We start from the raw sequence: 72,089 nt of genomic DNA, 5'->3' as shown, positions 1-72,089 counted from the left end.
TCCAAAATATGAAATGCCGTTTAAAATGTGTCATTGTCCTGAATTAGACTTATGCAAGAGAAATTTGACCTAAGCACCTTATGTCATCAAGAGATCGTACGTTTTGTCTCTTTCACGTAGGTGAGGAAGCCGACTTTTAAAATCAAACACTTGAGATAAAGTGTTAATCTTTATTGTGATCTCCACTGTCCTTGAGAACAAACGTATTTTAAAGACTCATTTATGCTGCGTACACGTACGTTAGGAGATACGACGCTTTCAAACGCTGTAACCGTCACTGTCCACGTGCTTCCACGGGTCTGTTGCATTGAAATGGTAATAGCCACTGGAGGGCACTGCGAATTTGTCGATGGCCACATGACAAATGTGGTTTCTTACCAACTTGTAAAGTTCCGTCACTGTCGAAATTTCGCACTCACGTTATCCTCTTGCATGAACTATTGGCTACACTGCCCCCACGATTCCCGCCGGTACTGCTCTGTTTTGACTGTTTCGTTCATATTTGGAAAGTTTCCGCAGAGTTCAGACAGAAGCCTCCGTCCGTTTTCCGTGTCAAACGTTGAGCATAAATGAGCCTTAAATGTCCAGTGATGCAAGTGTGAAAGTGACCAAAGAGAAACTACCCGGGGGGGGGGTTTGGGCTGTTGTTGATGGTACCAGTGAAATATTCTGTTGTTTTGATCTGTATCAGTTAATCACAAAATCACGTCAGCCGCAGTTTGACTGGAATAAAAATGGAAATGCAATTTGTTTTATGTTTGGCGAGATCAACCGGCGTCACTGAAACGTCCTTTAAAGCAATTTGACCGAGATCTGAATAAGGAGATTTTTCAGGAATCCCACTTAATGCATTTAAAAGCTTTACTCCTCAGTCGGACTTAATCCGATTCAAATGAAAGTGTCGGTTGTTATTTGTGTTACGTGTGTTGAATTAATGCGTCCAAAACAAATTTGTATCGCTCCCTGTGAGGTCATCCAGACCAGCAGCAAATCACAGCAGCAGCGGACGTTTGTTGTAAAACATTCAATAACCAAAGTCCATGAGTCATCTTGGATGTTTGCACAATTCTGTCAACACCAATTCATAACAGATTAAATGTGATCTGACTTTCATCGTTTCTTAAACTCTCATTAAACATCCCCTGAGATCTGTAATCACATGTTTTAATGGTTAAATCAGCTGCTCAGCTTCGAAGCTTCATTTTCATTTCATTCATCAAACTTCCTGCAATGCATCAAGTGAAGATATAGCTGATTATTTTCTGTGGATGAAGTTCACAGCAGGAGCTTCTTTTGTACAGATGCAGAAATCCTTCACACTGATCCACCTCTGATGTTACTGCCCCTAGAAAAATAGTGTTGAGGTCAGAAATCATGACGTTGCCATTCTTAAACGATGGATTAGACACAAAGCATAACCCCAGAATCTGATTGGCAATAACAAACATCATTTGTTAGTGGAAAAGCAGTCCATCAATCGTCTAGAGGTGCACAACGATCACAAATGGCCACTACAATCCACAAAGAGACGCTAAACGTCCACAAAGAGATTCAGACCGAGGATGATGACGAGTCGAGGAAACACAAAGAGATGAGAAATGACCATGAACACTGGTTCTTTGTGTCCTGATCCTGTTAATATGGAGCGGCGGCGTATTTTATCGTGTCTGTGTCCTTGAACCTGTCATCTCATAATCTGTCCATGGCTGTCAACTGGTTTTAGGAGTAGCTTATATTTATAATATTTCATATTAGTAAATTTAGAGATTTTTATCTGGAATTGATTTTAAAAATCCCCCAATCATTCACTTCCCATTCATAGAAGCTGCCATTGCGGGTAGAGCCAGTTCTATTGGTTGCCAACAAAAAAGTTATACTGTTAAAAGTGTTAAACTTAAACTAAACTTCTTGTGTCCTTACTCTTTATTGTGTGGAAATGCAAACGTCTCACTCTCGTCTTCCTGTGGAACAAATATTAACCCCCAGCTGTGACGCTGACTGCTGCATGTTCGTGATATTGTGCCATGTGAAACCTAAGACCTCATTTTTGAAGTACTGTATTACAGCCGGAGAGCGAGAGGAGAGCATGGCAGGGAGGAAACCGAAAGATGAATTGCCGTCTTTTGAAACTGATATGGAAACCTGCTGATGTGCTGATTCACCGTCTAACTTTAGTATTCGTTACAGGACAGAAACAGTCACAGTGTGAAGTTCATGGTTTTACTGCTGGAGCCGCTTTGACAAGTCGTGCTGCGGATTCCTGTTTGTTCTGAGCTTTTCAGGATCAGTGGAACAGGAGAATCCTTCCGAGGAGAGTCAGCTTTTGTATTTAATGTTTTTCACTCGGGGGCTACATTGAAGGACGGCCTGTTTTATTCACGTGTTTCGCGTAAACAGAAGTTCGCAGAAGCTGGTTTTTGTTCACAACGTCTAAAAATTTCAGAAAGCTCACAGAGATAAAAGTGACAAAGATCTTGGCTGATCTGCTTCGCTCGGATGAACAGCCCCAGTCTGTATTGTTTCGATTTCTTCTTCTTTTTTTTGGGTATTTTCTGACAGACCAGGCACGGGAAGAGCATTGTTTCCTGCTGCCGGTTTAAAACAACAATGCGATTGTCCTTTGCATATAGAACTGGGAAGGGAGATCCGATCACCCACTGGTGAACGGATGGTGTGTCGTGCTTCTGCTATGCTGTACAGAAATGCATCTGCTAGAGCTTGTGTGTACAGATATAACAAACTCAATGACTCCAAATGACCCAGTACAAATGTAGCAATTTGTTTTTTTTTGGGGGGGGGGGGTTTCTGTACTGTTATTGTACACTGAACATATTTGTAATTATGTTTTAATTTCTTTTAAATGCTGTAAATAAAGCCTTTTCATCTTTTTACATGAAAGTGCATGAGTGCTTTATTATTTAGTTCAGTCACTGAGGCAAGTGAATTACAATTTTGAGGCATTGTGCTTAACTTGATGTTATTTATCTTCAATATTTTCACTGTTGCATCTTTACAAATTAAGATTTCTGTGACAAAACACATATTCAATGTATAAAATACATATATATTTGAAATAAAAACAAATGTAATGGTAGCTTTCTCTAGTTGTACCTCTCTCAGCTACATAAAATGTCGTGGACTTCTTAAAACCCCAGAGAACTGACTTTTAAATCGTATATTTTCTGCATAACATTAAATATTCATGACCTCCCTCTTTGTGTTTCCACACAGAGCTGCAACAGAAGCATAGTGAGAATTTTACACTGACAAGGAGGAATAATTACTTCAGTGTAGTATTCATGTATTGTGAATATTGTTATAAGACTATTAATATTGTGTCCTAATCCTTTTATATCTCAGACAGAGGGTCGTATCAGCCTCACAATATGTCGGATGCATGTTAATGTGTATTTAAAGACATTTAAATTCGTGGGAAAAAAATTGGTTGGGAAAAAAAATTTAAAATTAAAAAAAATATAAAAAATTGTCTAATCAACCAAAAATTTCGCGACCCCCTCCGCCCCCCCCTGCAGTACCTCCGCGGACCACCTAGGGGTAGCGGACCCCCCTGTTGAAGACCTCTGCACTAAACCACAAAACTGCACGTCCTCAGTTTTCTTTCTGAGAATTTCCTCTTAAACAAGTTATGTTTACAAACCGTAACTAATTAGACATTTCTCTGCTCGATCCATCACCAGCCTCTTCAGCTCATCTCAGGTCATTGGACTTTGTTGCCATTAAAGTTAATTTAGGTGAAATGAGGACACCGTTTTTTTCCTACACTTGTCTGAACTGTCTGAAGCTGACTCGCTTGTTATTTTCTTTCCCTTGTCCTCTTATGGTGTGTGTGTGTGTGTGTGTGTTTGTGTGTGCGTGTGTGTGTGCGCGTGCTCATCTGCAGGACATGGAAAGTACGGTGCCTTCCACAGCTTGGCACAAACACATGCTCAGATGATTATATGTCTTCCACGCATGCACACACACACATTCATACAACTCATTAACACACAGACACACATAAAAGGCCTCCTGCATGCACACATTCTGACACACGTGTGCATGAGTCAGAGCAGCGGTCCGGCCGGGTGGATTCCTCCATCTGCAGAGAAAGAGAAGTAACTGTTTAACCCTTTGTGGTTTTAAGGTGAGAGGGCAAACGACTATTTCTACTTCATGCAGCAGGTTGGCTTGTGTTGAATTAGATTACGTACAAATATTTTATAAATGTCTCAAGGAGAAAAATATTTAGAGGAAAAAACACAAGACTATACATGTTTTTGGACAAATACATTAATGAGCACTTATATTATACATTTTAGTTTGTCATAAATATTTTATTTATGTTTATATGGTGATTATAAAAGCGTAATTGTGCTAATGGGGTTGTGATCATCTGCACTGTCTGAACAAGCCTCCACACAAACATCCACCAACTCTCACTTTGCAAGATAATTAGCTCCTTTGGTTATAGCTCATTAAACTGACCTGTTTTTACTTCAGTGCCACAGCTTCCACACCGAGGCAACTTCAAATCTGTGTCTTCATTAACTCAACCTGACGTCCTGTCGTAAAGAGGAACAGGGTCAAAATGTAGCGTAAAGATATTTTTCAGTTTTATTCTTCGACGTTTTACGTTCCTAAATTAAAGTGCACTGAATGAAATGACCGCACTTTGGGGCAATTAACACAAAACAATTTAACGAGGTGCGACAAGACGCTGCTTCACTGACAAAATAACCAGAGGAGTTTGTTTAAGTACAAGAGACACGTGTTAATGCCACTGACAGTAAAACATGGGACGTGGTTACATGCGGTGCACTTTTAAACATGGTCGCACTTTGTGGTTTTCAGTGGTTTGGCTGCAGCGCTCACCTCAGTAAAACACAGCAGGAACCAGGTGTGCACGTACTGTAGTTTCCTCTTAGACTCTCTGTGTGTCTCTCTGGGCTCCGTCTGCTGTGTTTGCTTTGTCAGGGGCCAAGAGGAAAACATATTCAGGATGCTGTGGTCAGAGACCTCCAGTCTATTCTCTTCCTCTATTAACTGTTGTCTTTTGTGTGTGTGTGTTTGAGACTCCCGAGCTGGAAGACATATTACGATGCTTAAGTCAAAAGCACAAGTAATCTATTACAAGTCAAAACCTGCTACTATACGGCTCCTAAAAAGAGGCTACCCCCATGAAGCTACACTTAAATCTATACTAGATCTTTATTTCTATTTGGATCTGCAGCAAATTCCACACAAAAATGATCAGTCCCCTGAATATGTTTGATTTCCTTCTATCGACCCCCCCCCCCAAAAAAGTTAATGTTAAAGAAAAGTGATTAAAAGAAATCGTGAATCTGTGTAGTAGTTTTTGTGTAATCCTGCTGACAAACAAACAAACAAACAACAAAGGAATAGAGGGGGGACACATAACCTCCTGGGTCGATGTGAATAGGAACCTGCTGACATTCTGCTATGATTTTACAAATTCAATCCCAAAAAATCGGAACAGAGAGCTGAAGTAAGACGAGACAAATTTGAGTTATAGCTCTATTGACAAGTCAACATTATGAGCACAGTATGAGTATGAATCCACAACGTGACATAAATTAACTTTCTAGTTCTACACCCATTAAACAATATGAGATGACACAGCTACAGTGTGTAGTCATGCTATATATTTGGCATTGTGGTAAAAAATATGGTAAAAGAGAGAGAGAGAAATAAGAGCAGTTGTTAAAACTTTAGGTGAAGAGCAGGGGTTTATTTTAAGGAAGTTGGGCTTTTCCTGTCTTGGGCCTCAACAACAGAACCACGGTGTAAATGTGATAAATCCACACATCGTCCTCCTCAACACACACATGCACACACACGCTGTTAAAAAAAAACAAGATGTTGCTTAATGCTTGAGAAATCTGTAGTGAGCTGTTTGTAGGGCAGCCGGTTATTTGCATTTCTCCTGCAGTATTTCATCTGTGGCACATTTCTTTACACGGAAGCTTACATCATGTGACCCTGGTACATTTTATTCACATCCCCTCATTAAAATGTCGAGCACTTCCTATGATACACTATGTCCCTTTGATTAGTGCTGCAGCAAAAAGACAGTTCCTCTTCTTTTTCTTCAAAAGGCCGCGGCTCTCAGGGAGAATTTTCCTCTGTGTGTGTGTGTGTGTCCATGCACGTACAGTGTATGAGCCCGTCTTTATCAAAGCATCTCCATGAGCAGCACCGTGCTGTTGCAGCGCTTTGGCTCAGTGTTACATCAGCCGCACTGAAGCAAGAGACGCAGCTAAAGCCGACGCTCAGCGCTGGACTCACCGAGGCAAATCGAGCCAGAAGCTCCAGAGTCAACTCGACAAATCTGAGCTAAAGAGGAGACAAACCACAACCGAGCCACAGCGAGGGAAACACGACCAACTTAACCAGACCGCTGTGAAGGAGAGCGGTGAAATGTAAGACACAAGCAATTTAACTCAAGTGGCCCAAACGAAGCAGATATGCACAAGAGACCGTGAGAAAAATCACCGCAGCCATGAGTCAATGAGGACGAGACAAAACCTGTCGGAGTTAATGCAAAACACCCAGGAAACCAAAGCAGGCACCAATTTTAAAATACAACACCCAACTTAACCTGTACGGAACAAGGAAGGAACTAAATCCAAACCCTGTTCTTGTCCGTCTTTTCGTTTTGTTACTTGTAATCTCACGTTCTTTTTGTTTGTTTTTACCTGACAAGCAGATGTAAATTAACAAATCCTTGCAAACTTTGCCACCAACGATTGGTGTCTTATACTGATGTTCATTAATCTGTCCCTATCAAATCAACAAATACATTAAGCATAAATGAGCCTTTAAATTTCCAGGCCCTTAAGTCAGAGGATTACTTAGACACACTATGTTATGCTTATTTGTTTCTTGACCCGACTCCCGAGTCAGAAGTTGCAGCTGGAGCTGGAGCGCCCCCTCAAGTCGGAATTTCGACTTGGAAGGTCGGTGCCCTGACTTCGAAATCCAAAATGCCCCCCCCCGATACCATAAAGCTGTAGTTTTGACTGTTTATTAGAACTCATTAAATGTGTCTTGCAAATAGTCCTGTCTCTGGATGTTTTACTATGTGTGAAATGCTGTTTTTGCTTTTGGGACAATTTGGAAACTAAAGTAATTGCTGTTAAATGTGTGTGTTATAAGAATAGTTAAATCTTTTTTTATTTTCATCTGACCTATAAAAAAAAATAACATCTAAGGTTAAACCTGGAATCACATCAACTTCAAGTCAGATTTATTTATATAGCAAATTAAAAGTATAGAAAGCAAAACACATGACAATAATTGCAATGGTCGTTAATAAACTGTTGTTAGTTTATTGAGGAACGGATGAAAAGGTGTCAAACCAACTTTACCCTGACAGAACAATGAGAAAGCACAGGGTCATTGTTGCATATAAATATCATTGCCCACAAAACAGTGGTGTCCATTGTGTCTGAACACTTGTAACTTACAGTAAAAAGGCAACAAGCTGAAGTGAGTTATTGGAAATGATAAATTGTGTTTGTGACTGATGCACTTCCTGTGGCGGCTCGCATGCTCAACTTCACTTCCTGTTTACACATCCAACATCCAACAAACCCCTGCTCCTCTTAATAGGAAATGCAGCGTGAGGACTTCACACCGGCCTGAAGCCGGCAGCTGACTCTCAGTGAGATACTGAGGGATTTCATATCAGACACAACTGTGGGATTAAAGTTTTAATACTGTTTTAAAGGGAGAAACTTGTATAAACTCTAATTCCATGAAACCCCCTCGAGAAAAACTGGATAAAAGAACATGTACATATATAAAACTGAGGATGAGACAAGTTTTCACATTTGTTTTATTTCTGTGAGCTTCACATTTACACAAAGCTCTGACAGGAACATCGTGGGCTCTTATGGTGCCTGATGTTGTGTTTCTGAACCTTTTTCTCCCTCCATGGGTTTTTTAAATGACAGAAGAAAGACGATATGTGTTGATGCTGAAATGACAACACAGGATCCTGTTTCTTCGACAAAGAGGAAATGGGAGGAAGTTCTTACTTTGCAAAAACAGGATTACAATCACACACGGTTTCTGCTGTTGTTACAAATCGCTGGACGTCCCCGGGTCGTGTTTGTCTGTGTAAACAGGGGTTCAGCCGCAGAGAAGCTGAAATTACAAAGACAGCAGACGTGATTTCTGTTTGTGGTCTTAATTAACTTGTAATAATTGTTGATATACAGGCGATTGGTGACCCCTGTCCATTTGTTTGTTTGGAAGCAAGATTACACAAAAACAACGGCACAGATTTCCACGGAACTTGGTGGAAGGAGGTCATAAAGTTTCGGTGCAGATCCGCAAATTATTTTCCACTTTCTTTAACATTGAGAAATAGGGCGTTTTTCCACTTTTTTACCGTTTCACCGGGGAATAATTGGTGAATCTTGATGAAAACAATCAGAATTAAAATTCATTTCAAGAACTGATCTCTGAGTTTGCTCTTTCTTGTTGTTGTATGTTTGTTTGCTTTAATACACTTCACCCCCTGCTTCAGTAATGTTCCTTTATTCGAGGATTGGACTGTTGGACTTTTGTTTTATATTTTCTACATTTATAAAACACGGCACGGTGATGCAGCGGTTAGCACTGTCACCTCACAGCCGGACCCAATCCCAATGTCAGCTGGGATTGGCTCCGGCTCCTCCTGCAACCCCCGGATGGATGATGTTCACAAAGCCACTTCTTCTTCTTCTTCCTCTTCTTCTTCTCATCTTCCCTTTCTCACTTCACATTCTGTGCTATTTCTTTTGTCTCAGTTAAAGCGACAGGCAAGTGTGACAAAAGCTGTGTGTGTCTGTCGGGGCAAAAGGGCAAAAGTGTGCACGCTCAGTTTGGAGGAAGTCAAGTCTGTTTACGTTTGACAAAATACACAACTGTGGCTTATAAATGCTTAAAGCTTGTAATTGTAAATCTCAACCAACATTAGACGTGAAACTGAATGTTTGAGCCATGTAGAGAATATTGAGGCAGAGGTTTGGTGCTGTTGCCGTGCCCTCGGGGTTAATGACAGGTTTGTCTCACAACATATAATCGCTGGGGTTTAATAGAGCAATCACGTCATTCAGTGACTCACAGTGAGATTCAGTGTTACTCTGTCTCGTGATATTCCCCCAAACAACATAAGATCTTATCCCTCTTTGGTTAAAGACAAGTTAAATGACTTGTGTTGGACACTTTTCAAGAGATTGTCTTCAAACCTGTTTTCAAATCAAAATCAAAATCTGAAAATATAGTTTTCATGTAGCTACTACAAATAAATAGAATTTACTTACAGGTGAAGAAAGTCAAGAGCTTCTGTTATTCAAACAGGAAACTGGATGCAGCCCATGTTTTGCCTATAGTTGCCTGTGCCAACACAGGTTGAATACTTTAAGGGCAGAGTCCAACATTTTCAACTCAACAATTTTTAAATTTGGCTACTTTCAGAAACTGAATTTTATATATATGTGCATATATGTAAGTTGCACTGGGTGGACCTGCAGTATTTGTTGTAAAATTCTGGCTACGGTTCTGATCACAGGGCAGAAAAGTGATGTTAGTTTAACTGGAACCAAGTTAAACTACTCAAGTTTAACTATGTAATTCAAAGATTTAGGGGATTTAAATGTCGTTTAATCCTCCATGCTGCATTGACAACTTTGGTATCAGATTACAATGATTAATTTTTACACCACACATTAAATAAACAAATTTAGTCCATAATCTGAACCAAACGATGTGTCCAGGACCATGCACAGCTTTGGCACTGATCCCACCACTGCTGAGCCGAAACCTCTCCAGTGGAAAAGCTGATTCATGAGAGCAAACAAGACCAGATCCAGCTGTGGACCAGATTTTAAAATGAAAATAACCTGAAATTAACCACAAGATATTTGATATGAACAGTGTTTATAGAAACGTTGCATCAGGTTATGGAAAGTGCCTGTGAAAAGTACCCTGTCAGAGCGGCTTCACTGGAGGATAAATAATTGAATGTGGCACTCTGGTGTAGCTGTAACACATGTGAAGATCTTCTGTCACCCCACTTCCTCTTCTTCTGTCATGTGTCTCATCACACGACCTCTGTGAAATGTAATCCGCTGTTTGTCTCACTGTGAGACCGTGAAGCAAGAACACAGACAAACACGTCTAATCTCTGTGAAGCCGCCGAAAGATCTTTTAAACTCCACTTAGGCTAAAAAAAAATCAGGTGCTGTTGCAAAAACCCTGCCACAGGTTTCAGAATCAAAAGCTTTTCACATCTTCAAAAACAGAAGTATCAAAGCCGCTCCTCCACCTCGGGCAACGTGACGCTACGACAACACTTTTATTTTGCACTGAACTCGGGGGAGAAAGATGCGAGATACACCTGAATGAAGTGAAACGCTAAAAGGCTCGAGCTACATCAATGATAAGATTTTCATTCAGTGTTTTTGTTTATCTCAGATGCACAGTTGTGGTCCGAGGGTCTGTGTTGCGAAGCGTTGCGTCTTGCGATTGTCCCGTTTTTTGTGTTTTTGCATCGCGTCGTGTCTCTGCCAGTTGCATTGTGTTGCGCAATTTGGGGCTGTGCTGAAATGAAAAGGCGTAAAAGTGAGCGGTGAATCTACTCAGGGAGAAATAATTGCAGAAGGAAATGTGGCGATCAGTGGAGATGGATATTCCGCAGATTTTTACACATCAAGTTCAGTTTGTTTTCTCACAAGAGACAGAGCAGCTTCTGTCGGTGGAGCTTCTACAGTCCAGTCTGGCTCTGGGAGTGTGGGTGTGAGGGTTTGAGCGATGTGGTCATTCGCCAGGCGGGGACATTCTGATGAAACCCCCACGCGTTGCATTGTGGGTAATGGAGGATGTCTTTTGTGACTCTGAATTTCTCAATTCACTGCTTCAAGTTTTAGGAGTGGAAGTGAAGAACATTATCACTGAATTGCACAAGTTCCACTTTAAATATCTTTTCAGGAAAAATCTCTGTATGCATGTTTTCCTGGTGCACTCATCTGCATCAGTGAGTCAGTCTGAAATGACGACGCGAGGATATGACACACGGCTTCTCTCTGAGGTGCCGCTTATTTATTAATTCTTGTCTGTTGAGATCAAAAGAAGAAACGTGTGATCGCTATTGAGCCACTTTGTCCAAAGAGGGTTGACCGGTGGCCATTTTAAAGCTTTTATTTACAAGGATATTTCCAGGAGAGCTCAGTACAATTCACTAAAATTATGTGTAGTACCAGCCCACTTTATTTTAGTAATTAAGAAAAGGAAAATCTGAAACTATGTATAAGGTAAGTGAACATGTTTGTTAGTTATTGAAAGTTTCCTGGAAAGAACCATGTAGGTTGGGGCTAAATAGAGAAACTAACTTCTGTTTTTTATTTTAATTAAATCAATCTGATCTTGACTTTTTGATTTCGAGATGAATTTTCTTTTATATGAATTCAAACTGCAGTGAATATCTATAAGCTATTCATTTATCATTTGAAACTTTATTCTTTATTTATATTCACAATGTTTATACATAGGTTGCATATTGGACCCTGACTCACTCATGTATTTCAAACATTTTCCTCGTGCAGTCTAAGGTATTTTAGTTTTTTTACTACAGGGTCATATCTGTAGCTTGTTGGACAAGTCAGCATAAATTGTTCCACACAAACAGACTGGAAATGAATTTCCAAAAATGATTTTTCAAAAGAGAAAAAAGGAAGCAAACAGGAAAAGTGTCTAAAAATGTGCCCTCTCAGATACTGTACCTTGATTTCCCAGAAATGGAATCCAAGAAGGTCCAAATGAGGAAGTGGTACTCATGACGCAGGTTGACCACGTTTGTAAGTGACTACATCAGAATTCGTTTCATGACGCACATGCTCTACCAAGGAAAACACACAGGGAACCAGTGCAGCCCGTGTAAATGTGAGTGAAGCTCTTCTGATAAATACATTACAACATCTGTAGAAACACCACAGCAGGGAACTGTGGTTTTTCATTGTCTATTATGAGACACTTGTCATCGTTAGCCACTGTAACGCCCCCTGTGATGCAGCTGTTGAAGCTGAAGCCTGAACCTGAAAGCACGACTATCCTCTAGTGCTGGTCCAGCCTGGACCAGTAACTTCAGACTCCCATTAAGACAAAATGAATGGGCCGCCGCCTCAAAATGGCTTTTCCCACATGTCTCACACTCACATGCATCTTCCAAATCTTTTCCATAGAGTCATCCTTGCTGGAATTTTTCTTGGTTTCACTTTCTGTAGCTGGTCGACGACTCTTTTATTGAAGCAGAGGAGTCGACAAGATGACTTTGTCCTGTGAGCTGATTAAAGCCTGGAATCAGTTTGGAGTCAGAAGGAAGAAACACCCGAGTGGAGAGTTTAATAACTGGAAACTCTGCTTGTAATCGTACGGTAATTATCGACCTGACTGGGTTTACTGCTCTTAATGGTTGTGTTAATGGTTGACAAATCATTTACTGATGCTTTATAGATTTTTTAAAGGCCATTAAGAACTTAAAAGTCAAAAAGTAGGTTGAAAATTAATCACTAAGTCTGCAGTTATAAGACATTAATGAAGGGTTGTTGGTTCCTCGTCATCGTCAGCCACTGTAACGTCCCCTGTGATGCAGCTGTTGAAGTATCTAACCACACATTTTACTTTTACTACAGAGTAAACTATTGATGACTATTCAGCTGAAAAATGTTCAGCTGAATAGTCATCAGGGTGAATCAGGGTGAAGCCTGGAGACGTTCGTCATCATGTTATGAATTTATCATGATCCTCATCAGAGTGCATGTTGTTGTAGTTGAGTAAGTTCAGTGTTTAGAGCAGCAAAGGGCCGGGCTGCAACCGAACCTGCTGCCGCTGCAGGAAGGCTCAAGCCTCTCAATATGGGGTCGCCATTAATTCACCATTAGGCAAAACTGTATTAAAAACCAGTCAGAAGATGTGTTTTCTGCTTGTGTGTGTGTGTGTGTGTGTGTGTTTTGTGTTTTGATGTGGACACAGAACCTTCTTACAGTCCGGTGAACCACATCTAAAATCCTCCTGTGTCATGGAAAATATGGGTCACTGAGCCAAATAAAAGCAAAACACTGTGGTGTTCATGTGACAAGCATCTGTGTCTCCGTCCTCAACTTTGAATTCATTTTTCTTTTTACCTCATTCTCATGAATCCATGAAAGTCAGTCATGGATGTCAGTCTTTGTTTACATCTCTTCAACTTCCTCTTCTGCCTGAATGAGCCTGAATACGTGTTTCTCTGATTCGTTAAGAGTCCGTCATGTGACCAGCTCCTCAACAGCAGCAGATCATTGGTGGTAATTACTCTTCTGAAACAAGTGATGCATCTTTTTCTGCAAATGGGAAAGAAACCACACACACATCTCACATCTGGTCCCTAACGTGAACTAGGACCTCAGAAGTAACGTCCTGACTCCTTAAAACCACACTTGGTCCCCATGAGGTCTACTGGTCCTGACAAGGTCAGTGTTTACGCTGGATAAGGTCCTAAGGAGGCAACAAAAACAAGTACACACACACACACACACACACACACACACGTACACATTGAACACACTTGACCCCATCCTGACTCCTGGCTCATTTAAAATCTCCAGGTACTTTCCGTAGGGATCCAGCCTCACTTACTGGTAATCACACCACACTCTAAGCCCCGCCTTCATTCCTATTTGGACCAATCGGTGAGGTTCTTTGTGTCAGTCTGAGGTTAATCTGTGATCATGCTGAGGCTGCAAGGTGGAGTAGCTGGTTCCTCCTCTGACTTTCAGGAGATACATTTAAAAAAAAAAAATGGATTCTTGTTTTGAGGCGGTTGGTTGATGTTAACTCCAATTTGAATTCCGTTAACTTTGGTATTTCCTGTTTTGTGCACGCTGATAGTTTCCTGCTCCACTTGAAAGTAGGAGGAAGCTAATGCCTGCTGCACTTTTGCAATCTTAACTGATTTGGAAATATTTTACTCATAAGTTGAAACCACACACCGGCCGTTTAACCAAACGATTTTCTGAGAATTGGGAAACTGCAGAAACGTGCGCGAGGAAACTAAACATGGCGTCATCAGCTGGTTTTGATTGTCTGGGCCATGTTTGGCACCGAAAAAGAAAATCTCAGAAAATAAACATTCACACTGGTATCACATTACACACGTTTGTCCTCCTTCTCTACTGTCCACCTGGCACAGGAGACAAATGTCTTATTTAAGCCATGTTTCAGTTCTAAACACACGCATGTAACATCCGGTTGGTGACGCTTGTTTGGAATTTGCGACTTGAAATCGTCAAGATTCCGATCCAGTGTGTGACGTTAAGATTTTGTCTGTGAAACCCTCCTCACTACAGGATGATCAGTTCAGATCAGGCCGGAATCTACAAAGCCCGAACCTGAAAGCACGACTATCCTCTAGTGCTGGTCCAGCCTGAGATACTTCTGATTCCCATTAAGACAAAATGAATGGGCCGCCGCCTCAAAATGGCTTTTCCCACATGTCTCACACTCACATGCATCTTCCAAATTTGTTTCCATAGAGTCAAACTTGCTGGAATTTTTCTTGGTTTCACTTTCTGTAGCTGGTCGACGACTCTTTCTTTGAAGCAGAGGAGTCGACAAGATGACTTTGTCCACTGAGCTGATTAAAGCCTGGAATCAGTTTGGAGTCAGAAGGAAGAAACACCCGAGTGGAGAGTCAAACAGTTTAATAACTGGAAACTCTGCTTGTAATCGTACGGTAATTATCAACCTGACTGGGTTTACTGCTCTTAATGGTTTTGTAAATGGTCGACAAATCATTTACTGATGCTTTATAGATTCGTTAAAGGTCATTAAGAACTTAAAAGACACAAAGTAGGTTGAAATTGAATCACTAAGTCATTAATGAAGGGTTGTTGGTTCCTAAATTGGTAAATCAGGAGTTTATTTTTATCTGAGGGCCCAACGGTTATTATGACTGATTTATAACTGATCTATAAAGCGCTTGTAAATGATGCAATATCAGTAAATAAAGGTTTTATATGGAGGCGTTTTCGTGGCCTACAGTGTATTTTATAATGTTATTTCATTGTGATTCCATTGTGATTCCATGTCCCGGACAGGGAAGCTACTTCTGATGCTCATTCAAATTACAAGGATAAACTGCCTCCGACCGAAACCAACAACAATTAACTGTGAGTATCCGCCTTCCTTTCCCTCCGGTCTGTATCTGTGCAACTCTTCCCAGAATATTTCTCTCTTGCTCATACAGATGCACAGTGTGTGTGTGTGTGTGTGTGTGTGTGTGTGTGTGTGTGTGTGTGTGTGTGTGATACTGTATGCCCTTCCTTTGCTTTTAAGTTTCACTTTCTGTAGGCGTTGTTTTTTTCCCCAAGCAAACCCACCTTGATCAACACGAATGTCTTTAATACAACTCAGTTATTCTTAAACCAAAAGTTTGAAATTGAAGATGTTAAACTTATTTGCTGTTACCACCTTTGACAGAATAAAGATAATTTACACCATATGTGATAAATAATCCGAATAACTGGATCAGTTGTTCCAAGGTGGTTTGATACTTTAAAAGTGTGTTTTGATTATTTCACTCAAATAGATGTTAATCTGTTTTCTTATTTCTCAGCTGTAAAGAAAATACATTTTGGAGGTTTTGTGGATGAAGTTCACTTTCTGAAGTTTGACTGATTCTTTATTTCTAATGTATGAAGATAAACTGGAAACACTAACCTTCCTTTTTGATGACTAACACTTTCACTCTCGACCTGAAACTCACAATTTATGAAACTTAACTGACCTAATATTGTCCTTCTGTCTCCCTCTATTAATATTTTATTTCTGTCATTTATGTTTCATACTTTTTAGGACCCGAGCACCGACGGTGCTCGGGTCTATAGGAGGCCCTATTGAAATTGTAAGGATTATTCTTATTTTACTATTGTTTTTGCCCAAATTGAAAAAAATATCAATTCTTTTTGAAAATCCCGTTAATGTGAAAGATGAGGCAGCGGCAGCTGGAGAAACTGGTGTCAATCAGATTTCATTTCTCTTGTGGCCTACTTCTCTTTAGCATTGTATCGATAGCTAGCATGGCACGTTAGCATGAAAGCTCACCATATTGTGTGTCCCGAGCGTGACACTGGGATTATTGTCGTCATGCTGATTGCACGCCGGCACCAAGCATTGGGTTCATCGATCATCAAGTGCCAACACAATGAATCCTGCGAAATTCAACCCTGGCTCCTCATCTTGGCTTCGCTGTAATGTTAGTTCTTTTATTCCTTATCCTTATACTTTAGCCAGGCAATCAGGCTATTGCTCTGATTTAATGCACAATTTGAAGTCTTGCTTTAAAGATAGTTTGATCCTCAACATGAGTTTAAATCCACATAAACCTGCAGTTTCGTTAAGATGTTGTGTGAATAGAGTTTTGAATGCTCTACGTGTACCTGGTCTGTTTCGGGGTTAAATGAACTGCAGTGAGACCGGGACTGATGATGGTTCTGAGCTTAATATGACCAATTTCTTTATAATGCCATTATAATAGCTACAAAACTGGTTCCCTATAGCGCACTTGCTATTGGCTGCTGTTCCAACCAATGAGGAGCTGTTGCTTGGTGACTCAGAACTCTTCCCACCAATCAGCTACCTGTCTCTACTTAACCCACTGTGACTCATCTTTTAACACTACGGCTGCTTTCAGACAGAGACAGGAGTTCCCCTGCTGGATTCACCACGAACGAGTGGGGGGACAGACACAAAAATGAAAGAAACAAATAAGAAACAAACAAATATCTTCCAGTGAATGCCACACGTAGAAGACACCGACCAACGAGTTCAGAGAGTTTGATGACCGATGTCTGTGTGTTGTGTGTAACATCACATGATCTCCGCAGCGGAGTTAATACGTCACTTCCTGCCTCTGTCGGCTGCAGCCGGTGGCTCCACCTCTCGTCTGAGTAACGCCGAGGATTTGTTGCTGTTGTGAACATGTCTGTGCAGAAAACATCTTTTACCCGTAGGTCATGGCAGCCGATTGGTTGTGCTTGTCACTGTCCTCTTACGTGATTGGCTGAGCTTTTTTTGTACGGGTATATTAACACTGGTCTGTGGCTATCTGCTCTTGTGTCTCATCAGGGAGACAAACTGTTCCCATGTGTATATATGAGCTGTTCAAGACCAGGCTTGACACCAGTAGATAGAATCCCAAACTATTAAATCCTGAATAATAAGGGTACGACAACACAAACTCAAAGCTCTTTCTCAGTGTGCCTCATTTACAAAACCACGTGTTGTGCTCATTTATTTGGATGGTGAAGTTAAATCCTAAAGAAGAAAAATCATAAAAAGTAAGAAAATAGGACTGCAGGTCCTTTTGAATGAACACACATTTAACAGACATTAATTTTTGACATAATCGTCTAACACACATTCGTGGATGCAAAGCGAGTATCGTGGGTCAAAGTTCACCGAAGTTGAACTCCATGCTGAGAGTTGCCTTGTCACAGGAAGCAAATGTTTTATTCACTTCCTCACCACGCGCTGATTGGAAGAGAGCAGGAGGAGAAGGTTTGAAACATGTGCGTATGTGTGACAGGGGTGTAAATTGGACATCAGGTAGTAATTTTGATTTTTATTGGTAATAATTTTCATTGACGTCAAAAATTGAAGCCCAAACAACAACACATCCCAGCACTTCCCGGTGATATCATGCACGACAACGTCAGCTCGAGTGTGACTGTGCAGTTTCAGATTACAACATGTCCGCCTATTGTCCCTATGGTCTGTCTAAACAAGAAAGACAGTGCGCTCCCTCTTAACAGAAACCTCACCACTGAGTGTGTTTGTGTGTGTGTGTGTGTGTGTGTTTGTGTGTCTCCTCTCCACAGCAACAAGCTTCTCCTTTTTAGCCTAAGCTTACTCTTAACCCTTCACATGTGGCTTGACATGAGTTGCACAAGACTTGTTCTCACGCAGCGGGTTCAAATCTTTTTGCGACACAGGTTAATGTTTTTTTTAGTGTTTCCACTTATGTTGTTTTTATTTAACAAGTGGATTTTTAAAGGGTAAGACAGGTGAAATGAGAACACAATTTAGATTTCATATTCAAATGATGAACTTTATTTGCATAGCATTTTCTTAACATTGTTACAAAGTGCTCAACAACAAGAAGAACATTGGTCACAAATGACTAAATCTGTCATATCTTCAAGGTGAATACTATTATATTTTATTCATGTTATGTTGCAAATGTTCCATTATTTGGTTTCACATTCTTAAATGCCAATTTGCTAAAGATAATTTTTGATTTTAACCTTTCGGGGCATCATTTAATGTTGAAATTGGTCGACAACACACTGCAACAAAAATAGACGTGACATTTAACATCGCTGCCAGCGCACGTCATGCCCCACGCAACTGATGTAAATGTTAACTATTCAGCTACTTCCAAAATAGCCCAATGTGTAACATGTGTCTGTGTGTGTGCACGTGTCAGTGCACGAGTCGACTCACTTGTCACTGAATTGGTTAAACAAATGTTTTTTTTTACTGCACAGTTCTTCATTTCAACAGGTAACTCGAAATGACAACTTAAATATTTTATTATGAGTGGTACATTATCTTAAAACTCAATAATCTGTACTCTTACTGTCCCAGGTAGAGGTACAATATAGGAAAAATATAAAACTAGCTGGTGAAACAGTAAAATGTGGTTGTGAAATTATGAAAAAAACAAAACCCTGTGGCCAAAAATGTTTTTCTTTAAATGCAAAGAGGCCATGTGCAGTGTCAGTGGTTCACTATGTGCACTCTATTTCTTCCTCTTTGTGTAACACATGACCTCAAGAAGGAAAGTCTTCAGATATGGTGATTGGGTAGTTTACCAGAACTAAGCTGACTAATGGGTTTTCTAAAAAAGTAAAAAAAAAACAATATCTCAAGATATTGTTAAAACGTTATTACGCTTGTTTAAGGTGGAACAGTTGTACTGATAAGTGCAAAGAGCAAAGTGTGGTAAATCGTGTTGTACATATATATAAAGCACATAACTTTAACATCCATTTAAGAGACAAACATTAGATAAACGTGGTCATAAAGATGGACGACACGTACAAAATAGAAGCCTCTTGGGAACAGGTACCGCCATCTTGGAGTCTGCGCAGTGGAGAGTCGTGCTGTAACACCTGCCTGACCAATCGCGAGCCAGTCTCAGCTGTCAATCATGCCCTGTCACACCATATATGGCATCAAATGACTTATTGAAACCAGAAACATGAAGACTTGAACAAACATCATACCCGAAATGACAGAAACCCTCTTTGAGAAACATTTATTTAAATTGTACTTCAATTTTAGTGTCTGTTTTAACATGGAGGAGGCCGAGTTTATGACTTATTGTTGTGAAGCACTTTGTTACTCGTGTTGAAAAGTGCTTGACAAATAAAGTTATCATTCTTATTATAGAAATCAAAACATGAATTCAGCATTTCCATCACGTTTTACAACCGTTTGAACTTTTGATTGACACGAGTTAAGTGCGTCATCTCGTTGCACCCTCTTCCTGTGCAGATGTTTTTAAAGTGCGTCAGCAGGAGGATGAATACCTCCAGCTGTTCCTCAACAAACCAAGTCCACATTCATCTGCACTTTCTCTTTTCCTGTAAAAATTTGCATCTCAGAATCAAATGTAGAACAAAGTACAAACTAACTCAATGGACAGGTTTGGTGAAAGTCTGCACTTCACTGCCTCTGTGAATATTTGTCTTCTTTGGCAAAGAGCTCATGAAGAGCTGCTAACTTTCCTTATTAGCGTTGTGAGTCGTAAATAATGATGGGCCGGAGAGAAAAGAGCCCTTTGTCACAGTGTTACACAGTTAAAGACGACACACCCCTGTTTTCCCCCATGAATACTTATGGAAAATCCCTAGACTCACAGGCTGGTGTTGCAAAACATTACAGATTAGATGCTTGTACAGATCCTGGATCAGAAAGTTAGATTTCTCAGTAGTTATTAGATAGTAGATAAATTATGTTTAATACACATAACTACTCTAAAAGATATACTCAAATGCACAGATGCAAGAAGATCTGTGGTATCTAGCGTGGCTGCAATGTGCAGACAGTTCCCCAGGCGTCTGCTGCCATTCAAATATGATCAACACAAGGGGATTTCAAAATATTGACAAATTACACAACAGCAACACGTGAGAAAGTAGTTCCACAAACACAAATGAGCGAGAGCATTATATGTCATTAAGTCAAGTTTATTTATGAAGCACATTTTAAACAACCGGAGCTGAGTCTCAATAAACACAAAGAGTAAAAAATAAACAGTTTGCAGTTGAATCATAAAAAAGATTGAGTTGTAATTTGCAAAGCTTTGGAACAGTAAGTGAACCTTTGCCCAGCCTCAGGGTGAAGTGACCTGTCGGGCTTATCTCTGCAGGGAGCAGCTCATACGTGAGATTTCACAGAATTCCTCCCTCGTCACAGTCGCTGTTGTTGAGCTCAGTGCTAGTTGTTAATTTTACCAGTACAGTCCCTGGTATCTTGTCTGGGCTGTAAACCAGCCGGCACAGCTGGCTCTAACCACAGTGCACGGCTGCGAGTGTGTTTTATAGAAGCTTGAGCGTCACATTGTGTCTGTGTGTGCGTGTGTGTATGTGTGTATCTCAGCCCTGCAGATTTAAGTGTGTCTGTGTGTGTGTTAGTGTATCTCAGCCCTGCAGATTTAAGTGTGTCTGTGTGTGTGTTAGTGTATCTCAGCCCTGCAGATTTAAGTGTGTCTGTGTGTGTGTTAGTGTATCTCAGCCCTGCAGATTTAAGAGTGTGTGTGTCTGTGTGCGTGCGTGCGTGTGTGTGTGTGTCTGTGTGTACTTGGGGAGTGTGTGGCAAGCGATTGCTTTTAGACATGTCAGGGCGTATTCTCAGTCAGTGCTGCTTAAAGGCCTGAGGCACTGAAATGATTGTGACACATACACACACACACACGTACTCAGGTTTCACCCTTTAAGTTTGTATCTTCTAATGATGCATAAACACAAACTGATCAAATCCTAAAGAATAAAAAAAACTGCAGTAAAAAGCAAACTAACTGTTTAAGCACTAAATGGCTGAAATCTGCATTAAAAAGCATCTAACAGTCCTTTTGTCTGGGAGGATTCAACCAAAGAGAACTCGAGTAATTCTAAAATGTGACATCATTACAGATGTAAATGTTTAACTTTAATTTTGTGAAACAACAACACTGAACCCAAACCACCAGAGGTAAATCCCATTCGACCTGTCACACTCACAGACGTGCAGGTGCCAGAGTACAAGTGAACCACATCTTGATTAATATCGGTTTACGGTCTCTTTATCGTCTGACGTGTGCAGCGAAAAACACTCTGCTGACTCACTGCTGCGAGGGAGTTGTGTTACAGTAGCCTCACCTGGGGGGATGTACCTGTGCTGCACCTGAACTCCAGAGGAAAAACAACTGAAACATCTTTTCTTTTAAGTAACGATTCAGAGAAATTCTCAGACAAATCGAGGCTGGAGAAAAAACCTGTGTGTCTAGTTATCATATCTTAAAATATCCCAGTGGTGCACGTGTTGTGTTATTAAAGTTAGAACACTTGTTGGAAAATATTCAAACTGGTTTGAGATCGAGACAAGATAGATTATCCCGCAGCGGGAGGTTCTCTGCTCAGACGTGTTCACGACAGCAACAAATTATCGGCAGGATTCAGGTGAGAGGTGGAGCAGCAGGCGGAGGCAGGATGGAACTTCGTCCGCGGGGATCGTGTGTTTTTGTTTACAGCTCATCGGCACAGACGTCGGGCTCTTATCGCCACAAACTCTCTTCACGTCTTCGTCTAGATCTGAACTCTTATTCGGATCTGCACCAAATTGCACAACACATATAGATTTAGATAGATTCACAAATTATTCTCCCAAAATGTCTGGAAATGCCCGGAACCACATCCTTCCACCATCCTTATGTGCCAAACTGTCCGGTAGGTTTTAATCCTACTAACTGACATTGACGTTACAGCTGCCAAACCCAGAAACGCTCTGTAACTTTGGCATTGAGGCGTCTGAGAGTTTGATTTCAGTTTTGATTTCAGTTTAGTCTGTGTTCAGTCTTTAAAAACAGGTTTTAAGAAGTGATCTAAAGGACGTCACTGCCTCTTTGAGCCTTATCTCCTCAGGTCGTGCCTAAGCCGAGGGATCCTGATGGCAAAGGCACCGTCACCTTTAGTATCCAGCACATCAGTGGTCAACATTTCTATGATGGAGCTTGGGGCTTTGAAAAGTAATCAATTCTAAAAGAGACAGGGGAGAGGAGCAGGGACCGGGGTGATGTGATGTCGTGGGTTAAAACCAGTAAGAAGCAGGTTGCAGATGTTTCCTACATATCCACGTATTTTCTCTTGATTAATATTAAATATTTGAGTCTCATGAGAGCAGTTAAACCAAACGTTCTAGACGTTCTCGACAGACACGTGAAGTGTAGCTTCATCGTGCTCCTTCAAACACAAAAACAACAGACAACTTCCTCAGTGTGTGATGTTTTATTGGTGGAGTGTAATTTCTCACAGGCAGGATTCACTTCTGCTAAACTTTACTCAAAAGGCCCAGAATTTAAAATGTAGAAGTTTTAAATATCTCTTTCCCTCTGTCCTCTCTCACACACACTCTTTCCTGTTCGAGGTTTTGTCCCCATCTTCCTATTTCACACGCTCTCTTCCAAGCGCACACACACACACACACACACATACACACACACACACGCTTTCTTCAGGCTTTTGACAAGTTGCTAATGATCATAAAACGGGTTTAAGTAGAAACACACAAAAGTTTTTAAATGAAAGGTCTCAAACTAAATAAATCTCCGGATTTTCGGCAAACTTATTCTCTCCTACAGGGGGTGCTTGAACACCTGTACAGTTGTTATCAGTTCCCTAAGTTACATGTCTCTCACAAAGACTGTAAATAAAGATGGCCGACACGTCTCCACCTCCTCCCACTATCACGAAATGAAGCCACAATAACCCGGACATGAAATGTTGTCATCTTGTGCTGATGGCGTCCTTTTGAGCCAGAGTCTGTGTAGCAGCGATCGGGGGAATGACGCTGCAGTAGCAAAATCCAGCCAATACACATGCCCGACCAATTAGGAGTCAGTCTCAGCTGTCAACCAAGACGTTTCACCCTGGTTTATAGCATCAAATAACTAATTAAAATGTGATGAGGGCGACAGAAAAAATCTTTGAGAAAAATGTACTTAATGTTTGATTGTGTCCCATCTGCTAACATGGAGGAGGTAAGATTCATGACCTGCACAGCAGCCAGCCACCAGGGATCAAGACACTTTGATCCCCGTGTGTCTCAGATGGATCAGCTCATCCTAACATGGGTCGTCACAGGTCACGTCTTTCTCTCGGTTAAAAGCAATATACATTTTATTTTAATTTAGTTTCCTTCAGGCTTAAAACATGTTGGTTCACGTTTGTCTTTTTTTGTGAATGAACATAATTCAGTTCATCTGGGGACTAACAGGAAAATCTCTCGAGGGGAAAATGTGTTTGGGAAAAGTAAATTGTTCAGGAATGATGCCTGTTTACACTGGTGACCACATTTTGAAATGAGACAATACTGTTTTACTGTGTGACAACAGCCTGAGGGTCATGAAACCCGTGAATACAGACCTGCGAGTGGTTAAAACCCCGAGCGTTCCTCAGCAGGAACAAACACAGGCTATGAAACTATGAATTATGAAGCTATCAAGCTGTTCAAATATAATCAATGAAGTTATTTCTATTTTGTACTCTTTAATAGTATTGTATAAGCCTTTCTGTCTGAGGGATCCTATTGTGAAAATCGAATTTTCCTCACGTTACTTTTATAGTTGAGAACAAGCTTAATGGAGATGATTAAGGTTTAATGTTTTTCTGTTTTCTTCTTTCAATCAGTCCCACACACTTGATCCAGAAAATATGATATATATATATATATATATATTAAAAAATAATGATATGCACAGGTAGAAAAAGTGAATTTTACAGAATAAGCAGAAAATATTAAATTTCTTATTTCAAGTTCTATATATTTGGTTGTATTTGTGGTTTTTGATTTATAAATAAGTTTATGATTAAACTGTAAATTTAAATTCAACATTTAACATTTCTACAATATTTCTTTGTCATAAGGGTTTTATATATATATATATATATATATATATGAGCCCATATATCGGTATTTGACATTTTAAACTCTCTAAAATCAGTATTAGCATTGGCCGGCAAATAAACAATATAAGTCTGGCTGTAAAAGTAGTTTTGAGATTTAAGTGTTGGACAAAACAAAGAATCTAAAGACGTTAACTTACATCGATGCACTGACTGTACACAATGACCTGGTTTCTATACACTGAATATACTGAATTGTTAGTTAAATTATTAAATGCATTATTGAAATAAAGGGAAGATGCATTAGCTACAACACACAATAAAATCTGTCTATTCTATTGTTTTGAAAAAAGATTCTGCACAAACTGTATGACTGTTATTTACTTGACAGAACAATGGATCTTCTGTGTTCTACAATCAGAACTTTCCAGATCCGCTCGTTTCCCTGTGACGAGCGACTCACACTTCACGGTGTCTGTTAGTTTAATGTTTGTTCTTCTGATTAAATTCTTTGTTTAACAAACTGTTCTTATTCCAAACACTTTGAATATATTTTTTCAGCAAAAATCAGCCTCAAGTCTGATTTATTTATAAAGTGTTTAGCTTCCAGGAACACAAGTTACATGACAATAAAAAAATATATATTTCACTATGTATACATAAAAAAATATACATATTACACTTAATTTACATGTAAAATCCCTTACCTTAGTTCCTCTTTCACTCTAAGTCTCTTAATGATTCAACATTTGAAGATAAAGCCTCACAGCAGCTGGTTTTATGATAAATAAATAAAGTTAAACCCACTCGGCTTCAGAGTCTATGTTATCTTTTACTTGTGTGTTACTTCCTGTGGTCACCAGCATTCAGGATGTACTTCACTGGGTGTGGAGCCCACAGGCTGCACAACGTTTGCCAATCCTCAGCACTCGGAAAATTACATCCTCCTGCAGGTGTTTAATGGTCGTCTGGTGCAATGCAACCACAGAATCCCTCCTCACGGCCCCTTCAGAGCCTCATGCATGTGTTCTTCCCTTCAACATTTCAACAAATTCTTCACAAAATCCAGAGCACATTTGTGTGTTTTTCTGAACCAGCAGCTGCAAACCGCGCCTCACAACCCCAGCAGCTCCTCCGCGCTGGCTGCGGTCTCCGTCCACCAGCCAACCATCTCGTGATGTCATTACCCCAAACTGACTCAGCAGCACGTCATCTGGAACACAGCAAAAGGAAAAAACATTGTTAGGATGCGGCGAGAGTAGAAAGAAAACGCACAAGGAAAATAAGTTAATAAGCGATGAGAACAGGAGGTGCTCATTGCATTAAGTGGTGCTCAGGTATCACAGGAACCCATTATAGTAAAAAAGAGTGACTTAAAGAGTCTGGAACAGAAAACGGTGCAGCACAAACTGCACAGCTCTTATTGCTCTTAAATAAAATGTTATTTGCAGACCTGCAGAGAAGGAAACACGATTTCCAAAACAGAAAGCAAACAAAAAGGAACAAAATAAGATGCAAGTTATCACGGGTTCCTCAGATTGTCCAGTATTAATATTCTACAATATGATTTAACATAACAAAACGTCTTAAAGTCCCAGTCCCCCTCACCATTAGGAATATGTCTGCAATCCAACTCTCAGAGGTCAGATTTAAAGAAGGTCATAATAATTAGGGTCACTTTGATTTAACCACCCGTCTGTCCAGTCTGAACAGATCAAAGCACTGTTTGTTTTTTTTACTGTAAAGCTTTACTGGAAAGAAACGATCATTTCTGTTTTGGCTCAACAACAGACAACAGGACCTCTTCCCTTGAGCTTTCTGCATCACCCGAAGAGATGAAAGATGTTGGCAGACGTTTATGTTTGAGTTTTTTAATGAAAACTCTGGAAAACATGTAAGTTCCCTTTTTACAGGAATCTGCTCATATTCATTGTGGTGTTTATTGTAATATAAATACTCCCTTAAATCAACTAAAAACACTAAATAAATAAGTAGCGGTGACGTTGTGATCCTGTCCTGCAAACCCTGCAGCATTTAAATCTACATTATATGTGTCGTGAATGTGCTGATGATCGTGACTCATTTGTCCTGTGTTACGGTGTTTTCAAAAGATAAAGAAAGGAGGAAAGAACGTGTAAATACTCAGACAGAATTCCCATCTCGTCAAGTATTTCTTGTCAATTACTCACTATTAAAAATCGTAATTTCTCAAGACCCGGATTTTCAGCCTGTCTTTTCATGATTTTCTTTAAAAATCAAGAGTCATAGAGACAAGATTATATTTCTACACACACATATTTATCCTGTAGCCGCAATGGAAACTAGACTGTGACTCAGGATAGAGCAGATACATAACCTGCACCAAGAAACCACAGTTAAATTCACTAGATATGGATTTTTATTTGGATCTGCAACTAATCCACTAACTCATAAACATCAGTTCCCAAAATATGCTGGATTTTTTTGCATGTTGAAAAACTGATTGCAACATTAAAGAAAGTTTGGGGGGGGTGGTTGAGTGGTTTTTGTGTAATCTAGAAACAAACGCTGATGAAAACACAAACTCCTTGGGCAGCTCTATCTCATGTAAACACACACACATCACACACATCACATGCACACACACACACGCACACGCACACACACACACCTATTGTTATGAAAACAAATCTCTACTAATCGACAGGCTTCCCTCCAGAGGATGAACGTCTTTAGCCAAGTTAAAGTACCATCGTCGGACACTGTGATTAAAGACCTTGTCAGAAGTGTAAAAAAGATAAATTACAATCTTCCATTTATAACCCCCTCTCTCCCTCTCCTTCTCTCTCTCTCTCTCTCTCTCTTCACACCATTACACCCACCACAGGCGAGAGGCTCTGAGTCTTCAACACGTTTAATCTTTCTGTTGAGAGCTGAGGAGATGAATTAGTCGTTTGCCCTTTTTAAGAGAAGCACCGATTTGTTTCAGACTCGAGACATCGACGTGAAAACACATTTTCATTTCCACTCTTTGGCTTTTTGAAAGTTCTTTCTATTCCAGTACAAGTGTTAGATATTTCTGTCAACAACAATGTGTCTGGATGAAATCAGATTTTCAGGATGTGAGATCAATTCTGAAATAACATGACTACGCTGGTTTGACCCGTAACCACGGCCACCGTCTCCTCAGGAGTAAACAACTGCATCACTGTCTTCACAGAAGACATTCAAGACAATAAAGGGATTAAACGGACGTGACTTCATTCACTGCAGAGATGTTTGTTTTTCCTCTCGCATGACGATGATGAATAACTGACTGAGGGGCCGGGAGGAACCAGCCTGATAGATGCTCCGTCTTCCTGCCTGATTAAGTGGATGTGCATTTAGGTCTGTGGCCAGTTTAACCTCTGGGGGGAGAGAGAGAGATTTATTGAAAACAGTGACAGGATGTTTTAAAAAAGCTTCTAACTGATTATGTTTAGATGTTTAACAGAAACTTGTCCTCTCTCACTACACCTGCCTTCATGCAGAGGTTTAAAATAATAATAAAACACTTGTTTATTTCCATTTATGCACTAATACATCAGGGCACTCTTCTACAGTTTAAGATTTAATTGTGTCGGAAAATTACCAATTTAAAAAATACTTAAATTGATCAAACTAATCAAACTAAAGTTAGTATTTGTTGATTTAACTTGTTAAGTTTAACTTAAACAGACTTAATTCTTCTTTGTGTTATTTAATGATGTCATTTTTTAAGTAGGTTAAACAATCGGATGTTTTCAGTGCGTAGGAAAGTGATTCAACGTTCAAATCTAAATATTGAGTGTAGACTAATAAAATCAAATTTCTGAAAGATGGATTATATCAATATATACAAACCCTTAAGTAGAGAGAGAGAGATGATGTGCTTTTCATTATTTGTAAATATATTCCAAGATTATCACCGCATCATTTCTCTTGAAATCCTACTGGATTAAGACAGTGTTTTATTTCCCTCTGATTACATCAGCACAACATGACGGATCAGTATAAGATGAGGATCAGTATTAACTGTGCAGCTCCATATTTACTGAAACGAGGAATTATGGACGAGGTGTGAAGCTAACAGAGAACTTCCATCAGCCTCTGGAGACACCAGTTTGTGGAGAGAGCAGCTGAAAGACCCAACGCTCTCCACTCTCATTACTTTCAGTCCGTAAGTGTGAATACAAATGTCTCTGTGGTCAAAGATCAGCGGTAACGCCGCAGAGTTTCTCCGCTCGGTTCATTACTGCTGAGAGGAGATTTGACGGATGAGCCGATGCTCTGTTTGTCGCCTCCTCTGATGAAGTGAAAACCTGCATCAGCAGCTCTCAGGAAGTTAAACAGCAGCTGTATGAATTGGCTGCAGGTCGGAGGTGAAGGTGAGGGACGTGTGCAGCGGATTTATCATTCTGCTCCTCATCAATAGATGATTCATCTGAGCTGCGGTTTATAAGCTCCACCGCCGATTTATTAGGCACAACGGCGGAAATGCACCTTGACGTTGGTTGCCAACCGCCAATAAACTGAATTTGGCACATCTACTTAACACTACTGCTAAAAAATCCTGTCTTTGAAAAGTTGTAATGTTCTTTTTTGTAGATTGTGATCATATTGAAGGATGTAGTTTGAATATGAGAAACACCTCAGACGCAGCACAACACAATGTTTAAAAACTTGAGCAATACAAACTTAACAGAGTTATAAATAATTTCAGAACCATATTAAACAGCACTGTTTTAGCCTGGTGTACCTAATACACTGGAGTGAATGCTTATCTTTTATTTTATGTATCTTTTATTTATCTTTTCTTTAGAAAATAACATTATTAAACCAACGTGAATATTTCTAATGTGCTGATGCATGATCATTCTCAAATTTAAAAAGTGATGCCAAACCAATACACTACTTTTGCTGATGATTTTTATTATTTACAATGTGGGTTTTCAAAAGTGGTCTATTCATTATTATTTCTCAATAGTTAAAAATAATTACTTTAGAATTAAAGCAAAAATATCTGCTAAATAGGACATTGCTTTATTATTTATTAATTGTTCAACGCTAAAGACAATAAACAAAGCTGACCCATAAACTGCACATGTACAACATCTGGATTTCAAAATAATGTTGTTGGCCACAGAGAGCAGATACAAATATGAATTTTTGGGGTTTATGAAGAAGTCACATCCTGTCACTCAGAAAACAAATCGGCATTTAAGACTCGCAAACTGGTCCTTTGTGACCAAAGAGAGAAAACAGAGCAATTGAACATCTGTTTTTCAGAAGTTTGCATCACGTCTGTGTCGTTTGTTTCATATCATCCCAACTCGTATGTTTAACATGTCAGAGTTTTGTTTTTGGTGTAAAAGGTTTAACATCATTAACAGAACTTCCCAGAATTTGAGTTTGTGTGACATCTACTTTGACTTCCCTCGAAATGGCTGCAGTTAGTGTGGAAAAAACCCCGAATCACTTCAGAGTCGGAGTGAATGATTAATCGTCTTCATTTCACAGGAAATAGGAGCTGTGCTGCTGACTGGAGGGATGTTGAGATAAGATGCCTGAGACCAGAACGAGAGGGAGGTGAGACATTTACCACAAATTCGATGTGGTCACAAGCACACAGCTTTCAAAACAAGTCCAGGAATAAAGCTTCTTCTGCTCCAAGTCTTTCTGAGGGAAAATGAACATCTGCTGCTTTTGTGCTGTGATGTTTTGTTTATGTGGGATTAACTTTGCTCGAGTCTCCGGCTGCAGGACTGATCGAAGAAGACGGGAAACGGTCGTGTTGCACATTCAGATGTTCAGTTTCCAGTCAGTGAACGTGCAGATTCACACAGACTCACACACAACGCTGAAGAAAGTCTATTGATTAAATGTGTCGCAAAAAAAGCTTCAGAGCTCTCCGTCAAACTTTAGTTTTTACAGAATTAAAATAACAGAACTGACCGATCTCTCCTGTAAACTCTGTCCACAGACTTTATTCCAAGCGGACGTGACAACAAGCACAACACGATCCCCAGTTATCAAACCCTTTCCTCCGCCCACGACGACATGACCACACTTAAATAATCCTGATGAAGGTGTGAACTTCCTGTCAAACTACAAACATGGCGTCTAGATGTCATATGTGACTGCAGGGCTGCATCATGTGAATGTTTCTAAAGTCTCCATCAGCTGTGTCCACGCTCTGTTTCCTCACGAGGCCGTGATGCTGTCAGTATTGATCACTGAACGTGTTGCACTTTAGCTGATTAATCTGCTGCAGCCGCACTCAGTCGGTCGACCAACACGTGAGAGAGAAACGTAAAATGCAAGAGAGAAGAGGATGTGACAGATTTGTTGTTACGGAGACGCTTGTAATCTGCATCGTTTGGTTCTTATTTACTGTTTATTCATATTTTGCTGTATTGGAGAACATTTTCACCTTCATCTTAAAACAGCTCTCAGGTGCTAGTGTGCTACATGTAGCATGTGTAATGAGTGTAATGGTGAAAAAGTCTAAATATCTGATTAATCAAATTATTATTATTTTTTTTTTTTTTGCATCCTGACCACAGGTAACTAAGATATTTGATCCTCTCTTTAAGATTAAATATTACTGCAATGGAGATGGACACTGACACTGAGTGAGCAATTATCACTACGTTATATTTATTAGACACTAAATGATGTCAAGGCAGATTTCACAAAATGTTTTTTTTGTGAATTATTTACCCTGAGGTTTGATATTTTCTGATAAAATATAAAATCCACAGAAAGAGAACTTGAACAAGCTGCTGTCGGAGAAATGACATCAGTGGAATTACAGGGGAAATCAGATTTAGAACTGAAAATGAACAGAGAATAAAAAAGACAAATAAAAACCACATTTACTGCAGCTCAGCGGCTTCCTATGTTTGCAGTGTTTAAAAAGCTTTCATTACAAATATCAACCTGTAAATCCATCTCTCATTATCTCGCCTGTGAGACCACCCTGGAAAGTTTGGGGATTATGTGAGATAAACTTGTTTGATAAACACGGCACTGATCAGACGGCCAAAGCGTCCAGTAGTTAACAATGTGCAAACACCTACCAGATGTTCTCGTGGTTTCCCCTCCGCTTCAACGTGGTGTGAACCTGCACGTCAGACCTGCAAGAGAAAGAAATCCAAGTCTTTATCTTTTGCCTCATGACAAATAACAACAATACAAAATAAAGGCAAAGAATTAAGTCCCCAAAAAGGCTAGAAATTGAATTCATGAAGTCGGGAGTCTCAGTGCTTTTAGTTTTTCTATCTCAAGGATTATTTTAATATCCTTCCCTGCATTTATCTGAACTGTTTTCAGACACGATCTCCAGAAAACTGGCTCCGAACATTATTATTATTATTATTAGCATCAGGGTCGAGCAGCAGGAGGCAGGTCGTGACATTTAGCTGCAGAAAGGTGCAGTAGTTTTGTTTACAGCACATTGACACCGGAGTCGGCCCTTATTCCCAAAAGCTCCCAGATCTAAGATAAAATCTGATAATCCTGCATTAGTCCCATAACAGAGACACTTGCTTTGTTACACAGGACAGTCAACGATATCTCATTGTCTCTGTTAGTTGTCCTCTTCATCTTCCAGGTGTATGGCTCCTATTTTTAATCCTGAGATATTTGTTTTTTTCTCTGGACATTTTCTCGTTGTGCTCTCACATGAGCTTAAGTGGACATTTTAATAAAGGTCCGGCAGTAAAAGTATCTGACTCAGACGTTTGCATTCTCACATTCAGCCCCTCTGGAAAATGTGCGGAGTTCAGTGCACGTCTGAAAACAGCTTTGGTGTCATGGGTGTAAGTCAGTTTGATGATTAGATGATTTCAGTATAAAAGCACCAGTGCTCTGAGTTATGAAGTCAACACAAACTGAAGCTTCAACACACAAAGTCTGTGTGCAGAAGTGTTTTTGTACCTGATTCATAGATCCATGTATAAGTTTGCACGCGATACTAAATACTTACACCCTCATTCACTCACTTATTATTGTAATGTTTGATGTACTTCTAAGTTGTCCTTGTCTTAGAATTACTACATGATTTGAGTTGCAACCTTTAAAATGAGGATGTGGACTCGTCCCTGTGCAGTGATGAGACCTGCAGCCTCTGAGAAAAAACAATCAAGTCTTCAGTTAAAGATCTTGCCTTATTTCCCTCTGATATTTTGATGAGCATTTTCATATGCGTGTTATGAAATCACACTCTTGTATCACACTCTGACTCTCGGTATGAATGGTGCAAAGACTGTGCGGCGGCGTAGGAACACTCGGTACGCTGCTGTTGAGAAATATCCGTTTCCGTGCTGAAACACAGAGATTTCTCACAGAAAACCGAAATAACAATTCCAGAGAAATCTTCTTTCTCTGCCGAAGCCCCTGTCACGTAACTCAATCATCTCACATGTGGTTACCACTGAAAGACGCTGGATGACTACACCTTGTGTCATATTTAAAATAAGCGTACAAGCCAAAGCTCTAATATAGAGCCACACAATTTATAGTAATTGTAATATGTGTGAACATTTTGCAAATAGCAAATCTTTCAGAATGCAAAGAAATAAATCTGGAGCTTCCTCACAATGGTACAACTTTAAACAAGGTCACTCACAGGACTGGAATATTCTCTGGAATCAAACACACCCTTACAGAAGTCAAACTAAATGAACCCTCTGATCTTTCCACATGTTTTACTGTCACAGGAGTCCTGGTTTTGTTTTGTGTCTCGTGATCTTTCTATGTCACAGTTCACCGGTGTGTGTGAGAATTTGTTTGACACATGTCTGAAAAGAGACAATGTCTGAAAAACCGTCCCACACAGCAGACAGATGCAAAGAGGCCTTTGTGTGGGTGGCGTTTTGAAACCTGGAGTCTGTGTGTGTGTGTGTGTGTGTGTGTGTGTGCGTGTGTGCATGCAGCAGACACAAGGTAAAAAGAGGATCTAACGGGGGGTGATCCACTGTTAATCAGGCTTCTTCTCTTCTCTTTCAATTTCAACAGGTATTTGACCTGGGTTCTTCCCTGACACATACAACAATCCTTTTCACCAAAGTTTTGTGTAAATTTGTTCAGTTGTCTTTGTGTCATCTTGTTCACAAACAAACACACAAATGGACCGGGGGGGGAAACACAACCTCTGTGGCTGAGACACAATGTTTTTTTAAATCTATAGATCTATAAGAGAAACTGTAATAAAAATACTCTGTTACAAAACAGGAGGTGGGGTTCTACAAAACAGAAAAATGGAAGATGTAACTGGAGCCTCGAGACACTTAAGTAACACAACTTTTTACAGCCTCTCCGGGTAAACAGAAGAGAGAGAGAGAGAGAGAGAGAGAGAGAGAGAGAGAGAGAGAGAGAGAGAGAGAGAGGGAGAGAGGGAGAGAGAGAGAGGGAGAGAGAGATGAGATTCTGAACAATGCCGTGGAGAACAAGTGGAAAATGATCAGAACATCCTGTTACTCCTGTTTTTTAACATGTTGCGCAAGACACAGGAAAGTTTGGGGGATGTAGAAGGACGATAGCAAGTCGCTGTCTGAACCCTTCAGCCTCTTCACGTCACTAAAGAACGACTCCGACTCCTTCCTGGTATGATTTCACAATGAGTCTGTACACCAATATTACACTGTATGAATTAGAAGCCCTGACCTTTGCCCTTGAACCTATTAACATTTGAGAAAAAGTTGCACCTATAGTTTATTTACTTTGTTTAACTTCTCAACAGTTAAATACATTCCAGTCGGACAACTCACGTCGGAATGTTTATTGCAACAGTAGAACAGGTTAGTGTTTGGTGTCAAGGCTCCGGTTTAGTCACCCCCCCCCCACCCCCAGGTTTGATTACAAAGATATGATGGGAGTGATGAGCAAATATTTATAACTCAAACTAACGGTCACAGAGCATCAGTGGCTCCCACACACTGCATCCTGTGAGGCTGAGACGTCGCTCCACAGAAGAAAACGTCCTTTTCGAGGCCTCCAGTAAAAATAGCCCCGTTGGCTTGTAAACAACGCGGCTTCGAAAAGGAAGTGAGAGGTTTAATATCAGTGAGGTGCTGAGGCAGCGGAGAACAGGGAAAATCCAACACGTTCTCAATTCTCCGTGCACGGTCTCCCCTGTGAAACCTGTGCATGTAACTGAGGCTGTGATGCAGGTCACAGCCGACGGCAGCAAACGCACCGTCACAGAAACAGAACTGAGCTTGAGGAAATGGAATGGGGTCAAATGAGTAAATATAAAGGTTCTTCAAATTGAACAACAAAACATAAATGAAAGTATTTTCCTGGTGTGTCGCACATGTCGGTTGTGTTTCAACCCACACCTGTAGAACTCTGCACCACAGCTCTGAGCGTGCTAATTAGATTGAACAGGTCGTTAACGTGAAGCGCTGTCATCGGAGGCATGTGTGTCATCACTCTCAAATTTACATTTCAAACACACGCAGCCTCTGAATTGTTCTGAGGAACAATGAATACGTTGATACTCGTCAGACATGCAAGTCTTTACACACACACATCATTTTGAAATGTAAAATTCTATTAAAAAACTGTGACTGTTACTGTTCATCTTGACTTTGACTCTCCAAAGATGTTTAAATATATTATAAGACAACACAGCTGCTATATGACACATTTAAATATCTTTTAAATTTAATCCACAAAAAATCTGAGCCAAGTAAATTCATGATTCCTACTCTGAAAATTAAATTAACAACATTACAACACATGCTGAGCTTACAGGTGGAAAAGCTGTGGATGAATTATTGCAGCCTTGCATTGAAAAGTCCTTATGTTCTTGTTATTTATTATATTTAGAATAATAAAGTGAAAGGAAACATTCCCCAGTAAAAATCATCTGAAAGGTTTATAATATGATTCTTATGATGGGTTAAAAGAAGAAAAAGTGAAAATGAACCGAATCAAGTGACAAAATCAGACTTAAAAAATATCCAATTTACATCATCATCCAGATTCTGGTCGTCACAGAAAGGTGATAGAATCTTTACTTAGATCAACTTGTTATAAAGTGACATTGCACAAAAGCACAGATGTATAAAATAAAAGTGACAGATAATAAATTGCAATCTTCACACCAGTTCTGCTAAAACTGGTAATTTATTCAGAAGAGCCTGACAATGAGATAAATACACGGTATTTGGGCAGATACACTTATAAAGGTCAATGATGAGACGTGTTTGTTTTACTTTGATGGGTTTCGAGGATGAATGAGTCAGAAGTCACCTGGTTTTTAAAATGTCAAGACTACAACAACAAAAATAAATGCTATTTTAAATATTTGTCTGCACGTGCAAATTTGTACTCAACAGGCTTTAACATGTTCTCTTACACCCATTAAAAATAAATCTGATACCACGCTGCTGCAGCAGAGACTGAAACAAACCACCCGAACACGTGAAACCTCTGACAAGCAGAACAACACGCTGCTGTAATTAATATCACTTCAGTCACATGAATACCTGACGAGTAACTCGACCCCCACGGAGACGCTCTTATTCTGTCGTGTAAATCAACATGGGACAATAATATCGAAAACAGGAGCTGAAATGAAGACGAGAAAACACGATAAGTGTGTGTGTGTGTGTGTGAAAATGTGTCAATTTCAGTTTCAAGAGGTTGAAATTAAAGGCTCAGGTAAAACTGACTTTTACATAACTCCATAAATGAGTCCAGTTAAAGTGAAATTGGCAGCAGCAGCGTCGTGGACATCAGAGATTGTTTGATGTATCAACATGAATCTCCAGCTCAGTGTTTTCCTCAGGATGTGATGTGTTGACACAGAGAACCGACGCCTGAACACAACACAGCGACTACAAGACCCCGATCAGACCTGGTTTTAATCCTCCGATCACAAGTGGCCGGTGCTGAGCACGTGTGTTCACACCTCGGCATCAGAGTGAACGTGTCTCCTGTGACCACTTGTGATCGGATCTCACTTCCCTGCTCTACATGCAAACACGTATGTCATCTGTGTTAGTTAAGACCAAATGATGTTAGTTTGATATTTTGGCCACAAACAAATCAGCGTATGGGCTCAGATGAGAGTAAGTAGAGGTTCAGTTCATGGTGAAACTGCAGCGGGTCAGAGGACGTCAGCTGAGTTGTTCCTTCACACGTGGCCCAGGATGGATTCACGCTCACACTGTTCAACGACTGTGGACACACGTGTGATCGGATCTATATCTGATCTGAGTGCGTTCACACCTGAACTTAGAGCCGTCCACTTGGGATCGGTTCACAGAAACCACATGTAAATACCAGGTAATAAAAATAAAGCGTTTTCACTGGAAACTCCTAAAAAACATCCCTGATGTGAACCAACATTATGAACAATTGTGAAAGTGAAGATATGAGATAACAAAGGTTTCACACAGCTCAGTGATGACGGAGCAGTTCTTCTCTTTCTTTCATGTCAGGTTTTCATTGTTGTGTGTTTGTCTCTTTTTTAGCAAGATTACACAAAAACTACTGAAACCGATTCTCTTGAAACTTAACTTTCAGAGTGGATTCGTGAGAAGATCAGGCATGTGTAGAATTGTAATATCTATGAAAACATGAAATCTGGATTTATCTATAGAACCTGAAACAACGACCAGTGAGGATTCAATATCTTTCAATCTCTACTATTTTCAGAGATATGTCAAGATAGGTCCAGGATTTTTTTTTTTACCTGCCCTTCTACTTTTGTTTTCACGTGCATATACAAGAAAAAATTAAACGACTTTGTGTTTGCTCTGTTCCCCCCCACATTCAGCTTCGATGAAAACAAGTGGTGACTTCTGTACGAGTCAGTAAAAGTGATTGTTCAAGCTTGTTCAAGTAAAAGTGATTGTTCAAAGCTGAAAAGTCATTTAAAGAAGTGTAAGGCTTACAGGGCAGGAAATACAAAATAAAAAAAGGCTAAATAGTAACATCCTAATTTGACCTAAAAGTTTATTTAAGTTTTAACGTTACTTCCTCCTTGTTTTTGGATTCTACAGGCTCCACTGCAGCATGAGTTAAAAATAAAAAACTGGTTCATTTTGCAACTTCCATTTTTCTTTCTTTACAAACTTTTCTTTCTTTACCGAACCTAATATGTACAACAGGTCAGCAACATAGTTGTGAAGCTAAAAAACACCAGGCTGACCCTCTTAGTTCCTGAAACTGGGAGAGGAGCCGCCCACAGAGCTTCACGCCTGTGTCGGGTGAGGCTGACGGTAAATGAGGCAGCGTCTCTACGTGCTGCACTCACCTCGGTGGTTATCTTGAAAAAAAAAAAGAAGCATGAAATCTTGTCATGTGCTTCAAACAACGATAAACAATCTCTGATTTGAATGTGTAAATGTCACCTGGGACAGATGATGAGCAGCGAGAAGAGGGAACAAGCTCTTACCACACGTGCGCTCAAATAAACACACACAGGGTACAGGACATTTTAGCACATGCAGTACAGGAGACACAGCTTCACACACAAGGACACATAAGGACACACACACACTGGGACACGGCAGAGAAAGTCTGAGGACACCTGACATTTACATGGATTCTCTTTAAAAAAAACGACTGGAGCTGAACGGAAAGCGTTTGCTTTGGTGGTGGAGCTGAAGAGCTCGGCTTCACGCGCGCACACGTGATCTGTGAAACTGTGAAAGCCCCGACACGTGACCGACAACGACCCAACACTCGGAATTAAGGAATCTGTGTTTGATGTGGTTGCAAAAGAAACTGATATATAAACCTCCATCCCCGTAAAATAGAGAAACAATCATCACTCACACCTACGGTCAATTTAGACTGTGCACGTCCTTAAACCAACACAAACACGGGGGAAACATGCTAAAGAACATGTAATAACAGTTTTATGTGGGTCAATATAGAAGCAGACATTAAACACATGTAGGCCTCATGTACCTGCACATGATAACAACATTCATATCAATAATAGCACAACAAAACATGCACACACACACTACACACACACAGACACAACCCACATATGGACAAAAATACTGTATGTTCACACAGAGCTGCAGTGTAGACAAAACCTGCACAAGTACACAGACACACACACACACACACACACACACACACACACACACACACACACACACACACACACACACACACACACACACACACACACACACACACTGTTAAATTCTTAAATCCCCTAAAGCAACCACAAATAAACCAAAAACACACTAAACACAGTCATAATGTCCACACATGCACACAAATATATAAAATATTTAGTACACACACACACACACACACGCATATTTACATGTATTACATACTATACATACAGATCAGTGCTCATTCACAGCCCAACAGATACAAGTATACACACACACACTGTTACACACGGAACAAGTTAGTGATTAGTCAAAGTGATGCCACCCACACGGACTCCACACTGCCTGACTGAAACCATAAACATGTTTTTATTTACTTATTGTCTCGTTCTAGATCAGAGAGACCGACCACACACACACTGTCTGACATTTAATATCTTAAACCAACAACTGCAAACATTTTCACTCAAGTCCCAAAGGAGAGTGATCAGAAATATACTGAGGACAAGTCATGTTTACAGTTAAAAATATTAAGTTTATTAGCTCTTGTAAGTTAGTCTGTAATTCATTTCCCTAAACTTCAAATAAATACTGAAGGAATCATTTAACCAATTTACTGGACTGTAATTTAAAAAAGCTATTGTAATAAAATCAAGACAAAATAAAAAGAAGTCTAAATAGTTATTAAACTCAATAAAACCTGATATTGAACTTGATTAAAATATCAAACTGCATTCAGGTCATAAGTCGAAGCAAATGCAGTCAATGCCACTGCAGCCAATTCAATAATCAGAAACTTCTTCTCAAAGCCCCTCAACAAACCATCTACTACGATGAATCAAAGTAAAAGTATTAATCACAGTCAGTAAAGATAGAAGAACTGCGTCGCACTGCGAGGAACCTGCAGTGAAATATCTCACGACTCATTTTGAAACTGCTCGACTCAAGTCACAACCCGAGACGTGACCGAAGCACCAGCGATGTGAGACGGAAAAATTCTAAAAGTGACGAAAACGCTGAAGTTAAAAGGTGTAAATAAAAAGAGATGAGTCAAAGTGAGCGTTTATATATACGACTAAATTACTACTCTTAGTATTAAACAGCAGGATATTCGCAGCCTGACGATATCAAGTCAACCTCATTTCACTCTCTTTTTGCTCTGGTTTTTTTTTTTTTTTAACATGCATTTGCAGAAAAGGTTAAAAGATGTTTTTCCAGTCGAAACTGAGTGGGTTGTCAGAGAACCGAACACTTCAACAAGGCAAATTTCCCCCGATGCTCTGGTAATATTATCACTCCAAAGCATCATGGTTTCACTTTGACTTATGGATTTATTTATAAGAAGAACACAAGCCTGACACCAAATAACACGACACACGGCCTCAGGTTTGACTTTAAATGTCCTGGATGAACTCTCATATGTTAAAGTTAGAAAAAGAAACAAAACATGTCATGTTAGATTTTTTTTGTTTCTGTCTCAATATGAGAAATTAATTCATAGATTAAAACGTAAAAATGAGGCATTGCTCATATTATAGAAGGGGATTTTTATTTTAATGTTTAGATAAATTCTTTTTAACTAATCAGGAAATAAATCCCTTTGAATCTAAATGGAATTAAATTGGGTCATAAATGTTCTTAAAGATAAGAAGAGTGTTTCAGTGCAGCATCACACTTTCAGATATTTAGATCGTAGCATAAAAAGAAAATAACCGTTTAACTCCAGTCCGCCCACGAGTCACCTTTAAAGGATCGTTGATCAAAGTCATTCTCACTCTGAGGCAGTTTCACTATTACTGCTCCTTTTATTTATTAAAAAACACACACAAAAAAAAACCTTTCTGCACAAGTGTGGGTTTTAATAATTAATTTGCATTCTCTCCGCGGCCGACATCGACTCTTAAACTTTCTTTGTCACACACACACACATCCTGAGGAACGCTCAGGGGCCTGCGACACATGAGCAGCCATAGCCTCCGACTACAATTTTCTAGCTTGCAACAAAACCAGCAAACACAAAGTAAAATTGGGAACAAGATGGACAATTTTTCCCCACACGTTAGAGACCGAGTTTATCTCTGTGGGACGTAAACAGCCGTCGCTGGAGGCGATCGTCCCCCACAGTCTTGTTTCCCTCCTGAAAATCATGACGCAACCCAGCACGGTTGCGCCACCTAAAAACTAAACTGGGGACAGATCTGGCATTTTACTCAACATCTTTCTACTATCAAAATTAGTCAGAGAGCAGAAGAGGAGACGTCGAGGCTTTGATGCGATCAGTGAGCGTTTCAAAGAGTGAAAAGGAAGCTGAGAGGAAGAGAGAGCGGTGGGTAGGAGAGCCGAAATATGCTTTTCCTCTTTCTCTGCCGCTGAAAGTTTGAAGTCGAAAAAGGGGAGAAAACAGAAGAGAAACAGGAGAGAACACAGAAGGAAGGTTGAATAAAGAATTTCCACAAATAAGAGCAATTGTAAACCCAATAACCTCTGCGTTTAAATAAGTAAAACTAACTTAAAAACTGTCTTTGTTTGGATTTAGATTCAGAGCTCAAATTTGCCTGCCTCTATTTTTTCTGCTACTGACATTTTAAAGGTAGTAAAATATGCAAAAAATAAAGGAAGCAGAAAATAAAAGAAAAAAGAAAAGTGTTGTTGATTTATTAAAAGGGTAAAACTATTTCAAAAAGGAGGATTTTTATGTATATGTTATGTAAGTATTCTCTTGTGACTCTAAATGTTTTGAAGCAGAAACAAGAGAATAGAGAGAGAGAGAGAGAGAGAGAGAGAGAGAGAGAGAGAGAGAGAGAGAGAGAGAGAAAAAGATAAGAAAGAGTGAAAGACGTGTTGGTTAAACTGTGGTGCGTGTTGCAAATTACAGCTCAGACCGAGCGGAGGAGTGAGGGAGGCTGCAGACAGAGAACGAGAGTCCGTAGGAGAGCTGCTGTGGCCTAGAAGCAGCCGACTCCATTTTGAAGTGAGATGTGAAAACGACACCACCCTCTGTTGGAAGTGTTGAAGTGAGACGAGCGGTTTCAACGAGGCCCCACACACTCACACACTCACACACAGAAACACACACACACACACAGAAACACACACACACTAACTGAACTCAAGATAACAACCACTCCATGATTATATACCATATTTCTGCTGCTTGTTAGGATTTAAGACTTATGCAACCATGTGGCATCATTTTTTCAAATAATCAAACAATAAATACATGTCAGTGTTTACATAGTGACCTGAGTGAGATCTGGATCATGTGGTGTTAATTATCTAATCAAGTGGTTTGAACTGAACTCATTGTGACTAATAGAGAGAGATATGGGTCATGGGGAGTAACCAGTAAGATTTACCTCTATTTATCCTCCGTAGAGAAAATTCACAGATGACACAGCAGCAGGAGAAAGTAGCAGCGAAAGGGGAATATATAAAAAATAGGAATAAAAATAGGAATATATACATAAAAGTAAAGAAAATGCTATATATATATACACACAGGGCTGTCAAAACTGTGCAATATACAGGGATCAAAGTTGTGCAAAATGTGCAGCACTTCTTTCCAGAGATAGTTTTCAGTGTTGGACTGTAGGTGCTGTGGCGCTGTGCAGTCTAATGGCTGCTGGCACGTGGCTGGATGACTCCATATCCGTGAGTGTGTGCAAGTTGGTGCAGCTTGAATCTAAGCGACTGAAATAAAAATGCATCTGTCCACCGCTACAGTGACTCTGAAAACCTGGCATTTTTTTTACCGGTACATATCTTTTCTGTGTCTGTCGATCTGCTGAATGAAGCACTGATCAGTCTCTGCGTTCATTTGGTTTATTGTGTAGTTCTCCAGTGACTGTAGCTTTGAACGCAGATCCATCAACAAGCTCACACACGTCGTAGCCGAGCCCCCCGTCTCATTCAGACAGATTTCCATTCGTCCTGAAGCAGATCGGACTTGTTTCATAGTTTGACAGCTTGAAGTCTGAAGTCTAAAGAAACAATCCAGAACTCATTAATATTCTTCTTATTCAAAAGGTGTTACGAATGAAACACAACGTTCTTGTGAGTGCAGTGAAGCGTTTAGAATCAAACTCCCACACCTCCCACTCTCTTCCTATATGCAAAGTGTGGAAGGATCTCGAAACAATGAGGCCTGAGGTTACAAAACGTTTTATCATGTGACGGAGTGGACTCAATCAGCCTCGACATCACCTGCTGATATTCGTTCCTTCAAACTGAGCCAATAACACTCGGCTCAGCTTCGTCGCACCGTCGGGGGAAACTACGAGTCTTTACCAGTTTACCACCAACAAACAAACACTGGAAAAGTTATCAACAAGAATAAGGGCAACAAAAATAAATCGCCTGTGACATGACAGGAAAGTCTCTCTGCTTGACATTAAGTATGTTTACTGCAGATTCAAAAAATTTAACTTAAATTCACAAACACTCTTAAAGTATTTACACTTGAAACCTGGTCAAGTAGGAGGTGAAAACATGTCCTTTAAACGTTAGCACCTTTTTTTTTTTCTACCAATAGTGTGTGTGTGTCTATTTATCAGTTTGTACATCGCAAAAAAGTGTGTGTGTGTGTGTGTGTCGGTGGCATTCAGACAACGTGCTGTCCTTATGTGAAAGACTGCAAACCTCCCACGGCCTGGGACAAGATAACCACAAGTGGGAGAGGACACAGACACACAAACACAAACACACACACGCATATATTCACACGCGACACACACATGGGTGTAAAAAACCCCAGTAATTTCTGTCTATATTTACGTTTTGAAAAAACCTGATTCAACAAGTGATATAATCTCCCATTTCTGCACGAAGATTAGAGCCAGTAAAACAACGGAAGACAAAAATACAGTTGGATGTTAATTTACATTTGACGCTGCATGATATTATCTCACTGCACTGTCGTAATAAAAAAAAATCTAATTTTAAAGATGCAGTTACTGACAAATTTACCCTGATGGGGAGAAGAAGTTTTCTCTTATTTGTGAGGAAACATTTTTAATTTACTTTTTAAAGGAACAAATTCAGAGCTTCTCTCAGGTGCCGGTACATTTTATCTCTTGTTTGAATTGTGTGATATTTCATGTGATCTGCTGTTTTCCCACAGTTTGATAATAAGACACAGTTATTATGCAGACGCAGAACGTACTGATGACTTTCCTGTGGTTCTCATATCACAGGGGCTGATGAGGTAAGAGGTGCGGCTCAGTTCTCACTCGGCAGCCAAAACATTTGAATTTACTGTACTTTCCTACAGTGGTGAACCACAATGTAACTGACAACAAACGGATGAATATGTGTGTTTCAGAGAAGAGCTCCTCATTAACCCCCCCCCCCCTCCTCAGCTGTTGACCGTCGCCGTGTGTCCTGACGCAGCCGCGGTGAAAGACGTGTCAACATTGTTGGATAACGTTTCACAGCTACACAACTACACAACGCACACAGTGAGACAACACGACTACAGCTGGACTCTGAAATCTGAAGTTTGCTGTGCATCGGTACCGACCTGAAAACATCGATTCAGGCAAAGCAGATGGAAATAACTCTTCACAACAGGAAACAACATCAGGAGCTAAAACTGTGTCGTATACACACACACAAGTGTAGTGACATACGATATATGTGTAGAACGACAACAAGGGGATTCAGGTCTGCTACAGCTCGTCATGGGGGGGGCTTTAGTCGTATAACTAGTGCAGAGTGTTGCACTCTTCTTATTACGCAAAACAAGGTGATGAAAAATGGGCAAACCTAGGGAAACTACACATGCTTTTTGTGTTACTTTAAAAGAAGTACTTTGTGTTTTCCCATGTGATGAGGATGTCATTTATCTATTATCAGTGTCTCAGCTGTCACGTTATGTGGCTTTCTGTCATTGTCCTAACCAGGGTGGCAGAAAACACAACAACAAAAACAGAACACACAACGACAAACAACAACACACAATGGAAAATCACAAAACACAATGAGTTTTGTGATTTGATGCTGTGCTTTGTAAAATGTCGTCCTGTTGTTTCATTTGTCGTCGTGTTTACTTATTTGCCGTTTTGTGATTTCTTGTCGCGTGACTTTTTTTTAATGGAAACTCTAACTGTCGGACCCGCACCGGGACAGACTCACTTCTGGACAAACAGACATGACGGTGACACGGGGCCCGAACCAGCCTCAAGCCTTTTCCACGGGTGAAGCTTCCCGGTATGAAAAGACGACAAAGCCTCAGTGACTGTTTATCTTTGCACAGACATTTCTTACTAAAAACCCTTCACTCACTGTCTCTTTGTGATCTGATACTGAAGCTTCAAGACCAGTTCACCGTTACAGCTCGACGTCTGTCCATAAAATGTCAGAATCTGTCGATTTAAAGTAGATTTAGAAGCACTTACATCATCTTGACTTCTATAACGGTCGGATTCTTGACCCAGAAGCAGCTTTGACTAAACCCTGAGTTTAAACTGTGAGTAATTTTTTTTTTATTGCGCCTCAAAGGCCACAGACTCTTCTCAACCCGTCCCTCATTTGAAATGTAAACACGAGAACAGTGGTGGCTTTGTGGTGAGTTCTGCATCATCAACAAAAGACCAATTATCCAGTCCACCGTTTGACAGCGGTGATAAAACACTGCTTCTCTGTGGAGGACACGTCTTCTCTGCCAGGTTGCTGCCCTCCACTTCAGTCCTCACATAGCGTGTCTTTAAAAAAATCAAAGACGGTTAAAGAGAAATATGATAAAAAGTGGGACCAGAATAAACCCTCCTCCAGCTGTCGATGCCATGTTAGTCAGCACTCGGCTCAGTCCGCCCTCTGCCAGCTGGCAGCGGCCCTCTGCAATTCGAAGCGGCGCAGAGATAAATCAGGATGGCAGCTCCAACTGAATTAAACCTCATGTTATTTGTTCTGCTGCAGCGAACAGACCTGTTGTGTCTCACGCCGCCGTGTGCCTCATCCTCAGAGTCACTGATGACAAACAGCAGCCGGAGACGCTGCGTTAAACCAGAGCGGGTCGAGACCCAGTGCACAGCAGGACGACATGTGTGAGAAAACTCAGGACGCGTTTTGTGGAGCCGCTGCAAAAACATCGAACGTCACTGAGGATTATTTGCATCGAGCCTCGTCTTTAGCCAGTTTATCTGCTTCTCTCTGCACATACACAACATTTTAACACATCCGGGTTCCCAGTGAAGCAGTTTGTGAGGTGGAGAGTTGAACACAAGCACATTAAGAAAACATAAATTTGACAACTCATGTGTCTATGTAGCGTGTTTGTCTATTTGGTCGTGTTGTGTGTATTCACACGGCACACGAGCTTTAGGGCCACCGTAGTTTATCAATCTTCTCTGTTTCTGTTGTCAGACATTGAAACAAGGATGAAATAGTCACTGAAACGTGTTCCTTTAAAACTATATGTTACCCAGCAGTCACAACTACAAAACAGATTTTATATTAGCGACATCAGCAAAAATCCAAGGTTTCAGACATCGAGCAAAGAGAACTTGCAGAATGTCCGTTCTTGTCTTTGTCAGCTCTCACATAGAGAAGTGAGTCTGCAGAGGAAAAGCCCGACTCGTCGACCACAGGATGACACTGGTGACCCCGGGCAACAGAAGGTAGAAGTACGGTTTGTCCACAAAGATGAGCTTGAACAATAGACAACAATAGAGCTTGAGAGACAATTTAAGTTTATATTGATCAGAAACTCTCAAGGTACAGTATCTCTGCATCCTATCAGACTATAAACACAACCTAAAGCATAAATAGAGCAAAAAATGTATTTATGATCATATGGTAGGAATGAAAAATAACATCATGTAGTGTAGTAATGTATTAACTTTTTAACCAATTAGATAAGAAACACTATCTACAGCTTAAAGATTAACGAATCTTCTGTCATTTAACGTGTTAATATTGTCGTAATGAAATGATATTATAACAATATGAAGAAGTTAGCATTAGGGTATATACAGTGTGTGCAGACTGTGTGCATCACCACTCATATTCATTTACACGGCATCAAACCCTCACACAGACAAACTCCACTCTCACTGCAGATTAAAAACATATTTCTTTCAGATCATAGATTTAAAATCTAGTAATTATGGTTTTGTTTGGTTAAATTGTGTCATAGAGATGCACAGCAAAGTAGTTTACAGCAAAATAACTTTGACACACGGTTTATGACTGCTGATAAATGTGTGATTTCTGTTTTAATTAAATACTGAGAACACATTTTTGGATTTGTTTCTAATCTTTTCTTGGTCAGAAGTGATAAACATGATAGAAAATGATGTGAAAGTCCAGTTCAGGATGAAAAGTCCGAGTTCTGCTTTAGTGACACGGCGTCAGATCAGATAAGAAGCTGTGAGCTCGTAAAAATGCGCTCGAACACATGATCTCTCCGCCTCAAATTAGCCGATTGTTCCCTCACACGACACGTGGAACATGTGACGGGAGGGGGGGGAATCCATCACAAGTGTTTCTCATAAACAAACAGGTGACGCGAGGCCAGGTAGTGAACGTGTTCCAGGAATTTGAAAACACCTCAAAACAAAACATATTTACTCAGATTCTTTTTATCTCGTCAACCTCTGAAAAACTGAACCGAGAAGAGGTTTCTGTGGGTTTTAGACGATGCTTTACTATTCAGGGTGACGTGTTTGACAGGAGACAACAGCGTGGCTGACATTTAACGTGTGTGTGTGTGTGTGTGTGTGTGTGTGTGTGGGTTTGTGTGTGTGGGTGTTTGTGTACCATCTGTGGTACCAAACAAAGCCCACACACTTTAAGTCTCATCACTCGAATGTGACAATATTTTCAGTCTCCTTCATCCTTCTCTCTCTGTGTCTCTCCTCAGTGATGAAGCACCGTGCGCTGGTTCCTCATCACCTGACAACAACACTTTTAATACTGATTAATTATCAATTACACCAAATATTTACATCACAGATGAATGTGAATGATATTTTTAAAGCAGGAGTCACTGGTTTATTTGGTGTTTAAATAACTGAACTAATATGTTTCTGTATGCGAGTCCTGTCCATGTTTACTCATGTATCTCCACGGTCTATGTTTATTGTATTTTTCATGTTGAGGTGGTCATAAATTAATGATTCTATAAAGCTGGATTTTAAAAGGAGATCCAGTCCTAAAAATACAAACCGAATCAAAAGATGTAATTTTTTGATATTTTACACCAATTTCCGAAAACTTAATAGAAATAACAACACACATCCGTCTTTGGATCTCAACGGACGAACAGAACTGATCAGATGTGATTTATTTGATGTGTTTACTGGTGATTGTGACAAGTTTAATGAAAACTTGTAAAAGTAGCTCACAAGCTAACACACTACAGCAGCCAAACGCACACAGAGGCAGCTAACTGCAGGTTTACTAGCCAATAAAGACAAAGACTCTTAAATACACTTTAAAAACCCACTTTCAACTAAAATACATCAACACAATTGTTTCAGGGTATCTTCCGCAGCCATTATGAGCACACAACCGAGTGAACGGAGCACAGAGATCGACCCGCATACACACTCCTGCAGAGTTCTGCATGTTTTCAGACGCTTGCACAGTCACAGGCTGATGTTTACAGCTGTGTGCAAGATTCAAATGAGACTTTCTCTTGATGTGAACGTTCAAAGGTCGCGCTCGTGGGCTCTAAATGCCACGTTAACAACACGTGGGACATCAGGAGACGCAGAGGAGATGCAGAGGAGCTGCAGCGAGGCGGTTACTACACTGACTGGCAGAATATCGCTCCGCTGCTCCTACACTGTTCACGGATGCAAAGATATGCATGTGTCTCTCTGCTGAAGGAAAACAGCCGGGAGTTTTTTGCATGTGCAGAAGGTCACACTCACGTATTTTGTGTTTGTGCTTTTATCCTGTGCTCAGATTTCTCCTCTGCTCTTGGGTATTTTTCTTCTGCGCTAAGTGATTAATTACTAATGACTAAAACAAAGTCTTCATGTGTCGTGAGATTTCTTCATGTGTTGTGAATAAATGTAAGAAAACCAAACACATGGTCTCCGTATGTCTCCTGTCATGTTTAATAATAAATAAGAATCAGTAGTTTTATTAGTAGCTGCTGACACAGTACCTCTTATGGTAATGTTTATAGTAATTATAGTAATTTCCATAACCATGGTAGATGTAGCAATAGTAACATCTGTAGTAGTAGTTGTAAACGTAGTAATAGAAATGTATTGATAACAAGTAGTAGCAGTTATATTATTACCAGACGTACAGAAGCATCGGTTTCAGTGATGGTTATTAGTAATAGCTGTGGTTGTGCAGCTGCTGTGACAGAAGCTGCAGAAGCAGAAATACCAATATCACCAGCATCAATACTTCCAGTGAGTAAGATTCATACTGTGACCTCCAAAAATGTCTACTTATTTCTAACTTCTTTGAAATGTGCTTAAAAAAAAAGAGTCTTTCCTTCTCGACACTGGAGAGGAACAGTGATGTTAAAAGACTGAAATCACAGGCCAACAAGTTACACACACACACACACACACACACACACACACACACACACACACACACACACACACACACACACACACACACACACACACACACACACACACACACACACACACACACACACACGTGTCTGTGTGTGTGTGTGTTTGCCAGGGCGACTTTACTGTTAAGAATCTCTCATGTGTTTCACGGTGGGAGCCTCGCCTTGTTTCCTCTTGAAGCTTCACTGTGAGACACTGAAACCTCCTCCTGTGATATGAACTTTTAATCTATTGACTTGAATTATTAATTTTGTTTGAATATCATTACATCTACAGATATCACGCTCTTCATTTCCATTATAACAACGAGTCTGACAGAGCTTAAATATGATGGTTACACAACTGTTCCTGGTCTCTCTCTCCTCCCCCTCTCTCTCTCTCTTCCCCATTTTTCTGGGACACCCAGGTGTGTTTTTAATGTTAGTGTTATTTATTCAACATCATCTCACATAGAGGCCTTACATAAACCCGCTGTTCGCCAACGCATCAACACACACACACACACACACACACACACACACACACACACACACACACACACACACACACACACACACACACACACACACACACACACACACACACACACACACACACACACACACACACACACACTCATTTCAGTGCCAAAAAAACGCTCCTCAACTGTTTTGGCCCAAACTCATAAAAATGATCTAACTCTTGGTTTTTCCCCCCCAAAAAAGTTGACTCATGCATTTCTCTTCTGGGGAAATATCTGAATGACTGTGTTTGATGTATTAAAACAATGAAAATACAAAAAAGGAAAATTTTTGCCATTATAGTCCAGTTTAATGCACAGTAGCTTTTTGCTGGTGACACTGGGATTATACCTGAGATTAAGTTCTGTTCGGTCCATGTTGGTTGAAGGCATTTAGCTGCTGCCGGGGCTCAGCTGTGAATTGTGTAGTTTCAGAGTTTGCATGGTGGAAAAAAACTGGATTTTGTCTGTGATTCTTGTGTCTGTTGCAAAGTGCAAAGATACGTTTGATTTTTGCAGTCAGGTGAAAAGAAAAATGGAGAATCGGTTTGAATTGTGTCCCTGTAGAGAAACATCAGTCAGATGCAGATGAGGAATTTATCTAAAAGCTACTTTCTCTAATCTATTTTTTCCCAGTTGTTTAAAAATAAAAAATACACAGTAAATTTTTACCTTAGGTATATAAACATATTACTGATCATCAGTTTCCCTGAATAGAAAGTTTGATATGTTTAAATCAAGTAGACTGTTAAGTTTTGATCTGTTTTTATTCTCTCACAGAAACTTCAGAGTTAAATTATTCTTTAAATTTCTCATCAAGTCCGGAAGAAAAGTTAGAGGTGACAAAGATTTCACTCATAAAGATTCACGCATTCCTACACAATAACACACCATTTCCACTCTGTTGTGTATTTGTAGTTGTCGTATTTCTGCTTTACTTTCCACTTCACACTTGTGTGTTGTCTGTTTTCGCAGTGAAAGCAGCAGTTTGCTGAGCCTGGTGTTGTAGCGACGGAGTGAAATACAAATCCAGCTCCTGCGTGAAACACCGAACGTGACAATTCAACCTTCAGCTCCTCCAATATCCACGTTGTGCTGAGTTAAAGTGAGAGAGACGACACACGGATCTCTGCCTCACGACCGCAGGTGACTCAGAAACACACAAACACACTCACAGCAGAACAAAGAGGTGAAACTTTACAAACTCAAAGTTCAAAGGAAATCTAATTCATACACTCAATTTGATGTTGGAGCTCATTTACACGTTTTGTGGGTTTTAGAGATATTTTTGATATAGATCACTGTCGGCAGATATGACTCAGATATTGAATAACAAGCTTCAGTCTGACCCTCTTCTCTCTTTAGTCCCTGAATTCAAACGTCCAAAAGGTTTATGAAATTAATTGACATGAAAGGTGCTAAATTAATAAAGTTTGACTCCTTAGAAATTATTTAAAATTCACCTTCAAGAGTTAAAAAAAACAAAGGATCCATGTGTCAGTGTAATATCCTTAAAACGAAAAATAAATTGTTGATAATGAAGGGTCATGAATTGAAAAATTATAACACACTTATTTTCAACTACAGATTTCATGATTTAGTCATTTAAAAAGTAACAATATGATTTTATATTTAGAGAACAGAGATCCTAAATATACAAAATATTATTTTTCCACATATTGTGGTGTGTGTCTGTGTGTGTGTGTGTGTGTGTGTGGGTGTGTGAGATCTCTCTGTTTTCATCAAACAGGGGGATTTTCGAGCTTTGACGTTTTGATGATTTAATATTTAATCTGTTCACATCGTACAAAAAAGGTCATAATTTCTCGTTATTACAGTTTGATGGGAAATTAACCGATTTTAATTATCTGTAGTATCTTTATTTCTGCGAATAAAATGAAGTTCTGCCGAAGTTTTCCGAGTTCAATGAGCTGTCGGCAAAACATTATTTAAATTATAAAGAAACGCGATAAAAAACAACTTAATAAATAGATTGATGACGCAACAAATATGTTTTAAACTATAACCATCGAAGGAATGAAACTCAAGAAACTTGAAATGGACAAAAAGGTAAAAAAACAGGAGTCTCATTATTTATTTTTAGCTATAGACGCGTTTGGTGTTTTTGATAAATGTGATAATGTGATCCGATGTAATTCAAGTACAAAACTTCATAAAGAGAAACTTTCATGAGACAATTACAGTCACTTAATCACCACTGAACAATAATATAATAATAACTTGTATTTACTGTCACGTCTCGAGTCGTTTCCTGGAGCTGCAGAAGTTTTAAAACGATAAACTTTATATTCTGCATGAAGATATGAGGACGTTTAGTTTTCTGCTTCTGGATTTTTTATTAAATCTTTCGAAGTAGAATATTACATCGACTTTTTTTTACTTTTTTAAAAAGATGAACAGCGAAGTTTGTGTTTATGTCTCATCCCGACTCACTGCGAAATACAGATTAATTTAACGACGCGCTTCTTTCTCACCACACGTTAGTCAATGTGAAATCAACATTTGCTTCTATTTATTTAATCATAGGCGAAGATATCGTATTTTTAATAAGCTCATGTGGAAAGATCATTTTTTCGTTTTGGTAAAAATCACATTTGACCTGTTGTCGTCTTGAAATCCTGGAAATAAAAAGAACAAAATGATAAAACGCGTGTTTTCTGCACATGAGCAGATCTGAAACATTAGTGTTTTAAAAAAAAGCTAATAATGTAAATACGAATGACTTATTTTTATAATAAAATTACAAAGACAAATAAAAGAAGAACATTACTATGAGTCAGGGAGAACTCAGCCTTCAAATTCAGTTATTAAACACAGATAAGATCTATTATAAAAACAGAAAAATGAATTTGACATGTACCACATCAACATTATGTCATTTTAAAGTTATATTCATGGTATATTTTGGTGGTTATTTGGATGAGAAGTGAATTTTCTTTTGTCCGACGGTCGCTGCGCAAAACTGCGGAGATAATAAACCTCCACGAGCCCAGAGCTGGAGCTCGTGATGTCAAACAGCAAAACACAGACTGGTTCTTGTTTCTGCGGATTTTATATCGAAATCTGACAGAAAATAACGTTTAGGAAGAAAAGAAACGTATAAAAAGCAAAAGTATTTTCGACGCAGAGACATTAAAGAGATTTTATCAAAGGAAAAACACTGACGGAGGCCCAGGCTGCCTCCTGTGGGGCGGAGTCGCCCTCTAGTGGAGGGTGAGGGGAACTATATCAATAACACACACGCACACACACAAACACACAAACACAGTATCATCGTGACACTGTGGCCTGGTTTCAGTTTGTGAACAAAGAGAGCTGCTCCCATCCGCCCAGGTAAACACTCCATACATGACAAGATGAATTATACACTGCTGTGACACACACACACACACACACACACACACACACGCACACACACACACACACACACACACACACACACACACACACACACACACACACACACACACACACACACACACACACACACACACACACCTGCAGTGTTTCCTGAGAAGCAGGTGAACACCCAGGAAACCTTCGCAGCAACACAACACTGACCACACTGAACACTGAGGGAGGAAAGGACGAGTTTCCACAACAAGAGCTAAAACACCTGATATGATAATAAAGTACGATGCACTGTTGAGTCTAAACTGTTTATTGAGACAGTTGATTGCACCGAATATTAAAATAACCAGCGACATGTTGATGAATCTCATAGAGTAAAAAGTGTTATTCACTCTGAGCACTATTAACTTTTGGTGCGTTTTACTTCTCTTTAAATTATAATCCTGTTCCTTGTTTCATGGATTAGTGAAACAACGCCACAGATACAAAGTCGTATAAAAAACGAATACAATTTCTTTTTGTTTACGCTCCGTTTCCAAACGCATGCTGTTATCAGCCGAGTTTCACAACATCACAGAGCTTGAGAGGAAGTTAGAGACTTTGGGGACGTCATTAGAAAATCAGAGTGAATCCTGTGATCAGGTCTCCTCACTTTAAAACGCAAGTGAGGAGACCTGGACTCGTCCTGAAGTCAAATACTGAGGCAGGAAATGTCTCTTGTAGTTATAGTCGGCTGTAAAACATCAAATATACAAGAGATCACACTATGTTAGAGAAGAAGAAACCCTAAATGACACCACAGAGGATTCATCTCCTAATTTTATAAACTGCTGCAAGGTTAATATTTATATTAAGTGACATGAATACACAACAGTCATGGGATGTTCTTCACGCACTAAAGTCTGTATTTTGTAACTTCGCAAATTGTGTCACCAATGTTGAGCAAAATAAAACATGTATCATTGTCCATAAGAGTAATATCTGTATTTTAAGCTGCTATAATCTGTAGATAAGATTTCTCCTTATGACGTTTATGTACCTTATGTTTTAGTTCCAATACAATTAATATTGTTTATAACATGTAATTAATCTGAATCTTCTTTTCTGATTAATCTGCAGATTATCATTTGTTTGTTTTTGTTAGTAATAATTAAATTCTCCCTGCTCTACTTTAAAATGCAAGATGCTGATAATAAATATGTTTAAGTTATACATCTTTGCATTTGTTCTGATGTGTGGAGACGAACGAGCTCCATGTAACTGAATCTCACACTGTGAGCAGGATCAAAGCAGCTCAGGCGCCACTAGAGGTCGACAGTCCTCTCAGGGATGGAGACTTGATTCAGAGAAATAATCCTCTGAACTGAACATGGGCGACATTTTGCACCGAGCAGTCGACAACAGGTTCAATTTAAAGAAGTGTGTGACAATCTGTAACATCTGTGATTCAGAGGCAGAAGCAGGAAATGTTGTCGTTTGACGTCACGTGGTCAGAAGATGTAGAAAAAGGAGACTAGAATCGAACAGAATGCCGAAGTACTAAGCGTGCACGTTCAAACTGTCAGTTAGAGAAGTTTTAACCAACAAAGGCGACCGAACCTCCGACTCTACCTGCGGAATATGAGCTTCTGAAAACGTCTTCGTCATTCGTGACTTTTTTTGAAACATCTGAGTAATGAGCAGAGAGATGTTTGTGGCCGACTCAGTCATTTACTGTATCTCAGAGCGTAATTCAAGATGACACACACACACACACACACACACACACACACACACTAACTAGTGACCTACTACGGTTTCCACCTTAACAGGATATTCAGCTTTGACGTGTATTGATCTCGATCCTGACACATGACTCAAAGTGTTAGTGTCATTTAGGGACACACGGACACACACACACACACACACACACACACACACACACACACACACACACACACACACACACACACACACACACACACACACACACACACACACACACACACACACACAGCAGTGAAATATTCATGCGTGAATCTTTAATGTTTAATTTAACAACCTACAGCTGAAATGAAAATCTAGTGAAATGTCACCACGACTCTCCAAACTCTAAAAACAACACGTGTGACGAACTACATGTGACTGACTCTTGAATTTCTACAATAAGCAGGTGAAATAAAAACGTCATGGTTTCACATACAGACAAACCAAAACCTGCTCGATTCAGAGCAGTACTTACACACACACACACACCTATGCCAGCGTCACGCCCCCCCCACCCCCCCTGTTTACGGTAAATGTGTGTTTTTGTCATGTGTGGGCCTGGATGAAGTGATGCAGTTAGTTTTGGTTTCAGGTCCGGAGCCGTGCACCTCCACCACCGAGAGAGAGAGAGCAGTGCAGCGTGGGTAGGCGTGGGAGGGCTGGGACTGAGATGACTCAGCTCCCTGTTGCCAGGTAGAGAAGCACCAACCACTCTCCTGCCCCCATGATCTGTGCGTGACGCATTTATTAGCAGGTTTCTTTTACCAGAGAATGTGTGTAAATAATAAATGAAGTTGTGTTGGTTTTTGTCGTCTTAGGTAGTTTCTCATCACACCGACGTTTGCTCAGGTGTTTTGGTTTTAATCAGTTATTTGATGCTACGAAAACGTGGTGAAACGTCACGATTGGCCGCTGAGACTGGCTCCTGATTGGTCGAGTGTGGGTATCGATGGGACCTCGTTACAACTCCATCCCACGATAGCTACCACACAGACTCTGGTATCCAGGATATTTCCCCTTCATCTATGGATAGTGGACTCGTCGGCCATCTTCATTTACAGTCTATGTTTCAGATACACAATCACAAAGTGTTTTCAGCTCTTGCACAACCAACAACTGACCCCCCCATGTGGCTGCCAGAGGGTCACACATACACAAGCATATCCCGTTCATTTCCAATTTTTGCGAGCGAGGAGCCGAATAAAACATTGGCTCCCTGTGGCGAGGCTAACCGCAGCGTGGCTTTGTGTTGAGTTCCAACTCGGTGAACTCTGACCCACGATATTCGCTTCGCATTTGCGTATGTGTCCGTGCCCTTGAGGCCGAGATGAGCCGATACAGACGTTATGAGTTGAGCGAGACGAAATAGATCTAGAGATACAAGGAGAAACAGAATGTGGAGTTGATATATGTTTCATGTGTTGAAGTTTCTGCACTGTAACAAATTACCTCATGTTCCAAGTGACGATTTACAAAAATATGTCTTGCATCTCTGAGACGTCTTTAAAGTAAAAAACCACACAACAGCATGAAAGCTCTGCATCAGTCATCCCACTCAAAGCCTTTGGGTTTGTCTCGGTCATATATGATATAACACGCTGCTCACAGATCTGATAGAATATGTGTGAGACTCCTTCTAATGTCACTTACAAACTCACTCCTCTCCACAGATCTTCAATCACCTTGTTCCCTCTGAAGCTGAAACGTCTCCACTTACACTTCAGCCCATCAGAGGCGCGGTCGCTGCGTCACGTTGACGATATCACACGACTGCGTTTGGAGAATCTCGCCGAGAGCCAAATACGTAACGTTCACCACAACCTGAGCAGCGTCCAGCAAACTGGTAACATTCGTCCTCACAGTGATATTCGTCTCCTCTGTGACTTTTTTTAACACCTTCTATTTTTAACTCACGGCTGCAGAAGCTGTGTTTTGCGTGTCCTGCTACTTATTCATCCAAGAGAGTTCAACGTTATGATGTATTAACAAAAAGATTTAACCCCTCGCACAAAAACTTGATATTTTCCGTCTAGTTCTTGAATCCTTTTAGCTTTTCAGCCCTGTTTTCTCCAGTTTCTCTTTTTGGGTTTGTGTTACCAAGCGTCTTAAAGCAGAAATGCTCATCTGAGAAGACGACGCAACAATCCTCGACCAGCCCGAACATCAAAATAAGATAGAGAAGATAGTTTCCTATAGAGCTGCGTTCATTCGCAGCTTGATAAATACCAACCAGAGTTTAAAACAGCTTCTTTCACTCACCAGTTAGTCAGTCCTCATCCTCCTCTTCATCAGAAGGTCTTCTCTGAAAACTAAGAAGGGCAAAGAGAGAAAAGAGGAGAGAGGGAATGTTTTAATCACTCTGAAGTAGACCAGTTTATCTTCCCACACACATTTCTGAGAGTTATACTCAGATAACGCACACACACACACACACACAGATACCTCCGAAGGTCAGGAGCAGAGGACAGAAGGAAAAGAAGAGGGGAAATGAGAAAGAGAGAATGAAGGGACAGAAAATAAAGAACCAGAATAGGAGAGAGGAATGAATAGAATGTAGAAAGACAAGGCAGATGACAGAGGGAGGAGAGAGAGCGGAGAGAGAAAATGAAAAGCACGAGCTTGGCTGAGTCATTGGTTACCACCACTTCCTGTGTGTGTGCGTGTGTGTGTGTGTGTGTGTGTGTGTGTGTGTGTGTGTGTGTGTGTGTGTGTGTGTGTGTGTGTGTGCGTGCGTGCGTGCGTGCGTGCGTGCGTGCGTGTATGTGTGTGTGTGCAACATGAAAGCCTGAGAAGCGGACCCATGATCTGACCTCACTGCTTGTGTCATGAGAAACAACACAACATTCAGAAATAAACAGCGTTTCCCTTTTCCCAGAATTCCCAGGGGCACGGTAACTAAACTTCCGTCCATGCAGGGGACGTGACACCGATTCCTCTGCTCCACATTCAAACTGCACATTCAAACCACTGGAAAGACGAAGCTAGGTGCCTCACTCACTGGGCCAGTCCATCCATTTGTGAACAATTCTTACAGCGTATGATAATTAGTTTGATAGGAATGAACTCGTGCTCTGTGCAGATCTATCCGGAGGAAGTCATGGGAACTGGGAGCTGACTTCATAAATACACACATCCTCCCCTCCAGTTCCCACGCACGCACACGCACGCACACACACGCACGCACACACACGCACACACACGCACACACCAGATTCTAATGTTGTTCTGCATTATTACTAATGAACAGGATATGAGTGTTACTGCTGACCTGCAGATAATAAAATATTTCATTTGAATAAACCTCGTCCGTTTGAATTAGATTTCTTCCTCCTATGTTCATTTACAAGGAACGTTTACTTGCCTTTAGAGCGGAGAAGACTCATTAGAGACTCGTTCTAAGTCAAAGTGGAAACCCACCGTGACATCACCAGTTGGTTGGTGAGCTGCCATTTTAAAGCTTCAAGCATGGCATTTTGTCCAGAGTCATCTTGAGTATAAGTTACCATATTTGGATGGAGCCCACCCACCCTTTACCGGTACAAGCTGTCAATCACACACACACACACACATTGAGAGCTCTCATTGTGGGAGGATTGTGGGGGATTGAGTTTACGGATGAGTCAAGGAGAACCACTGCAGGCGATATCAGAATGAATCAAACAGTACACAGAACACTAACTTTAGTGTGTGTGTGTGGAAATTAAACCTTCAACCCACACATAGTCGTTGCTATGGGTTTAGAGCCTATAGATAACTTAATACCACCAAGTACGGGTACAACTTGTCTAAAGAGATGTTCTACATGTATTTGACCTCATAAGTTTTCTGTACGCCCCTTTTCCAGTGGTCAAAAACACCCATTAACACCCACTCACATATGGCTTTTATCTGCAGTGGAAAGAAAATCTGCCTTCAGTCCCGGATCAAATGACTTGGCAGCAGACACAAGTTTTAATCGGCTCCGATCGGCAGAGATGGATGTGAGACAGCAGGGCGAACGCACTAATTTGGAAAGATGACGAGGTGGAGAGAGCGCCTCAGTTTTCTGTGCATGTCCCGTCTCCTCCACCCAGGCGCCATCCCACCGCCATTTTCCAGATGTGAACACGTCTGAGCCGAGCAATCCCCAGCTGCTTCGAATACAGTAAACATGAACTGTCATTGTCCGGACATTTTCACGAGCTCACGTCTGAAAACGTCTTGAATGTGTTAAAGTTATAGGAGAAATTCATTAATGGATCTTTGAGAAGAAGTTTGAAGAGAAAAGTCGCATGTTGCTGACTCGGTGGCGTATCAGCAAGTTAAATCTACTTTTTGCACATTTTCTTTCGAAGCCCAAAAGGACACAACAAACTTCAGCCCTGCCAATAAATAAGCTTCATTTTTAAACACATAAAAACTGATATTAAACAGATTTAAATGTCTCATGAGGATCTAAAAAGAACAGAGCTGATCTCTACACAGAAACGCTGAGTCTTCCAAGGCACGGAACAGAGTTTTCCTTCTCTAAATGCCATATAATTCCTTCTCATACCAAGTGATTATTTATGGCTGGTTGGTCGTCTGGCTGCAGGGAGCCAGTCTTCTGCCTGTGTTACTGTAGCTGTATTATTTCTGACGTTGACAGAAGTCGGACGAGGCCGCGGCGCCTCAAAAACAGAGCCTCCGATTGTATCCGGCTGGATTCTTTGAAACACCAGCTTTCACTTCTCCAGGCTGTTGTGTCACATTATCAAAACACATGGCAGCAAACACAGTTCTCCAGTCATCTGAAAAACCGTATCTGCCCTGGAGGCTGCAGTTTGGTCCATTTTATGACTTTGATACCTTGTTAACTGTTTGACTTTCACGCTGAGCCGACAGTAAACATGGAGTCCGCAGCTGTTCGTGGTTTCATATGAGCCGGGGACCGGCGTATTGATTGAAGACTGTGAATAAAGACTGACGACACATCTCCACATTTTGGTGCAGATCCAGATCAAGGGCGCAGATACAGGAAGTTTTCCACTTTCTTTGACATTGTGAGATTTGGGCGTTTTGAAATATTTAATTGGTTTCTCAGGGAATAATTCACGGATCTTGATGGAAAGTAGCAGACGTGTTTAGGGGATTGATTTTTATGAGGGTGTCGTCAGATTAGTTTATTAGACTGAGTTACTGCTGGACCCTCAGCGGAGACAAAACCATCCAACCTGAGGCGTCGAGCCCGGTGGTCTCACTCAGACACATTTCCTCTCATCTCTGTCACACACACTCTCCCACTGGACCACACACACAACCCTGGCTCTACACACAAAAACCCCAAAAAAGCACTGACTCCTGGTGCAGACTTTGGCTCAGACGCTCCCACGTAGACACACGATAATCAGAAACACAATAGGGTCTCAGTCCACCCCCTGGAAACTAATGATGTTTAGACTCACGAGGAGGTGACTCAGATCCTCTGCTGCCTCTGACTCACGAGCCAGACGCAGACTGGACGCTCCCAGACTGGATGAGGAGGAGGAGGAGGAGGAAACAACGTTTTTAGGGGGGAAGATGGGGGAGAAATGAGAGATGAAAGACGAGGGGGAGACTTTTTTTTGTTGAGACTTGTCATGTTTGAGGGTGAAACTGGTTTGTGTTGCCAGTGAACACTAATCCACGTTGTAGATTTGGGTTTCCTGTGTTTGGGGTTTTAGAGTTTTCACATCACACTTATAAATTCTCTATGTCTGGAAGTGAGAATACAATTTCTGGATCTGCCCCCAGATCCACGCTAAACTGCATGTGTTGTTTCCTGACCCACATCCTTCCACCAAGTTCCGTGGTAATCTATTCACAAATGGAGATGAAAGCAGCCCCTCCTTGGTTGACGTAAAAAGTAAAATGTACATCTACAATTTTGTATAGTCGAAGTATAAAGTATCAAAAAATGGAAATACTCAAGTCAAGTACATACAAATTACAGTTACTTTCCACAAATAATCATTATTAGGACAAAAGAGTATCTCAAATGATTGTTCATGAGCAAATGTAATTAATTATAAGATGAAAAGTCTGCAAACATCATTTTGATAGTTGGAGAACGTCCGTGACTGGACATTAACTGATGTTGAACAGGATGTAATATGGTTACGGAATAGTTATAAATAGAATAGTTATTCTCTGCATAGAACTAAACTATATTCAAGACAAGTAATATAGTGACTTGTTAAAGTCAAGATAATAAGAAGCTGAAGGTCTGAGGACGTTTAGCTTCTCCACTGGAAACACTGGAAAACTTTAACTGCAGCTCAATCAATATTCAGCACACACACACACACACACACACACACACACACACACACACACACACACACACACACACACACACACACACACACACACACACACACACACACACACACACACACACACACACACACACACACAGCCACAGCTGTCCTCACTGTGCTGATCCACTGTGTGAACCAAACCCCGGCTGCTTCTCACTGTTCTCCTCCATTGTTGCCTGTAAGTATGTCAATCAATTCCTCCAGCTGACCCCCACCAACCAATCAATACCTCACATTCCCCAGGGGGGCGGGGTTTCAGATGTGGTATTTTCCTCTCTGTGGAAATGACAGAGGTTGGAAGGATCCACAGAAGCTGGTGGAGCTGGAGGTTTCCAACACACCGAGCTGTTATTCTGGTGACGAGGAAGACGCTGCCCTCTTATGGCAACAACCCGACCACACACCGCAGGCACCAGGTTCTGGGATGGATATTTAAAGGTTCAGTGTGTAGAATGTAGGGACATCTAGTGGTGAAGCTGCATGTTGCAGCTGAATACCCCTCAACTCACCCTCCTGCTTCCTGATGTAAATATAAAGTATTTAAATATAAAGGGTTTAGATGAAACACACTAGTGAAAACATCACCAGGATTATTTTATATTCAATTCCTGCCAATAGATCCCTTTCAGCTAAATGGTGGATCTTCTTTTGTGTATAAATATAAGATTGTTTCTTATACACACTCACAACCTCACACCTGCTGTATAAGTCAATATATTCAGTCATCTACAACACATATGTGCTAGTATATACTATATATATATATATATATATATATGATTGAAACTGTAAATTACCTTCAGCTAGATGCCAGATATACATCACATTTTACTTTTGCCTTTAAAATAAAGCAAAAAAAAAGAACAGATAAAAAAGTAAATGGCTGCCTTTCTTGTCTCATGACCCCTGCAGGTAAAATCAATGAGACGAGTGAAATTTAACAAACAAAAGATTGCATGTAAAAGTAAATTAAGAGATAGATTAAAGATGGAGAACTATAAAAAACGATAAAAGCTTCTGCAGCTTTCAAAGTGGAACAGCAGGTGGAGGCAGAGCGGTTCTGTTTGTGGAAACCTGAGGAGCAGAATGTAGGACGCTAACATTTTCTTCATTGATGAATATTTTGATTGTTCTCTTTAATTATTAACTATAAGAAAATAGTGAAAAACACCCAGAACAGAACCTCCACATCACTTGTTTTATCAAACTGCAAAGATCTTAATTAATTTACTTTTGAATGAGACAAAGATTAAACAGATTCTCATAATTTAGATCCTGGAACTAAGACCTTTTGACCATTTTTGATTGTCATGTCTGTGCCTGTCCACTAAGTGGCGATATAAGCCTGTATATAGCACATGGTGGTGCCTGTGGACCCACAACCACAGACACTCATCAAAATGTTGAGCTCTAAATATTGCACAGAACCAAACAACGTATAGAATTAGGGATGGATGAGGATAAGGATGTTTATTTCCTACTTTTAAGTTCAAACCTAAAACTTGAATGATTAAGTTCAGAAACTCAGATCAATTTATTGCTCACTTCTGTGAATAATATAATAGTATATGCACACTCATAATACTGTATTTCACTTCTGCTTATGAGAATAAATCAATCAAGTGGTGCAAACCCACAAGATTCATAAAAACGTGTATATTTGTGGTGTTCACTGCAGAGCACTGTGGCTTCGTAATTTTCTCTCACTGTGTGATCACAGGAAGCTGCTGTAGCATGAGCTCGCTTAAATGAAAAGCAGATATGTAAATGCGCGTTAGTTTTAACAACATTTGTTTGCATGCAAAGATAAGCAATCAACGCATGGCAACATTTTTTTCTGAACAGAGTTTCAGACTCCACCATCACCACTTCCTCTGCTGTGAAGCCACTAGCTGGGTGCAGAGCTTTACTGGAAACCAGTCGCTCTGACTAAAAACTGCACAGGAGTCGTGTACGGTGCACAAGCGGCAGCCGTTACGTTACCAATAAACTGCAAAGTGTGAGAGACAGTTAACCCCTTGGTGGCACATCTACGCAAGAACTGTCGCACATCCTCCATCCACCCATCTACACCCTGAGGCAGGGTCTTACTGAAAAACCAGTAGCGTTAACTGTAAACCACTGTGGTCGCCCAATACAAACTGCACACTCCAAAAAAAACCATTTGTGTATTATCGTTGTGAGTGAACTCTTATTGCGGCGATTATTACAAGAACACTGCGAATTCATAGAAGAGGATTTGTTCCAAAGTTCAGGTACATGTGACCAAATAGAATAAAATGTCACTGTAGTTAAACCAGGCAGGATGAACGCAAAGTTTTCTAGCTTCACTCTGCAGACCGTATAGAAAAAGCTGGACTCAAATAAAAAGTACACTTAGTAACTTTGTCTCAAAGGCAGTTCTAGGTAGTTCTAGGTAGTTTTTATCACACTGATATATGTTCAAGTGTCAATGTTTCCAGTAACTTAGGTTTTAATTATTTAAATGACACTATAAAAGAAAAAGAGTGGATAAATGGGATCTTGCTCATCTGATCCCACTGCGCAGACTCCAAACGCACAAGATGGCAGCTCTCGTATCCGGGATATCTGGGATTCATTTCTGATAGCTTGAAGAAGAACAGACGTGTCGTCCATCTTTATTTACAGTCTACGGGAACAACACTGTTGTGTCTCTAACAGTTTTTACCTTTTTCACCTCCTGTCCGGATGATATTCAACATTTCATCATCGTCTCAATTAATTAAAATGCACAAGCAAATCAGATGCAGAGTCTTCAGAGTTCCTTATGCCAACAGAAAAGCTTGATAAGCTCTGCATGAGGTCCTCTAACAGCCTGTCTCTGTAGCAGAGTGTTCGGCAGAGACAGTATCTCCAGTGAGTTTCCTCTTCCTGGTTTGAAAACACTCTATCTGACCTTTTCTTAGTCTGAGTCTTCAGTGTCTCAGGGTGAATCTCCTCAGACCTCACTGACCATGAGAGCAAAGGAATGTGCAACATGAGTTTGTATAAAGTCTAATTGTTCCTCTCCTCGGAATCTGACACTAACCCGAGTCTCGCCGTTTGTGTGCAACCGATGAAGTTGAACTTGAAATGAACTTCACACCTTTGACTCTCAACTTTCTCTGCAGCTTCTCCATGACAACATCTCTCTCATGTTAGTTTTCCTCTAATTTGCCTGTGCGCGGATACACAGAAAACAAAGCAGCCTATAATCAGCCGGTTCCTGCTGCATCACCCTTGTGCACCGACACAACTCACAACACACACAGCTAAATATCACTCAGATACTGGAGAGGGCATTCTTACCTGCTGCCATGGCAACTACAATTACTAAATGGTAAATGAATTCCTGCAGGGCTTCTGGTTTTATAGAGCAGACAAAGCCACAGATATAATGAGTGAAACTTTTTAATTTCAATTTATAAAATGTAGAAAAGGTGGAAGAGGTTCTAAATGGGGCTGATCTACGTTAACAAACTCTGCACTCAAATTGTTTAACTACAAACATTAATGGTTTTGTCACCTCCACCAACGATGCTACACTTGCACACGTCCCTTTGCTTGTTGGTTTATTTTTGAGCGAGATTACGCAAATGTTACTCAATGGATTACAGATTACGATCCACGGATTTGTTTTAACTTTGCATATTTTAAAACATTCTTTAACATTGTGAAACGGGGCAGTTTTTGGACATCTTCAACATTCAGGCACAGCTACAGAACTGATTACTATGAGTGTGAGAAATTTGGTGCAGCTTGTCTGTTGTGCCTCGGAAGGGCAGGTCTCTGAAACTGTACTTCACACGTAATCTCTCATCTTGTTCCTGCTCCACACAGAATGTGAGATCAGTTGACATCAGCCAGTGCGTTCGTTTTCTTCTTGATAAGCATCGCACGTAAGTTGCTGGCGATGCAAAAATGATGAAAGTGACGAGAGGAAGCTGCAGCTGAGGTCACCAGGAAGTACAATGAGGAAACGACACATGCACACACACACACGGCTTAAAATGCATGATCTCAAAGAACAAGCCTCTTTGAAAATAAAGGTTGTAAAAATACAACATGCAAACTCACTCCCTCCAAATGTATCTCTCTCTCTCTCTCTCTCTCTCTCTCTCTCTCTCTCTCTCTCTCTCTCTCTCTCTCTCTCTCTCTCTCTCTCTCTCTCTCTCTCTCACACACACACAAGCATACACCCACACTCGCTCTCTCTTCCTCCCTCACACTCACTGAAGTTTCTGCACATATCCGGGTCGACAGCTCTCTGCCTCTCAGGCTCCAGCCACATGAATGGAGAAAACAGGGACAGGGAAACCCCAAGTCACTCATTCTGAAACTTTTAAACACACACACACACACACACACACACACACACACACACACACACACACACACACACACACACACACACACACACACACACACACACACACACACACACACACACACACACACACAATTTCTTTAACTCCTTAGAGGTCAAGTGTGTAACAGTTAGGATTTTATTTATGGGCAGGAATGTAATATAATATTCATAATAATGTTTTAATTCGTGTATATTCACCTGAAACGAGCCTCTTTGTGTTTTTTGGGGGGTCCTCTAGTTTCTGCCATATTGCACCGCCATTTTTCTACAGTAGCTCAGACTGGACAAACCAAACAGTGGCTCTAGACAAAGCGCTCCACTATTTAATATTACCTTCAGGCCACAGTGGAAGGGTTGGGGGGGAGAGGTGGGGTGTTAAACCTTTAGGTTCCCATTGGAGAAGCTATTTTATAGACAATTGAAAAGTCTGCACAAAGTTGTGTCGCTTTCTCATGTCGCCACGAAGGCGAACTCGTAGCCAACGGACCAACTATGTCAAGAGAAAACAATCATGTACAAACAAGAGCGAACACAAACAACGCTGGAGGAAATGAAACCAGTTTGACGACAGGGAAAAATAACTCAAGGTCCACTTCGGCCTTCAAGGTTTCTCTGAGTCAAACCTCCAGGTTCTCATCAGTGAATAAGCAAAAAAAAAACCCATCAGCTTTTCCCAGATCAATGACGACAGCGAGAAAACCTAGAAAGAAGAAACCTATCGACTCTTTTTAGATTTGGCTGAAACCATCATTTTTCCAAATGTCTACAATGAACCGAAATATGGGAAATTAAAACATCTGCAGCCCAGGAGCGGAGGAAGATAGTGTGATGCAACCAACAGCACCAGAACATCTACTAAATGGACCTTGAGGCAAAGTCAGAACATCTAACTTTAGGTTTGTTTCACTGTAACTTAGCCTAGTTTGACTCAAACTAAACCCTCAGCTCCATGTGTCTGGTTGGTCCTCGTGTGTTTTCTGTCCTAACTCTGAAACCTGCTCTACACTCCGGCTCCAGCAGTTCAAAGGTATTCAAGTGACGCCCACTACATTCTTAGTGAGAGGCTTTTTTCCTTCCAAGAGGTGACGCCCACTAACACATACCTCAGACCATAGAAAGATGATCGAGCTCCACAGGAATGTTTTCTGCAGATTGATGATGATGATGATGGCAAGAATAAAAACCGGGTGCACGCTCCTCTGTGGTGCGTGTGGCTGAAAGCGCACAGCAGGAGGTGGACAGCTGAGCCACCGTGTCACAGAAAAACTGTCTCCGGTCGAGTCATTCATTTATCATGTTTTTTTTAAAAGATACAAAAGGAAGAGGAAGGTCGGGCTACTATCTCTGACTGACACCGCTCACTTCCGTCTATCTTTGCGCAAACCGCCTATTACGCATGAGCCTGTGCGCGGCCCCTACACGTCTCCAAACTTTTAAAAAGTTTTAAAGTATTCACCATTTCTACTCTGTCAATAAAAAAAGTTTGGAAATGTGTTGCACAAATTCAGTTTTATACATTTTTTGTTATCAAAGTTACAGCCTGGTTCCAGAATGTGGTGTTTAAAGTCATGAGAGAAAAAGAAGACTCACCCCCTCATCGTCACTGGCACTCAACACGTCCTGTCTTTCACTTTTCTTTTTTCAAAACTCAGTAACGTTGGCCGAGGCGCGCATGTGCACCAATTGTACACCTGACAGCTCTTTCTCTCTTTCACTTTCAAACGTGTTGCCGTGCGTAATAAAAGCCATCCCGACGCACTGGGAGCCATGTGCGCTCCTCCTCTGCCTCTCTCTAAACTTTCTTCACTCCTGCACCAGGGCTTGTTCTCCTCCGCTGCTCCTCCATTCATACTGAGGAGGCTGCGAGACTTGCACCCTGATACATTTTCGGATTTTTCGGTCACACCCACCAGCCCTTCCCTCCGTGCTGCACCATGAATGGACTTCTGTTTGTCATCACTGTAGAACTAGATCTCTCACACACGCACACGCACACGCACACAGGAACATATTGTAAAGTACACTCACGAAGGCTGAAGGTACACACACACACACCTGTCACTGACCTTTAGGAACAATGGGTCTCAGTGGGTAGGTTCACTGTGTGTGGGCAGCCTGTGGAGTGACACACACACGTACGCTGAAGCAATGGGAACTAAGTGGAAATAACAAATGTACGGAAAGTGTCTGGAAAAGCATTTTTAAAAGGTTAATATTTCCAAAGAATAACTTATCCACCCACCTACCTTCTGCTTTCACCGTGTTGGTCATTTTCTTTCCATCTGAGACTCACACCAGTGTGAAGTAAACCAAATAACCTGGGTTCGAAGCTGCCGGGGTCTTTCTGTTTGGAGTTGTTCTCCCTGTGTCTGTGCGTTTTCTCCAGGTACTTTCCTTCCACAGTCCTACGACAGTTTAGAGTTAAGTGGAGACTGGAAAGTCCTCGTGGGTGAGACTGGAAATGATTGTTTGTAAAGTCTGAGAAAGAACCTTGAGTTTGAAACGTCACTTTGGGAAATAAACCCCTTCACGGGAGCCTTTCGTTTTGTGCTTTTCTTATATGTGATATAGAAATGCAATATGCTGAAAGTTGCAGACCCCCGTGTCCTTAATGGACAGTATATAGATAATTGATGGATATCGTAAAAAGATCTTAAACCACACACAACAATGAACATGTAAAATACAACACAATAAAGCCCCAAACTTATTTTCAGTGTAGTTTTTAAAATGTCATTGTGGGTGTGTGTTCAGAGTGAGGATTACAGAGGCCTGTTCGCCGGTCCTTCAAACCTTTGAAGGACCAAGAAACTTCAAAGGTTTCATTTACTCATCCCAACTTCCACAGTTTACTCATCCTCCTCAACAAATGAATACAGAAGATATAAATATATTTAAAGAATAAAAAAAACATTCAAACCATATTATGAAAAACTATTCAAATGAAAGGACCATGAACATCTTGATAGAGGATTTCTGTCTTCCTTCTTCCTCCCGTGCCCTTTTATTGTTAATAGAGGACATTCTGCAGACGTGTAAAAACTGTCATACATAAAGACTGAGGGTTGTCAGAGCATTTTCACAATGCACACATGGGGAAGTAAAAGCAGAAGTTGCAGTAAAAGCTGGGTTCACTTCCCTGCAGCTAGTTTCGTTCAGCTCTCGATGCCTTGCTCAAAAGAAGCCACAGTCTTTTAATAGAGGGCAACGCTCTTTATGTGTGGACGTCCCCGGCCTCCCTCAGTTCAGGCTCTCGCTCATGTCTCAGTGTGATGGATACTGTATGTGTGAGGAGTCATGAACTGAAACGAACCCGGGTTTGGAATTTGATTAAATTCTGCATGAGGAAATATCCAGTGAGGATTTACATAATTTCTCACCGAGTGCAAATTGTGTGGAAACATGTGATCTGAGCCAACCGCTGCTCTTAGGTTTGACCCTGTGTAGAGAAGTGGACGTTAGAAGAGAGGGAAGTACAGATGTGGTGTCAGATGTTTCAAAAAGTTTGCCCTCCCGATTTTCTTTTCTGCCATGGGATGATCAGGGCCCACCAGGGGGCGCAAAACAAAGACTCCAAAATACTACGATAAGATGTAAAATGATGACGAAATGAAGAAACGAAATATGAGAAAATGACGACAAAGTGACAGAACAGCCCCAGAGACAAAACGAGAACGAGACACAACAAGAACAACAATTAAGAGACACGAAATTAACGAAGATCAAAAAAGAGACTCATAATAACGACAGAGACACAAAAATAAAACACGACAAACAGAAAGAAAGAGACAAAGAATCACCAAACAAATGGACGACAAAGAGACAAAATGATAATGAAAAAACACAAAAAACTGCAACGATCAAGGTTCAAGTCCTCCTGCAGTGGCCGTAGGTTCGATTCCGACCCGGCCCTTTGCTGCACGTCTTCCCCACTCCCGTTCTGTCCGTATGAGTAGAGGCCATAGTGCCCAAAACTAATATGAGATCAAAAAAAATGAATGCAAAGAGAACGACGACAGAAACAAAATAATCAGAGAAGCAAAAAAAATTAAAATGCTACTACAAAGAGACCATGAAGACACAAAATACAACAGAAGAGACTTAACATGACCACAGGGAATCAAAATAAGAACAAAATGGCCACAGACGCAAAACCACCTCAAAGAGTTTTAAAATGAGACGGAAAAACGTCCACAAAGAGACACAGAGTGATTATAAACAGGTTTTATCATCTGCTGTTTTTTTTTTTTGTCTGTTTCAGTTTGAGGAGCTGTGACGACGGGACGAGGCCTCAAAGGAGTCGACGGTTTGACTCCTTGGTCGTCTGTAGTTCTAAACTTAAAGTCCTTCAAAGTGTACTTTTGAATACGAGTTATAACTTAATGCTCGTGAGTCCTTAGTGTGTCTGTGTGGACAGTTCACATGTGAGAAAAAGCCACAGGGCTGGAGGGCGTGTTCACTGCGACACACTTACTTTGTGTTATTGTGGAAACAAACACCAGAGGATTTTTTCGAGTAGACAGCAGCGCTGATTTTCCCACAGAATCCATAAACACAAACAGACAGAAAGAGAGAGAGACACACACACATAGAGAGAGACAGACACACAAACAGAGACACACACAGACAGACACACAAAGAGAGACAGACACACAGAGAGGGACAGACAGAGAGACAGACACACAGACAGAGAGAGAGACAGACACACAAACACAAACAGAGAGGGAGAGAGACAGCACAAACACCGGACTGTTTCACAACACATGCCTCCGAGTTGTCTGGGACCAAACACAACTCCCACACCATTACACAATGTCACATTATGTTTGGGCATTTAAATCTGATCCAGAGCGACTTACAACAAATCCAGCTGTGGAGATGTTGTGCATCACATGTGGACAGAGAGACCACCCTGGAGCTGCCAACTTTGACTAGTGAGCCTTTTGACTTAATGTCACTAAAAAATGTTTGTCTCAGCAACAACTTAGGTAAATATTAGATGTTTTTGAATATATATATGTAGGTTAGTGGTTATTAAGCTTCGAGACAGGACGTCTAACGGTATAAACGCTGCCAACGCTACAAAAAAACTGGACACGCCACGATGTTGTCACATGTCATATCATCATTTAACTTTAGGACCAGCTGAAGTTGACAGGAAATCGTTGACTGTTTTTTTTTAGTATCTTGTGATGAGACCTTCCAGCGAAAAACCACAGAATCTGTCATTTTAGCACATACCCCGGAATCAACATGAACTAAAGTACAGATGGAACCATAACACAGTTTTCTGAGTTTTCACAGTATTCAGTACTAGCGCGTTAGAATCTCTGAAGAGCATAATCCTCTTCGTATCTTTGTCCCTGAGGAGCATCAAACATGTTATCGGAGGGTATTTCCTGAAGTCAGTTTCAGTTTAGTTTTGAAATTAAAACTTTCAGTATCTTGTAATGAGCTAAATCCCTTTCAACACAGGCTCCAGACTTAATGTCTCTTCGTCGGCAGCGAGAAAAAGTTTTTTTTTTACAATCCTCATCATCCAGCCTTTATGTCAGAACACACTGTGGCCCTGCGGCATCACAGCAGCCGGGACACAAGCAGCTCACACAAGCACAGGAAAGAGGAGCAGTCTGTGAGGAGAGCCGTCAGCGGAGACTCCAGGACCATTAAAACCTCAGGACTTTGATCATCTTACAGACGCCCAAAGGCCCGTCCCAGTTCCCCTTGGGTCCGGATCCTCAGTTTACTGGTTAATTTCATGTGGCAATTCCCCAGGATGTTTGTTGAGACACGTCGATTGAACATGTCTCCAGGAAACCACACACACACACACACACACACATTATCAACCAGATAATAAGATAAACACACAGAAGGACAAATTACACTGTCAGACACTGGAGAGCAAACTTTAACATGATGCTTCATGGGAGGTCAGTGAACGTGGCCTAATAATAATGTTTCTTCCAAAACCGAGTTTAATCAAGACAGTTCCTGTTTTATGTATTTCTCTGAAATTGATGCTTAATTTTGTACTTTTGCATTTGTCATTTTCTTCGTTAAGGGAAGAAGACAAGCGAAAAACACTATTATTGACTATTATCACAGGAAAGGAAGTAAAAGAAAAACCTTCTGTAAAACAGAAAAGCAAAGAAAAGTAAAGTGTAAAAAAATAGAAACAGGCAAAGCACATTAAGATAAAACAGTAAATAAACTGTAACGTCCCAATGTAAACTGAATGTGGCTTGTGGACGAGCAGTGAATGAACTCTGGTGTCAGAGCACAGACGGATGTGAGTGGAGAGGAGTTGTATAACCGGACGGTCACAGGAAGAAACTCCTGCGGTGTTCAGTGAGCACTTGGTCATTAGGTGTGTGCTCCTCTGTCTGAGCAGTGCACTGCGAAGAGGAGACGTCTGCGATGAAGAGGAGTTTCGACAACATCCTGCTTTCATCGACTACATGCAGATGCTCTGGCTCCAACACTCGGGACTGAGCCTGTTTGTTAAATTCAGTTTACGATCAAAACTAATGATGACGGGTCGTTACAACATCTGAAAACTTTTCAAATGCTGAAACAATTAAAAATGGATGGCTGCCAGTAGATTAGTGAGGAAAATGCCTTTCATTCCCTGGCTGCAGCATCAGATGTGAGGATTTGTTGGTTATATATCATTGTAAAGTGATATAACATGAATTCTTGTTACATTTTCCAGAATTTGAAGGTTGAAAGTTAAAAACTATCGTCAGTTTCATCGATAAGGAAAACACTAAAAACAAATGTCCTGATTGAGCGTGGACCCCATGTACTGAGATCGCTCTGCAGCAGCTGCTGGTTCGATTCCGACCCGTTAAATTATATAAATAAAGTCGTGCTTGGTGAACAAAACTAAGCGTAACCAGCTAGAAAATATGAAACTCCCAAAAAGCGATGAAACCGC

At 40.6% G+C, this 72,089-nt stretch overlaps 1 protein-coding gene and 1 long non-coding RNA gene across 2 annotated transcripts in view; one reads left to right on the top strand and one right to left on the bottom strand.

Annotated features, from left to right (window-relative positions):
* The window catches only part of LOC118119360 (bcl-2-like protein 11), a 21,612-nt gene extending 20,499 nt beyond the window's left edge, over positions 1-1,113 (top strand). Inside the window, exon 4 of the mRNA XM_035173262.2 lies at positions 1-1,113. This exon is cut by the window's left edge and continues 2,364 nt beyond it. The gene's annotated coding sequence lies outside the window, so the exon portion shown is untranslated.
* Positions 1,114-24,572: 23,459 nt separating this feature from the next.
* Positions 24,573-67,020, bottom strand: LOC118119084. The gene is made up of 4 exons (XR_004698046.2): positions 66,740-67,020; positions 56,723-56,772; positions 31,289-31,345; positions 24,573-25,422 (listed from the first exon to the last, which is right to left on the bottom strand). It is a non-coding gene; the product is annotated as an uncharacterized LOC118119084 (long non-coding RNA).
* Positions 67,021-72,089: the final 5,069 nt, after the last annotated feature.

Source organism: Hippoglossus stenolepis, chromosome 12 (assembly GCF_022539355.2).
Source record: "Hippoglossus stenolepis isolate QCI-W04-F060 chromosome 12, HSTE1.2, whole genome shotgun sequence".
NCBI lineage: Eukaryota > Metazoa > Chordata > Actinopteri > Pleuronectiformes > Pleuronectidae > Hippoglossus > Hippoglossus stenolepis.
The sequence above is the reverse complement of the archived record's forward strand: the minus strand, read 5'-3'. Positions and strand labels throughout refer to the sequence as shown.